The sequence below is a fragment of the Medicago sativa genome, chromosome 1 (assembly GCF_051527215.1).
Source record: "Medicago sativa cultivar Bolivia chromosome 1, Bolivia_mono, whole genome shotgun sequence".
In the NCBI taxonomy this organism is placed as follows: Eukaryota; Viridiplantae; Streptophyta; class Magnoliopsida; order Fabales; family Fabaceae; genus Medicago; species Medicago sativa.
This window is the reverse complement of record NC_140749.1, coordinates 86,571,791-86,643,879: the sequence shown is the minus strand read 5'-3', so window position 1 is coordinate 86,643,879 and position 72,089 is coordinate 86,571,791. Positions and strand designations below refer to the sequence as shown.

Genomic DNA, 72,089 nt, shown 5'->3' with positions numbered 1-72,089 from the left:
AGGAATCTTGGAGCATAGTTGTGCATAAAACTTGAAATTTTAGTTTTTTGTTTCAAATTGGGTTTCTCCTTTGGGACTTTGATCGAAAGATATGCTTTTATATTTTTTAGCACTCTAACTTCTAAAGTGTTGTTTGTAGTTTTCTTTTGTTCTTTTTTTACCCCTTATAGCCTTAATGTAATATTACCAGCAAATCCACATTTTTTTTCTTGTGAGTTCAAGTATAAAGATTATGAAAGAATGTTTTTGTTTTCCCTTTTGTGTTTTGTTTCCGTTGTTATACTATGTCTACATATCCTACCTTGATCATATCTCAAGAGGTCGTAAATTTAGACAAGGAGTTTGATGATTCAAGATATTATGAAGAAATTTTTTATGTTTAATGATGAAGCATGTGTATATTCTAATGTCCAAGAACTGTGTTGTTATTAAAGATAATCTAAATAGAGAATGAAAAAAAATTTATACAACTCTTTTTTTCTTGCATCTAAATAAGAACCAATTTTCGCTTGAATTTTCTCAGTTTTCACAATGGTCTTATGGCAATCTAAAATTCAATCATGAAATACACTGACATGCTTGACATTGTTCTGATATTGCATTTGATGGTTTCAATAAAAATATATATATACATCCTTTAACAAAAAATTCTAATGGATCACACATAGAAAGGAATGTCTCTTTTTACCCGAACTTTTAAATTAGGCCAAAAAAATTTGTTTGATGGATATTTTTTAAGGATGTTCTTATGAGTATTTTATACAATGAACTAATAAAAAGATATATTCTTTCACCACAAAACAAAGAGATATTTTTTTATTTTATAAAATGAGATATTGCATTTAGCAAATCAAATTTTAAAGCGACATTAATTCCATTTACTCCCTTCGGTCCTATTTACAAGAGAAAGTTGAGTCAACAAAAGTTAATGTATTTGGACTGAATTTTTAACCAAATACATCAACTTTTGTTGACTCAAATTTTTCTTATAAATAGGACCGGAGGGAGTATTCGTGAACATGATAATGCAATTAGTGAACATGATAATGCACTATATTAAAGAGAAAATCATGGGTTTGAAATTTCGTGGTTTTTTTTTTTTTGACAAAGAAATTTCGTGGTTTTGTTTCTAATTCATATGTATGAATTGATGAACATTAAAGTACAATATTATTTTTCACTTTATCATGATGAATCAAGGGAATGATTATTTTGTTTTTGATGTCTTTGACTATAAATATTGGTTTTAGTTCTCACACTTTTCACAAAACACTTTCGATCTACAATTCATATTATTGAAAGTTTTTCTCTTTGTTACATTGTCGTTTTTTGGGACACAAGATTCACGCCACTGTGAGAAGAACTTTGATTTACAAATTTGAGAAGGACCTACAGAAGGGAAAGGTCTACTCAATGAGTAACTTTGGTGTTGCTACAAATCTTGGATCTTATCGGACCACAAATCACGAGTACAAACTCAATTTATTTGTACTATAAGGACATCTTTATTATATACAAATGTGTTCCTAAAAATCAAAAGTACAGCCTGCATCTTCACATTCTAAAGACCATTAAAGTTTAATTCACCTCATAAAAAGTTTACACATGTGATTTTTTTGACAAGAAAATGTGTCTATGTAAACATGCATTAGTATTTTTTATTAATTACCTTATTTATAAGCGGAAAGTAATGACAAAATTAATTGAATTTTTTATCACTTATTAATCATGTTTCAAAGGCAACCATCAAATTATCATCATTGTTTGATTTCTCAACCAATCAAATGGAGTCATGTACTATTTGCCTTAATTTTCTACCAATTAGAATAACTAAAACATCATAGGCTTCAATCATACACTTATTTATTGACAAGTAAGCCAAATATATTTTTTTTTGTACAACAAATATAACTTCTTAACAAGCAAAATCTTAAATGTTTTTCCGCTCAACTTTCAACTAGCATGTTGAGTTGTTGACGTGACATTTTTCCTTGAGCTTTAATTTTCATTTTTTTTCGTTTCTCAAATCGGAAACCCATTGATGTCATTGCAAGGACCATTGGATTACTTCTAAAATGCAAGGACCATAATGAGTATGAATATATGTCATTGCAAGGACCTTTGAATTGCTTCTAAAATAGAATTAATTCAAATTATTTTTGGTCAATTTGTTTTGATAAAATAAACTGAATCCTAAAACTATGTCAGATTATATAATTGATTTAATTATAATGCTATGAACAGTCTCATTTTATTTTTCTACAAAAGATGCAAAATCACGTTAGCAATTAATGTAATATCAATTGTCTAATTCAATGTATTTATTGGTTTCCTTTGATTGTGTTTTTCCATAATGTTAGAGGTTTTTGGTACACACTCGGATGAAGAAGAAAAAAATTAATTTTGTTCTGGGAAAGAAAGAAAAATTAATCTAACAACTAATTACTAAATTTTGCCATTAAAAAAAACTTTTGTTTAATAGAATATCTTTTTTCTTAATTAAATACATTAAATATATAAATTTTAACATATGATGACCAATAAAATCTTATGTCTTTCATTTTAAATAGTACTCTAGACATTTTTTAAATTAAAAACAGAAAATAATTGATATTTTAAGCATCTTTTCTAACAAGTTTTCTTAAGATAAAAATTTATGGAGAAAAAACAACAACAAAACTAGGAGACGTAAACCTAATCTGATAAAAAATTAGGGACATAAATCGAATCCAAGATAAAAGCTAGCATGAACTAAGTTGTATGATCATATTAGGTTAAGAACAAACGCATTATTCTGATTGACACTACATCTTCGTCCAAATCCCTGAGACATTAGATATATGGATCGTCTCCCTTATATTCTTCTCTTCATCTCTAGAAACATTCAATATGGAACTTTAACTCATATGACAGATTAACATCACTCTCTTTGTTGTGATTTAATGGAAGAAGGTTTATATTCATTTCTTTCATGAGAAAAGAGAAAGTAAATTAGGAACTGAAAGAAGATAAAAAAAAAAAGAATTTGAACATGAGAGAAATGATAATGAATATCTCCATAATCAAAATATTTAATAAGATTTAATTATTTTTATTGAAAATAGCTAAAATTTTATTAAGTTGACCTGATAACAAGGAATATTGGCTTCAGTATAGGTATTATACGATTTGAATAGTTTTTCAATATAATTTTAAATTAAATTGGATTTTTTCAAAGAAAGTTTTGATATTGCTGAAATTGACAGTGTTGAAAATTAAATCGTGATAATTTATAATTAAATATGAGGTTAATTAACAATATTGAAATTGATCTTTCACATATGATTTATTTTTTTATTGCCTATAAGTTAGATAAAATTGATGATTTAGATAATAAAAAAAATAAAAAATAAATCATCTACCAGAAACCATTTTTTTTATGTATACCTATGTAACTCATTCATCAATCATCACCCATCATATTTTTTTTTTGGTGAAGTATCACCCATCATATCATTAGCTTAATTTAGCAATCATTAAAATTTCTAAAAAAAACATGCATTTTTTCAATTTATGGGTTTGTTGATGCAGTTAAAAATTATTGGGTAATTTTGTTATCTAAATATTAGAGTCATTAAAAAAATGTAACATAAATTAAAAATGTCTAATAAATATGTGTTTTATCAACTAAGCATAACACATCTAAATTTTTTCTTTTTCAAATCCTCCAAAGATCAAAAGTGAAGGAATTTAAAATATTGCTTTGACCAAAAAATAATTCCATTAAAGTAAATGACATAAACAATTTAAAATGTAAGATAATTTTTTTAACATAAATGACACCTAAAAATTAACAAATACAAACCATCGTAATGTTGAGACTTCTTATGAAGCTTACATTGGATTGTATTCAACATTAGACTAAGAAAAATCACACAAATGAGATTGACACCACATTTTTATCCAAAATCTTTAGATACATGTATATGAGTCATTTCACTTATATGTTATTCATCTACTCTTCCAAGATTAGCGACATAAATCGAATCCAAGATAAAAGCTAGCATGAACTAGATTGTACGATCATATTAGGTTAAGAACAACCACATTATTCTGATTGACACTACATCTTCATCCAAATCCTTAAAACATTAGATATATCGATCATCTCACTTATATGTTTCTCTTTATCTATTGATGCATTCAATATGGAACTTTAACTCATATGACAATTTTTTTTGTGGTGTCTGGGGTTCGAACCCTGAACCTTGCATATATTATGCATTATCCTTATCAACTGAGCTAAGCTCACGACGACTCATATGATAGATTAACATCACTCTCTTTAGTGTGATTTAATGGATGAAGGTTTATGTTCATTTCTTTCATGAGAAAAGAGAAAGTAAATTAGGAAATGAAAGAAGATAAAAAAAGAATTTTTTTTTGAAATAAGATAAAAAAAAAGAATTTGAACATGAGAGAAATGATAATGAATATCTCCACAATCAAAATATTTAATAAGATTGAATTATTTTTATTGAAAATAGCTAAAATTTTATTAAGTTGACCTGATAACAAGGAATATTGGCTTCAATATAATTTTAAATTAAATTGACAGTGTTGAAAATTAAATCTTGATATTAGAATCATTAAAAGAATGTCACATAAATTAAAAATGTCTAATAAACATGTATTTTATCAACTCAACATAACACATCTACAGTTTTCCTTTTTCAAATCCTCCAAAAAACCAAAAGTGAAGGAATTTAAAATATTGCTTTGATAAAAAAATAATTCCATTAAAATGAATGACATAAACAATTTAAAATGTAAGATAAAAAAAATTAACATAAATGACACCTAAAAATTAACAAAAACAAATCATCGTAATGTTGGGACTTTCTATGAAGCTTACATTGGATTGTATTCAACATTAGACTAAGAGAAACCACACAAATGAGATTGACACCACATTTTTATCCAAAATCTTTAGATACGTGTATATGAGTCTTCCTTCAAAAAAAAAATATATATGAGTCATTTCACTTATATGTTATTCATCATCTACTCTTCTATCTATTGTAAAATTTTAACTCAGTAAACACATTGATCTCTCTCTCTCTCTCTCTCTCTCTCTCTCTCTCTCTCTCTCTCTCTCTCTCTCTCTCTCTCTCTGTGTGTGTGTGTGTGTGTGTGTGTGTGTGTGTGTGTGTCCGTAGTTATGTGACATACTACATAGTTAAATAAGGTCAAACGGAGGCACAACATGGTCAAAAAGTTGGATTGATGTAATTTAATGGATTGAGGTTTCTATTCTTATCTTTCATGAGAATAGAGATAGAAAAATTATAAAAAGAAAGCATATCGTGAAGAATAAATTTGAGATTAAGAGATATGATAGTGGTAAAAAAAAAACTAAAAATTGTGTGTTTTGTCTGTGAGGTTATAAGGAATAGAGTGAATTTCTGGTAATGTTATCGGTTTGTTGAAATAGTTTGAGATATTTGGGTAATTAATTTACGAAAAAATTAAATTCAATTAAAAAAATGGCACAACATTTAAAAATATCCAATAAACATGTATTTTGTCAACTCAACATAACACATCAACGTTTTTTATGGTGAAATCCCAACGAAGACCAAAACTGAAGGAAGTTGAAATAATAGAGATTGATGATAAAATATTACATAAAGCGAAACACATAAAAAACTTTAATTTAATATAAAAATTATACAAACAACGTTGAAAAAACTAACAAAATAATTCATCAAAATATTTAGAGTTTCAAGGGAGCCTATAATGAGTTAGATCATCACAAATCACACAAGAATGACACCACATCATCACCCAAAACCTTAAAGCATTATGTATATCGGTCATCTCACATATTTGTTTTTCAAAATTTACTTGCATCTAATGTGAGACTCTTGCGTATGAGGTCTGATGACATAGCCAAATAAGGTCAACCGGAGGCACAACATGGTAAAATAGTGGTTTGATTGATGGAGGTTTATGATCCTATCTTTCTTAAAAAGAGAAAGAAAATTAGAAAATGAAAAAATATAAAAAAGAAATTTAAAGTTTTAGAAATGATAAGGGAAAATAGTAGTGCGTGTTTTGTCCATTGAAGTGTTAGGAATATATCGAGTTACTGATAATTTTATGGGATAGTTAAAGGAGTTGAAGATTTATTAGTAATTATTTCACCCAAAAAAAGAGTAGATTAAAAAAATATCACATCGTTTTAAAATGTCTGATAAGCATGTAATTTGTTATCTCAACATAACACGTCTGCATTTTTCTATTACTAGATCCCACCAAAGACCAAATGTGAAGATATCTAAAATAGTAGAGGTTGGATAATTTTTTTCTTTCATGAAAGTGAACATCTAAAAACTAATATTTGATATAATAAAATTAAACTAATGACATCTAAAAACTAAAAAAATAGTTCATCATAATGTTTGGAGTTTTCAGCAAGCCTATAATGGTTGATCATCACATTTGACCAAGAGAAATCTCACAGGTGAGATTGACACCATATTTTCACCAGTGTTGGGATTGGGACTTCTGTGAGTGTCTAAATTGAGTTGTATGATTACATTAGACTAAGAGCAATCACACGAGTGAGATTAACATACTTCATCCAAAGTCTCAAGGCATTACGACATGGATCATATTATTTATATGTTGCTCACATTTACTCTTGCATACAATGTGAAATTTCAACTTACACTTAACACATTAACATCTTTCCGTCAAGTGTCAGACACCCCGTATTCATCATCCACCACCTAGAACACTCTCGCTCCCCCACAATATTGAACCATAATATCATACGACCGTTGGGCTTTCTAGAGGAGCAAACACTAATGTGGATCGACACATTGGAGAAAAGGCAACCACACATTGAAAATGAGACCACATTTTCGTTCAAAATTTTAAAGCTTAGGTATATGAGTTTTTCACTCCTTTGATGTTCAACCTGCACTCTTTCATCTAATGTTGTACTTCAACTGACTTTTGCTACATCGCAATATTATCTCCCTTATGTTTGACGGAATTCTAGCCCGTGCTTGGCACGGGTGTCCATACTAGTATACATATATTTAAAGGTTAAATATAAATATAGGGATATGATCAAATGACACTATGGTATCAAATTAAATGTGACACTAAGGGTGTGTTTGGTTAGGAAGAGAAATTGTGAAGAGAGAAGTAGGTAAGAGAGAGTTTGAGAAGAGAGAAACAAGTGAGAAAAAGGTGAGAGATTGAGTAGTTTTGATGTATGTTTGGTAGAAGAGAAAGATAAGAGAGATAGAAGAGAGAGAATAATGTAATTACTTTCAAAGGACAATAATACCCTTAAACAAAATAAAAAGAAACTAAAAAATTGTTTGGAGTAGAAAAACATAATTTATGTTCTCTTTTGTCAAAAAAATAATTTATGTTACCTGCAATACATTTTTTACAACGTTAATTAAAATCTTTATTTTAATTAATTAAAAATGAATAATTTTTATTAATTAATTATTTTAATTAATAAACAGTTCAATTATAGTACGTAAGAAAATAGGTTAATTTTTTATACAGAAGTGTGGTTCATATTATTTGTATTGCTAAGTTAATTTTTTTGAGGAAACTTTATCATGAAATTAATTAAAAGTGCAATAACCTTCACATACATAGCACAACCATTCATTATATTTACGTTTGTCTTTTTCCTGATGCAATGAGGGGTATAATTGGAAAATAGCAAAAATTGCAACTCTCTCCTCTGTTTCTTCGCACCTATGAGAAGATTAAAAAACAGTGGGCCCCACAGGTTTTAACTCTCTCTTCTCTCTTTCTCACCACAACCAAGCAAGAGAAGTGTAGAACTTCTCTCCTATTTCTCTCACTTCAACTTCTCTCTCTCCTTTTTCTCCTCTACCAAACAGAGTGTAAGGGTGTGTTTGGTTGAGAGAAGAAAGTGAAAAGAGAGAAATAGGTGAGAGAGAGTGTGAAAAGAGAGAAATAGATGAGAAATAGTGTAGATTTGAGGGGTTGTTTGTTATAAGAGAAAGAAGAGAGAGATAGAAGAGAAAGAAGTGTGTTTGAGTTTTGAAAAGACAAAAATATCCTTATAATATATGTGTGTGTGATTTCTTTTTTAATTAAATTAACTTATCAGGTAAGAAAAAAGTTCAATGTTCATATTTTTATGGATATAAAATAAATTACATTCCTTGATAAAAAAAACATTACGTTGATTAACAATTGTAATAATAATAATAATAATGATAATAAAAACCAAAGTGAAACACTATAATATAATATATAGTCCTCTTTCAAAATATATAATATATATTCTTTTTTATCTAAATAATATAGCCTGGACGATCTTCATAAAATAGAAAATATATGTTGGACGCTGAAGTTAAATAAATCTTTAAAGAATGATAATATAGGTTCATAACAAAAGTAAGAATGAAATAAAGGGTATTCCTAGAAAAAAACAAAAAGAAGGCCACTTCTCTGCTTTTTCTCGTCGGTCCAGCGGAGAAACAAAAAGTGGGTGGGACCCATGCTTTTTAGTTCTCTATTCTCTCTTTCTCTGCAAACCAAACACGATGACTTTACTATTTCTCTTCTAACTCTCTCTTCTCTAACTCTCTCTTCTTAATCTCTCTCCAACCAAACACGGTATATGGGTGTGTTTGTTTCTATGGATAGATAGTGAGGGGGAGAGAAAGACAAGGGAAAGAAGCATTTTCCATGGTTTGGAACAAGTGAAACTAACTAAGGAAAGAATGAGACACATGGGTCCCACACTAAAAACCTTTCCATGGCAATATGGGGAGAAAGGTTGGGGAAACAACCATTTTTGTTTAAAAAGTCCAAAACACCCCTACTTTTATTGTTTTTTTTATTTCTAAAGGTGTGTGTGTATATATAAGGGTATCTTTGTCAATTAGAAAAAATAGATCTTTCTTTCCTCCAATTTTCTAATCTACTTTCTATTAAACCAAACAAGCAAAACAATCCCTTCACTTTCCATTCCCTTTCTTTCCTCATACAATCTTTCCTTTCACGATCTTTCCTCTTACTTTCTCTTCTCATCTAAACATAGCCTAAATCCTAACCAGTAATCCACTTTAATCCAACGTCTCTCATCAAGTCTTTAAATGCTCACATGCTTGAACAAATGATCCTAATTTTAATTTTAAAAATAATTTATTCTTTCGTTTCTTGGTTAATTACTCACCGTTTTCATTATATTTTGCATCAATAGGTAGATGATTGTCATTTGATTTCTCCCTACTAATTTTTTTTTAGAGATTCTATTTTTTACCAATCTTTGTTTGATCATCTTTGTATCCTATCTGTATTGGCTACTCTTTCATTTGTTGGATGATATTATTTTTGAGTTCAAGCTGCTAATATTCTTGCAACGGGTGTTCTAGCATTTGTGTTTTGCTTTCGCTTAATAGCATATGTTCTTCTTAATTTTTGGTGCAATCGTTCAATAATTATTTGCGGTTCTCTTTATAAATCAATTTTCTTTGGGTTCATAAAAAAAAATGTTTCTAAAAAAAAAAAAAACAAGGATGACAGGGAATAGTGTCAAGAAACCATAATAATACCATCAGAGAACTTTTGGTAAATAATTAATCGTGAGAAGAAAGAAAAATTGTTTCTAAAATTAAAATTTGGATATTTTTTCAAGCATGTGAGCATTTAAGAATTGATGATAGACGTCGTATTAAAGTTGGATTAATGGTTATGATTTGGTGTCAAATTAATTTGACAACATGGTGTCATTTGATCCTATCCCATAAATATAATATCCAAAATAATAAAATGAAAAATTAGATTATATTGGTGTATCACATAGTCCATTAATAATTTACTTGAAGGTCACATAAATAAACCCTTCACAGAAACAACCCAGAAATAAACTCTTCATTTTTTTTTCTATGTTTGGTTTTATGTTTGCAACACATAATAGCACGTTTGTATGTTTCTCAATGTTTGCCGTGATTTCCAAAAGCTCTAAATACTAACTTTTACGCTTACATGGTTTTTTTGCTGTGATTTCTATTAAACTTCGTTTTGCAAACGCAGTATCAAACATGTAATAATTTTTAATATGACTTGTCATTTGAAAACGGCATACAATCAGGAGGAAGACAAAGATGTGATGTAATCTACCATACCTCAAAATAAAAATTATCAAGAAAAGAATTAGGGTGTAGCTACTTCAACTTTACCAATTACTTATGATAGTTTCTTTTTGACAAAATTACTTCTGATAGTTATTATCAATTTTTTTTCCCTTGAAATCCTAATCCCAAATTGGTCCTCTTGATCTAATTCTCCTATTATTAGAGCAAAACTTACATCAAGTGTCGTGCTCAATGCCATGTACAATGAGCTGCTTGCTATAGCCGGGTACTGGAGTAAACATGCTAAAAGGACAAACAATCAAACAATGTACAAAGCAAAAGAATCTACTTCAAATAATGTCATGGGTCCTACTCCTATAGGCGTGAAGCGTGATTATGGCATTATTAATGTGGAGTACTAGTACTTTTTATCAAAAATAATGCAAGTTCAAGTCATACATTTTTATCACCATCAAAATGACAACAACAAAAAATAATTGTGGACAACAACCCAACATCAATCCCCGAATTCATTTCAAAAAATAAAAATCACCTCTACAATATCTCAGCATTTTAATTCCTCTCAAAATTTTGTGCAGCTACCTTAGAGAGGTTGAGTTGAGAAGCAGAGAGAGCAAAATCAAGCACAGTGATATAAGATTTCTGAGGATTATTTCATGTACTAGAAACCTAGAAATGAAAAGGGTGTTATTCCAAGTCCATTGAAGCAGAGGTCAAATGGTTTTTGTTTAGGTGGAATTATGTCCCATAATCATCCTTAGCTTCCAATTTAGGCATCTTGTGTTATATAGGCATCACGTCCTCCAACAACATCCTCTGGCTACGGCATTCCTGGCTGCAAAATGCCATCTCACCCCTGCAATGCAATAATGCAACTAGGTTCAAGATCTCATGTCTCATGGTATTCACCATTGTTCTTTCAAGGAATCGTTCTAATTCTAATCAGACACAAATTAGCAAATCATATACTTTCCTTTGATGTCACAGACACGGCACATCAAGATCGTTACTAGTTTAAAAAATTTGAATGATTAAATGTCATCACATATGTCCATGTTGTGTTAGTGTCTGACATCAACGTTTTTCGACCCACGCGTGGACCACAAGAGACGCCTTGTAACATTACTTTCTCTTTGACTCAACCATTTTTTTAATTAATATATCCAAAATTTTATCATCAAATCTCCTCTACAAAAGTACTAAAGCTACCCCATTGATGATCAAGGGCAAAATAAAAACTTCACCAACACCATAAGCCAAGTTTTTCTAATAATCTACATATCTCAAATTATGCATGTTAATCAAATTTATATTTCAAAATATTGAAAATTTGACACTTAAATTAATATGCATGAAGCTCTTATACTTCGAATTAAAGATGTATCTAGTGTCTCACACGTGTTGGTGACCGACACTACACTCATATTTAATCACATATATTCTCTTGCATTATTATCAATATCTACGTGTGTTAGTGTTAGTGTTAGTGCCGTGTCCAGTTTTGCCTCGGTGAATGTTATCATGCCTGGGGGTAAAAGAATAAGCAGTTACCTGTACATGTAGATGTCTTTACCCTGCTCAAGATTCTTCTTGCAGTGAAAACATACACTCAGAAAGCTCTCAGAGGGATAGCTGGTAGGGTGAGGAAAACAATACCCATTCTCTTTAACAGTAGAGAATCCAACATCAAAACAACTACTCTCAATTATGCAATTATCAAATATATGAGTTGTTCTTGGATTTGGACCATGAGAAATCACACGAGTATAATCCTCAGAAAGCTCCATTTCACTAGCAGAGAGACACCCTTTGAAGACTCCATGAGTAGAATTTGAAGTTTCAATTTCATTAGCACATCCAAATGAAGATTTTCCCACAGGAGAGAGTGAAAAGCTACCAGAAGAAGAACCCAAATGAGAATTTCCTGTGTTGATGCTGAAATCACCTCTAGATAAGGGTGATGATTCAGATGAAGAAGAAAAAGTTGAAATTGTTGGTAAAAAAGGAGGAATCTGAATCTTCAACTGAGATCCAAACAGAACAGTTTTGTTCTCTGGTTTTGAATTCACTTCACTGTTTTTTTCATCTACAAGAACATCAACAAGACCAAGACCAACAATTTTTGACTCCAATTTATCCCAACAACGTTTGTGTTCACCACAAACATGTTGTGTTCTAGGGCTGTTTGTTTCAGACCAAAAAGGATTCTTGAAACAAGAAAAAGGCTTGGTATCAAGTATTGAAGTAGGACTCATCATGGTTTCAGTTTCATGAAAACCTTTTGATGTGAAATTTGTGAACAACTTTGGAGAATTGAAGAAAGATGAAGTGATTTTCTTTGAACCAGAATCTTCCATTATAGTAGTAGCTTAGTCACAAACTGTGAAACCAACACAACACATAAAACAAGAATATAGCAGAAATTTAGAAACATGCATTCTACTGAAAGCTAGAAAACATGAACTGAAAATAAGTTTCCATGAATAGAAACAGAAACCTATCTATTTCTCTGATCTAAAACCTCTGTAATATTCTTTACTAAACCACTAAGAAAATTGAAAAATAAAATAGTAGTGTTACTTTTCCCCCGGCTTTTTTGCACTGTTTCTGAGAATAGAATCAAGATGGTGATGAAAAACGACATGGAAAGAGAGTCTCAGTAGTCATCATCAAAGGACCAAGACGTGCATGTAACAGAGAAAACAGAACAAAAGCAGAGTTTGTAGTTTTGTTCCTTTTTTTGGCTACCTTTATTTCTTACTTTCAATTTCTATTTACATTTGTGTCTTGGATTCCTCTTTCACCACAAATTATTACTGTGTCTAACAAATAAAAGTTAAAAAAAATGGTCCCTATAAATCAAATTTCAAAAGTAAAATTAAAAAAATGAAAGAGAGTCTCTTTTATGAGTAGAGTGGGGTTATTTATTTATGTTTCATTTTCAATGTACCTTTAATTGGGCACTAGTTTCAGTCTTCCATCATTAGGCCTGAAGTTGCAGAGAAAGAAAGAAGAAAGTGGTTTGTGATTGGAGTAACTGGTTGGTGGGTTTTTTTTTTTTCTTATAAAAACTTTGTACTACGTGTTAATGATTGAGAATTGGTGGTTTTTATATTTTTTTTATTTAATTTTAAATATAAAAAAATGATGGGTTGTTTCAGGTGAATCATTGAGTGGTTTTAATAAGGCCACACCACCATGATCTCAGCAACAATGGCAGTTTTTACCATGTTTAATTGTTTATGTTATATTACTCTCTCTTTCTTTGCTGGCTAGGATGTGTGAGTGGAATTTAACATCGGCTATCTCTATCTATCTTTCACTCTCAACACACTTAGCATCAATGAATGAATCAGAGGCACTGTGTTATTATGGGAGTAGTATTGTATCGTAGCATGCTCACATCATACATTACTATCGAAACCACTCACGAGACTTCAAATTAGTTGCAAGAGATTAAGTATATCGTTATCTTTCTTTAATGAAATGCTAGGCATTATGAGTCTAAAGACCTCAACAAAATTCTCTCTTTTTTCTTACTTTCTATCTTATCTTATGAACTTTAAGTGTATGTACTATGAACTGCAATTCAAGACTAGAATCATTAATGAAATCTTGTTCAAGACTCTTGGTCAAGGAATTTTGTAGTTACTTTTTTTCTTCGATGGACCGGAAGTAGAGAGGTGGTGGAAGCCGAATGAATGTTGGAATAGGAATTTCTGGTTGTGGCTCAACCATGGTGAGGTGAAGAGGATGTTTGATTTACAGGGGTATTTTTTTTGGAGTGAGTAGCGATGATGGGTGCTCATGTATTTTGTTTTCAGTGGTTGTTCGCACGGAGTTTGTTTTAGGCGGTGAAATTGGTTTTGGTGGTTGTGGGGTTCATGAGTGTTGAAGTTAGGTCTCATGTAGGTGATGTGTGTATTTGTGTCTTCATAGGTATTTATTTTTGGTGTTCCGCCTATATACGGCGCCTTTGTAGTCTCTGATTTACCGTACCTCTGTTCGTCTTGAGCAGGGATCGAGTTTTTAATAAAATTTGCTGTTTAAAAAAAAACTAAAAAAAGAATTGACTATTAAAAAACTAATGAAAAAAAGAAATTGATTAAACCCGTTAAAAATTCTCTACAAGTTCACCCGAATTTACCGAATTCGCTACGAGTTCACCTTATTAACTGCCTTATTCTGAGTTTACTAAAATTCGAGTTTACAGTTGATACATTGATCCGTGCAATCATGAGTTAACTCGTAACTTTAACAACTTTGACGAGTGTTTCATCCTTATTTTCTGTTAATTCAAATAATCGTATATACCTCACACAATGTTTCATATACCTCATAGTGTTTCATCCCCAATCTACACATTGGACCAAACGTTTTGGTCCCATCACCAACGACCCGCACAAGATTATCATCATACAATTTGCCCACCGCTAACCCATCCCTACGCGTAATCCTTCCAATTGGTTCCACAAAATTGAGCCTAATTTGCCCCCCTTCTTTCACCCCACCTCCTTCGATTTCGTTCTAGCAGACAAAATTTGAAACCACAAACCATCCTGATCGGCAACTAACCTCCAACACCCCTTTTACCTTATAGCGCCAAATGAAGTTCTCTAATATTACGCACCCCCAAACCTTCATTCTCCTTTTCCAGACAAACAATATCTCAATTGATTCAGGGTATTTTCGTAATTTCCTCACACAAAAAAAACATTTATATAAAGATTCGATGAAAGAAATGATACACGTGGGAGCCTTGAAGAAAGAGAGAATAGACCTATAAAGAAGGCATGTCAGATTTTGACAGCGCCAAATGACCCCTCATAGATAAATGTCTACTTTTCCACGATGATTGACTCTTTTTAATCCGATCAAGCAAGGGATACCAAAACTATAAACGCCGCGAATCACTACTAATTGGTAGGCCTAATTACACAAAGGGCAAGCCAGTTCTACAACTCAAGATTTATACTGTCTGAACCAACCAAGAATTCGATACATTCAACCCCACCATCATACTCTTATGAAAATTCACTTTTAGTCCCAAAATAAGTTAAAACAAAATAAGCACATTTTTCATTGTTATTCATTTGCCCAACTTTTTCCCAAACAAAAGTGTATCATCTGAAAGAATGTAAATGAAATATGCTCATTGCTGCTACACTGTGACCAGAAAATAACCCTGCCACCACAATCCTGGTGTGTGTGTTTTTTTTACCTTGAATAACTCTTTGATGGTTTTTACATATTTTAATTAAACACTTTATTTTTAAATGGGGAATTAGTCATTTTAGTCCCTGAATGGGAGAGGATTCGTCACTTTAGTCCCTGAATGAAGAGAAATTGCAAAACAGTCCTTGCATGGTCAATTTCAGGGACTAAAGTGACTAACGGAGTTTACATTCAAGGACTAAATTGACTAACGAAGTTTGCATTCAGGGACTAAATTGACTAACAAAGTCTACATTCAGGGACTATTTTGCAATTTATCTGCATTTAGGGACTAAAGTGACAAATCCCTTCCGATTCAGGGACTAAAGTGACTAATTCCCCTTTTTTAAATTTTGACGGATATCATGTCAACCCGCTGTAAAAGGAGAAGTTTGAGATTTACAACACTTCAACTATAACTAAAAGTGATTGTTTTTTTCTAAGTGATAAACATGATTAGTCAGTTTTTTCATGATCTTCAACTTCTTATCTCTTCATTCAAAATAGTTATCTCTATCTCTATCTCTATCTCTATCTCTATCTCTATCTTTATATAATACAAAAGCATACATCTATAAACAATAGTACACGTGGCGTCTTCATATTCTCCATCTCATTTAATGTTTTTTCATCAACCAATCAAAATGGATTTTGCTCATTCATTTTCTATTAGCCAATCAAAATAAATCATATGACTCTTTTATTTTTCATCAACCAATCAAAGTTGATTATGACATATTCTTTCCTATATATAGACAATTTGATTTTCACTATTTTCATCTACCTCTTTCTTCCATAAAAAATCATTGCTTTCAACCCCATTCTCTTTTATTTTATTTATTTATTTCTTATTTTTTATTGTTTATTGTTTAATTTATTTAACATTTCTTATTCTTATGTTACTTTATATTGTGATTTCTTATGTTGTTGTTTTCTTATTCGTATTCTCTCTTTTCAATTATTTTTTTGTGTTTATAAGTTTTTTGTTTTTGACCGGATCTTTAGTTTAGACATGGAAGTCAATCAATAGAAAAGAAGAAATGTATCACATATCAATCAAAAAATATATCGAGGATTTCTATAACCCTTTTGTTTAATTTTAATCTCTCGATACTCACAACCTTTTCTATCTATTTATTTTTCTTTGTTTAACTTTTCTTATATTTCTTATGTTTTTATTTTACTTTTGATAATTTGCTCTTTTATATTTTACTTTGGTGATTATATTTGATTTTTCTCTATTTTTTCTACTTTATAGTTGAGATGGAAACCAGATAGACAAGAAGAAATGCATCTCATTTTCACAAAACAGGTTGAATTGATAACTTTGGAGTGACATCTTCCAAATGATCTTTTTTTGAGAGGAAAATGATACTTTTCTCTATATGTCAAAAAAGAAAGTCGTTTTTATGGCATCTTTAATTTATTTTTTCGGTAAAAAGTTCATTTTTCTTTAACTAAAAGGGAGCAAGGTGCTATCCTAAAATTTTAAGTGCATTTTAAAAAATAATAAACCCAGTAATCATTTATGTTTTATTTCTTTATCCAAATTAAATTTATAAATTAATTCATACAATTATTATAATTAATATCCTAATTAAAGATTATTAAATTATTATGTTTTTTTAGAGAAAAAATATTAATTGTTTTATTCAAATCCATATTTTTGTATTCAACGCATTCATTCTATTATTAAACTAATTATCACAAATGCATTAAAACCGACTCCATATTTAACTCTTTCCATAATATTCGCTTCATCCATCATTTCTACAAAAAAAACAATTCTTTCACAACACTTCTACAAACTTGAAAAATTAAATTGATTGATTTTGAAATTGTAATTACTATAATTTAATAAAAAGAAAATCAGGTATTTTGGCTCAAGTAGTTTATTAACTCCATCAAATAAATAATTTTTTGAGAGAATCTGAATTTTAGTTACTTCGCGGTTGAAATTTGAATTAGTAAAGTTCATTTCTCCAAGGAATTGTAGGGTTAACACACACAATAAAAATATCAAGACACATAAATACCAATTTTTTTTAGGGAATAAATACTCATTATCCTTTTTCCAATAAATAATCAAACAATATAATTTCCACTAAACGTGCATTATTACTATTCTAAGAATAATCAGATTAAATATTTCATCATATTTTACACCAATTCCTTTTTTCAAAAATGATATTGCAAAGGTATGTACTGCAAATTTGATTCTATTTAATGATGGTTTTTTGGTTCATGCTACTAACAGTTTGATTTTGTATTTTGTTTGTGTTGGATTGCAGCCTAATATCTCACTTCCTCAGTTAATTTTTTTTTTTATCATGTAATATTTTAGTATTTTATTTGAGAAGTTTTTTGACAGACCACAAGAAGACATCTCTATTATTTGCAAATGTCTTCCTAAAAATTAAAAGTACATCTGACATCTTCACATTCTAAAGAGCATTAAACACTAATACACCTCATAAAAAAGTTTACACATGTGATATATTTGACAAGACAATGTGTCTGTGTAAACATGCATTAATATTTTTATTAATTACCTTATTTATAAGCGGAAAGTTGCAAAAGTCTTATAATTGACAAAACTAAATGAATTTTCGATTACTTATTAATCATGTTTCAATGGCAGCCATCAACTTATCATAATTTTTTGATTTCTCAACCAATCAAATGAAGTAAGCCAAATGTAAATTTTGTTGGTAGAACAAATATAACTTCCTAACAAGCAAAATGTTAAATGCTTTTCCTCTCAACTTTCAACAATAACATAGTATTTTGACGTGACATTTTTTCCTTGATCTTTAATTTCCATTTTTTTCTTTTCTCAAATAAGAAATGTACAATTGATGTCATTGCAACGACCATTGAATATGAGTATATGTCATTGCAAGGACCATTGAATTGCTTATAAAATTGAATTAATTCAAAATATTTATGGTCAATTTGTTTTCAAAAAAAAATGGATTCTAAAATTAAGATGAACTCTCACCTAACACGTCATTCTTACACCCATTCAATTAAAATCCAACACCTCAGTAAAATAATTAAAAAAATAAATTAAAATGAGGTTTTTTTTCCTTTTTATTTCTGACGTTTTCTCTCTATCCTCTCCCCACTTTCTTTAACTGATCCGCACCACCACCCCCTAATTGATTTTAATTTATTTTTTAATTATTTTAATGAGGTGTTGGGTTTTAATTGGTTGGATGAGAGTTCACATAAGAATTTCTCTACATACATATTAGGTTACCCAATCAAATTTTATTAAATCATCACCTTTTATTATTTAAACGAATTCCAATGTAAGATGTGTCATTTTTATATAATAAGTCAATCAAATGACATGTTTTTGTATATTTGCATCATATTCTAAGTTATTACAAACATCATCACATAATTTCATATTTTGTACATTATTGAAAACGTAATTTTTTTTTTTTGAAGAATGAACACATAATTTTTTTTTCTTTACTCTTTATATAATAAACATTTTTCTTACTTCAAATCAAAAATATATGTGACATCTTCACATTCTCCATCTTATTTGATGTTTTTTTATTTGTTTAGTTTATGTAATTTATAAAACATGAAATGACTAAAAGAGAATACCAAAAAAAAAAATTATAAACTCATTCAAATCTCATTTCACAATAAATGAAAATGTTACACTCCTATAATACGTGATTTCTTTTATGGGAAAATTGATAACATTAAACACCAAATAATATAAAAAATCTCACTTTAATTTGACATGATATACATGGAACTTTTGTTCAAAAAAATTGCATATATAATCAATTATCATTGATTAAGTACTGTTAGGTGGAGAAAAATGTCTTGATCATTTTTTATTCAACCAATCAAATCAAACCATATATCCTTTGTTTTAATTTTTAACTGGTCAGAGTTAAGCAAATCATCATAAGTTTTTATATGTTGAATTGTACATTACACAAGTGAACCAATAAAATAATAGCATAGTACCAATTTTTAATATGTAAATCAATTAGAGTATAACATGCGTCACTCTTTATGTTGTGAGCCAATTAAACATTTTAGAATTAACCAATTTCGCATCATATTTTTTATTTGTTTAAAATGTAACTTGCTTCCATTATTTTCCTATATATAGTATATGTTTCTTTCATCATTTTCACATGCATATTTCTTCCAAAGAATATTGTTAAACTCCAAAAAAATGTCATTACACCAAGATCCGATAACTTCTCTGAGATCAATTCGGTCATAGAATCATGAAGCAAAGTTGTTCAAATCATTCATGCTTGGTTCGTTCATGATGTCATCTGTGACACACATCCGTTCTATCTAGATATGGTTCTCATGGATGCATCAATATGTATTTTATGAATGTAATTTTATTTTCACTTTTTAAATTATTCTAATTTTAGAATTTTTATTTAAAATAATTTTTATATTTATTAAAAAAAATTAAGCAAATGGAATCAAAAAACTAACAAACCAGTTCATCATAAAGTTCAGAGTTATAAGGGAGTCTGCAATGGGTTGGATCATTATATTTGGTTAAAAGAAACCCTAAAAAATGATATTGACCGCACATCTTCATCAAAAAACTTAAGACATTAGGTATATTGGTCATCTTACTTACATGTTGCTCAATATCTACTCTTGCATCTAATATAAAAGTTTAACTCACACATGACAAATTAATATCTCTCCCTTAAATGTGAGACTCTCTGTGTTTATGATATGGTGAAATAGTCGAATAAGGTGTCAGTACAACATGATAAAAAAGTAAGAAGACGAAAGAAATGATGAGGGAAGATAGTAAGTTACAAAAGATGTTTTGCTCTTTTCTTTCATGAGGGGAATAAATGACGAGGGAAGAGAAAGTAAATTACAAAAAAGAAAGAAGACGAAAGAAATGATGAGGGAAGATAGTAAGTTACCGGTAATTTTATGAGTTTGTTGAATGAGTTAAAGATTATTGAATAATTATGCTACCATAAAATTAGACTCATTAAGAAAATGTCACATCAATTATAAATGTCTAATAAGCGTGTATTTTATCAACTCAACATAACACATATTTTGTCAAATTTCATATTGACACTACATTTTCATTTAAATTCTTTAGATCCATGTATGTGGATAATCTCACTTATATATTATTCAACATCTACTCTTTCATCCATTGTATAAGTTTTACTCAAATTTGACACATTAACATCCCACCCTCAAGTGTGTGACTCTCCGGTTCTTTAATTATGTGACATAGTCAAATAAGGTGAAACGAAGGCACAACATGGTCAAAAAGGTGATTTGATTGTAATCGAATGGAGGGAGGTTCATGTTCTTTTCTTTCGTGAAAAGATAAAATGAAAACTAGAAAAAGAAAGAAGATGAAAAATATATTTGAGATTGAGAAATATGTCTATGTCTAATGAAAAAGAAACTTTAGATTGACTGAATTGTTGGTGATTTTATGGGCATGTTGAAGGAGTTGAAGATTTATGGGTTATTAATTTACCAAAAAATTAGAAACAATTTAAAAAATGTTTGAACATTTAAAAATGTCTAATAAACGCGTATTTTGTCAACTCAGCATAACACATCAGCGTTTTTATTTGGTTAAATTCTAACAAAGATCAAAATCAAAGGAATTTGAAATAATAGAAATTGGTTAAAAAATGTTGCATTAAAATGGATGGCACCCAAAAAATTAAATTGGATATAAAAATTAAACAAATGAAATCTAAAAACTAACCAATCCGTTCATCGTAATGTTCAGAGTTCTGAGGGAGCCTACAATGGATTGTATCATCACATTAGGTTAATAGCAACCACACAAATGAGATTGACACCACATCGTCACCTAAAACCTTAAGACATTAGTTATATTGATCATATCATTCATACATTTCTCAACATCTACTATTGCATCCAAATAAAGTCAAATAAAGTCAGACCGAAGGAACAACTTGGTAAAAAAAGGTGAGTTGGTAGTGGTTTCATAGATAAATGTTTTTGTTAATTTTTTTTGAGGGATTGTTCATTTATTTCATGAAAAGATAGAAAATAAATTAAAAAAAAAAGAAAGAACAATAAAAAGAAATTAGAACATGAGAGAGAAATGATAAGGAAAAAAAATTAAGGATTGTTAGTTTCATTCGCGAGAGTATAGGAAATAGTGAGTTGTTGGTAATTTTACATATTTGTTGAAGGAGTTGGAGATTATTGGTATTTATGCTACCAAAATAGTATACTTATTAAAGAAAAAATGTCACATCAATTCAAATTGTAAAATAAACATGTACTTTGTCAACTCAGTAGAACACATTTACACTTTTCCATCGTCAGATCCTACTAAAGAACAAAATTGAAGCAATTTGAAATAACAGAGATTAAATAATATTTTTTTGCATGAAAGCGAATGACATCCAGAAACTAAAATTTAAACAAATCTCAAAAACTAACTAAATAATTTATCATATGTTGAGAGTTCCGTTAGAGACTATTGGGTTGCATAATCATATTAGGCTAATAACAACTACACAATTGAATCATATTAGGCTAAAAACAACTACACAATTGAGATTGACATCATATCTTCACCCAAAATTTTAAGATATTAGGTGTATGGGTCATATCATTTATATGTAGTTCAACATCTACTCCTACATACACTGGAATTTTAACTCACTTGATACATTCACATCTCTTTGTTGAATGTCAGACTATATGTGTTCGTGATCCACCACAAAGAACCACGCCCGTGCACTATCTCACAATGTTAAATTGAGATATCGTACAATTGTTAGGCCTTCTGAAGGACCAACCACTGGTGTGAATCGACACATTTGAGAAAGTTCAACCACACATGTGAGGATGATACCACATTTTCATCCAAAATATTAAAACGTAAGTATGAGTTTTTTCATTTATTTGTTGTATATATTGAGCTTGAACTGCATTTGATATATCACAATATCCTCTCTCTTAAGTATGACAAAATTCTAGCCCGTGCTTGGCACGGGTTTTTATACTAGTATAATACAAAAGGATACATCTATGAGCCATAGTACACTTGGCATCATATTTTTCATCTAGCATTTAATGTTATTCATCTAGCATTTTTCATCTCTCTCATCAAAGAATATTCCTTATTCCTTCTTATTTTTATGTGATTAAAACGTAAATGTTGACTAAAAAATGGATGATTTAATGGCGTGTAAATGCTATTAACTTTCATTACATTTTTTTAATTTGTTTCATAGTCAAACCTGAAAAAATGAACATATTTTTTTATCCTTCTTCTTTTCCATACGTTTCTTCCAAGCTTTAACACCATTTTTTTTCCTCTTCCGGTTGTTAGGTAGCATATTTTAAATCACGATCATATTTTCAATCACGAAGATATGATATAGTAAAAATTAATTAGATGAAAATCATAGTCTCAAGTGTAACAAGGTAAGTGGATTCAAATATTTTATTTTCTTAGATTATTGACGATGTCGACATGTTAGTGCTGATTTGATGCCTGTATTTGTCTAATGTTCATAGATGTGTGCTAATCGTTCTTCCATTAGTATTTGTGTACAAAAAGTTCAAACATACTTTTAACCACTATTTAATAGATATTTGTTTATAATTTCAACATTACTTCTCGGATCTCACCATGCTTTGAATTTTTCCTTATAAATATTACTTCAACCATCACCATTCCTCACATCATTTTAACATTCAGTTATAGAATTTAAAATTATTTCAAAATCATGTTTGTTCATTTATAGTTTGTATCCATTTTTTATTAAAAAAAATTGTATTATTTTTCTTCATAGTGCCCATAAATAGTGTTTCATCCTTATTCTCTAAATATTACATATTTGTTTTTGGTTCTTGACTACTTTGGGTTTGCAATTTATTTAAATCTATTATTTTATATTTTAATCCTCTTTCTATCTCTCTATATTTTTATAGTTTTTTTACCTAATTTTTTGTTCAACTTTTCTTCTTTAGCTCTTCGACCAATTGTTCTTTGGTTTTAACGGGATTTTATTGATTTGTTCTATTTTTCCAGTTATGTGGATACAATTAAAGATGAAGCGCAAGGATGCAATAATTGAAGTTTGACTACATGGATTTGTAGAGTTCCTCTCAACAAAAGAAAGAATTTGGAGAGAGTAGAATATTTTAATCAAGCTTTATATTTTAAGAGTTGTATATATTACAAATTTGATTAAAGTGTCTGATGTTAAATGAATTTTAAGTAGTTTTATTTGCATTGAGATTGTAAAAATGCTAGCAGTAATATTGATATTGTTGCAAGTGTCTAACTAATCACACTAATGACGAGTTATGAGTGTTCGAATATAAACCGATTCAAAAGAAAATCATAAATTGGTATAAAAACTGAAAATCACAAAATCTAATATCGTTGCATATGTTTGAATGTCCTTTGTGAAAACCTTTCGCATTAGATCATACTTTGATTTGATTATTCGATTTTTTTTACCTCAAATTGATCGAAACCGCACGGCAAACCCTAGAATGACGAGCCACTATTTTTTTTCTTTTTCTTTTCTTATATGATATGATCCTTTGGTTTTCGTCTTCCTCTTATAATAGTAAATGAAGAGAGTATATTTTATGATGTTGAATAACCCAATGATTTGTGTTCTGTTAGTTCTCTCATTATTTGTAACATTGTTCCATGTTTCTTAATGACTTTCTGCATCTGTGTCAAAATAAAGTTATGGATATTTAGTGCAACAAAGGTTTAAAAAAATATATTTGTGGATGTTTTTCAAATTAAGTATCGTCAAGCACACAACTGAGAGATGATATCTCTAGAAAAAAAATTGTTAGCTTAACGTAAAACTTCGCACAAGCGTACACACCTGTGAAGCCCGGATACGAGATACGATACGGATACGATACTGCACCGATACGCCGATACGGAAAAATTTCAAAAATCAAGATACGATACGGCTGGGATACGTTAATAAAAAAAATTATATAATTAAATGTACAATATAATTATAACCATTTTTTTAATATGCAAATATATTAACAAACACAAGAAACCAGGCTCGTAGCACATTAACATAAATATAAATAATATTGACGATTAAGAGAGTAGTCATTAGTCAATTACATACGCAATATATACCAAAGTCGTCCGATACCAAGACTTTGACGGTGGCCAAAGTGGACGGCGACCACTTTGGAAGAAAAAGTTGAAACCCTAATTTCTTAGAAAGGGAAAGATGCAATTGTTTGTGTGGTGTGGTGTGGGTCGTACTGGCACCAAAGAAAGATAAAGGAAATGTATATATAATATAGTAATATAATGTTTTTATTCTTATTTTTTTTATAAAAAAAACAGAAATCAAAATAATATAAAAAACACAAGTATCCGTGTGTATCGGGACGTATCGGAAAGTATCCGATAATTAATTTTTAAAAAAATAAAATTTAATATTTGGATACTCTCCGGATACGTATCGGGAAGTATCGGGCAGGTATCGGTGCAGGATACGCAGGGGATACGGTACGTCATCCATTTTGAAGTATCGGGGCTTCACAGGTACACACCCTTTTGGTCAAAAAGAAATGCATTAAACTTTTGGAAATACCGACACTAAATTAACGGTTTTTAACTTCATAGGGAATTAATCCTATAAAAATCATGGGATTGGCTTTCTATTATGTTTGATATATCAATCTTTGCTCTTCTACTCATGTTTCTTTCATGATTTTTTTAAAGTTGCAATTTTGGGTTGACTTTATCCAATAAGATGTCGAAACATGACCTAATTTCATTGTTGTTCTTTTTAGCAAAACTTGCAACAAAGTATCCCAACCAAAAATTTTAGAATAGAATAAATCAAAGTATGGACTTCATCTTTATAGAAAATTTGGGAATTAAAGGTAATTTTCACTTTTTTATGTTATGTGGTTACTAATTTAAAATTGAACAAAAAATAAATAAAATTTATGGTGAACCTCCAATTATAAGTGGAAATTAATGACAAGCTGATCGTCGTAAAAATTTCTTTTTTCTAAAGAATCGTTGTGGGAATTTCTATTATAATTATAAATGATTATTACATACTTTTATTTACTAGAATTTCCATTTTTGGTGTATTATCTTTTTAAGAAATGATTATTATATATTTTTATTTGTATGAGATTCTATTTTTGGTATTTTTATCATGGATTATTTTATTTAGGAAATCATCTAAAAAAATTAATCGATTTTTATAATCATCATGTGCATTAAATCAAAATTAAAGAAGATGTTTTATCAAAATAAAAATGAATGACAATTAGATATTTAAATGTTTGAATTTTAATAAGAAAAATGATATATAATTAGAGACTACAATAAGTACTCCAACCCTTATTATACCAATTCATCCATTTTTTAAATAAAAAATTATATAACCGTTTTTTTTATCCTTCATCACATCATTTTAAATTCATAGATGTGTGCTAATCGTTCTTCCATTAGTATTTGTGTACAAAAAGTTCAAACATACTTTTAACCACTATTTAATAGATATTTGTTTATAATTTCAACATTACTTCTCGGATCTCACCATGCTTTGAATTTTTCCTTATAAATATTACTTCAACCATCACCATTCCTCACATCATTTTAACATTCAGTTATAGAATTTAAAATTATTTCAAAATCATGTTTGTTCATTTATAGTTTGTATCCATTTTTTATTAAAAAAAATTGTATTATTTTTCTTCATAGTGCCCATAAATAGTGTTTCATCCTTATTCTCTAAATATTACATATTTGTTTTTGGTTCTTGACTACTTTGGGTTTGCAATTTATTTAAATCTATTATTTTATATTTTAATCCTCTTTCTATCTCTCTATATTTTTATAGTTTTTTTACCTAATTTTTTGTTCAACTTTTCTTCTTTAGCTCTTCGACCAATTGTTCTTTGGTTTTAACGGGATTTTATTGATTTGTTCTATTTTTCCAGTTATGTGGATACAATTAAAGATGAAGCGCAAGGATGCAATAATTGAAGTTTGACTACATGGATTTGTAGAGTTCCTCTCAACAAAAGAAAGAATTTGGAGAGAGTAGAATATTTTAATCAAGCTTTATATTTTAAGAGTTGTATATATTACAAATTTGATTAAAGTGTCTGATGTTAAATGAATTTTAAGTAGTTTTATTTGCATTGAGATTGTAAAAATGCTAGCAGTAATATTGATATTGTTGCAAGTGTCTAACTAATCACACTAATGACGAGTTATGAGTGTTCGAATATAAACCGATTCAAAAGAAAATCATAAATTGGTATAAAAACTGAAAATCACAAAATCTAATATCGTTGCATATGTTTGAATGTCCTTTGTGAAAACCTTTCGCATTAGATCATACTTTGATTTGATTATTCGATTTTTTTTACCTCAAATTGATCGAAACCGCACGGCAAACCCTAGAATGACGAGCCACTATTTTTTTTCTTTTTCTTTTCTTATATGATATGATCCTTTGGTTTTCGTCTTCCTCTTATAATAGTAAATGAAGAGAGTATATTTTATGATGTTGAATAACCCAATGATTTGTGTTCTGTTAGTTCTCTCATTATTTGTAACATTGTTCCATGTTTCTTAATGACTTTCTGCATCTGTGTCAAAATAAAGTTATGGATATTTAGTGCAACAAAGGTTTAAAAAAATATATTTGTGGATGTTTTTCAAATTAAGTATCGTCAAGCACACAACTGAGAGATGATATCTCTAGAAAAAAAATTGTTAGCTTAACGTAAAACTTCGCACAAGCGTACACACCTGTGAAGCCCGGATACGAGATACGATACGGATACGATACTGCACCGATACGCCGATACGGAAAAATTTCAAAAATCAAGATACGATACGGCTGGGATACGTTAATAAAAAAAATTATATAATTAAATGTACAATATAATTATAACCATTTTTTTAATATGCAAATATATTAACAAACACAAGAAACCAGGCTCGTAGCACATTAACATAAATATAAATAATATTGACGATTAAGAGAGTAGTCATTAGTCAATTACATACGCAATATATACCAAAGTCGTCCGATACCAAGACTTTGACGGTGGCCAAAGTGGACGGCGACCACTTTGGAAGAAAAAGTTGAAACCCTAATTTCTTAGAAAGGGAAAGATGCAATTGTTTGTGTGGTGTGGTGTGGGTCGTACTGGCACCAAAGAAAGATAAAGGAAATGTATATATAATATAGTAATATAATGTTTTTATTCTTATTTTTTTTATAAAAAAAACAGAAATCAAAATAATATAAAAAACACAAGTATCCGTGTGTATCGGGACGTATCGGAAAGTATCCGATAATTAATTTTTAAAAAAATAAAATTTAATATTTGGATACTCTCCGGATACGTATCGGGAAGTATCGGGCAGGTATCGGTGCAGGATACGCAGGGGATACGGTACGTCATCCATTTTGAAGTATCGGGGCTTCACAGGTACACACCCTTTTGGTCAAAAAGAAATGCATTAAACTTTTGGAAATACCGACACTAAATTAACGGTTTTTAACTTCATAGGGAATTAATCCTATAAAAATCATGGGATTGGCTTTCTATTATGTTTGATATATCAATCTTTGCTCTTCTACTCATGTTTCTTTCATGATTTTTTTAAAGTTGCAATTTTGGGTTGACTTTATCCAATAAGATGTCGAAACATGACCTAATTTCATTGTTGTTCTTTTTAGCAAAACTTGCAACAAAGTATCCCAACCAAAAATTTTAGAATAGAATAAATCAAAGTATGGACTTCATCTTTATAGAAAATTTGGGAATTAAAGGTAATTTTCACTTTTTTATGTTATGTGGTTACTAATTTAAAATTGAACAAAAAATAAATAAAATTTATGGTGAACCTCCAATTATAAGTGGAAATTAATGACAAGCTGATCGTCGTAAAAATTTCTTTTTTCTAAAGAATCGTTGTGGGAATTTCTATTATAATTATAAATGATTATTACATACTTTTATTTACTAGAATTTCCATTTTTGGTGTATTATCTTTTTAAGAAATGATTATTATATATTTTTATTTGTATGAGATTCTATTTTTGGTATTTTTATCATGGATTATTTTATTTAGGAAATCATCTAAAAAAATTAATCGATTTTTATAATCATCATGTGCATTAAATCAAAATTAAAGAAGATGTTTTATCAAAATAAAAATGAATGACAATTAGATATTTAAATGTTTGAATTTTAATAAGAAAAATGATATATAATTAGAGACTACAATAAGTACTCCAACCCTTATTATACCAATTCATCCATTTTTTAAATAAAAAATTATATAACCGTTTTTTTTATCCTTCATCACATCATTTTAAATTCATAGATGTGTGCTAATCGTTCTTCCATTAGTATTTGTGTACAAAAAGTTCAAACATACTTTTAACCACTATTTAATAGATATTTGTTTATAATTTCAACATTACTTCTCGGATCTCACCATGCTTTGAATTTTTCCTTATAAATATTACTTCAACCATCACCATTCCTCACATCATTTTAACATTCAGTTATAGAATTTAAAATTATTTCAAAATCATGTTTGTTCATTTATAGTTTGTATCCATTTTTTATTAAAAAAAATTGTATTATTTTTCTTCATAGTGCCCATAAATAGTGTTTCATCCTTATTCTCTAAATATTACATATTTGTTTTTGGTTCTTGACTACTTTGGGTTTGCAATTTATTTAAATCTATTATTTTATATTTTAATCCTCTTTCTATCTCTCTATATTTTTATAGTTTTTTTACCTAATTTTTTGTTCAACTTTTCTTCTTTAGCTCTTCGACCAATTGTTCTTTGGTTTTAACGGGATTTTATTGATTTGTTCTATTTTTCCAGTTATGTGGATACAATTAAAGATGAAGCGCAAGGATGCAATAATTGAAGTTTGACTACATGGATTTGTAGAGTTCCTCTCAACAAAAGAAAGAATTTGGAGAGAGTAGAATATTTTAATCAAGCTTTATATTTTAAGAGTTGTATATATTACAAATTTGATTAAAGTGTCTGATGTTAAATGAATTTTAAGTAGTTTTATTTGCATTGAGATTGTAAAAATGCTAGCAGTAATATTGATATTGTTGCAAGTGTCTAACTAATCACACTAATGACGAGTTATGAGTGTTCGAATATAAACCGATTCAAAAGAAAATCATAAATTGGTATAAAAACTGAAAATCACAAAATCTAATATCGTTGCATATGTTTGAATGTCCTTTGTGAAAACCTTTCGCATTAGATCATACTTTGATTTGATTATTCGATTTTTTTTACCTCAAATTGATCGAAACCGCACGGCAAACCCTAGAATGACGAGCCACTATTTTTTTTCTTTTTCTTTTCTTATATGATATGATCCTTTGGTTTTCGTCTTCCTCTTATAATAGTAAATGAAGAGAGTATATTTTATGATGTTGAATAACCCAATGATTTGTGTTCTGTTAGTTCTCTCATTATTTGTAACATTGTTCCATGTTTCTTAATGACTTTCTGCATCTGTGTCAAAATAAAGTTATGGATATTTAGTGCAACAAAGGTTTAAAAAAATATATTTGTGGATGTTTTTCAAATTAAGTATCGTCAAGCACACAACTGAGAGATGATATCTCTAGAAAAAAAATTGTTAGCTTAACGTAAAACTTCGCACAAGCGTACACACCTGTGAAGCCCGGATACGAGATACGATACGGATACGATACTGCACCGATACGCCGATACGGAAAAATTTCAAAAATCAAGATACGATACGGCTGGGATACGTTAATAAAAAAAATTATATAATTAAATGTACAATATAATTATAACCATTTTTTTAATATGCAAATATATTAACAAACACAAGAAACCAGGCTCGTAGCACATTAACATAAATATAAATAATATTGACGATTAAGAGAGTAGTCATTAGTCAATTACATACGCAATATATACCAAAGTCGTCCGATACCAAGACTTTGACGGTGGCCAAAGTGGACGGCGACCACTTTGGAAGAAAAAGTTGAAACCCTAATTTCTTAGAAAGGGAAAGATGCAATTGTTTGTGTGGTGTGGTGTGGGTCGTACTGGCACCAAAGAAAGATAAAGGAAATGTATATATAATATAGTAATATAATGTTTTTATTCTTATTTTTTTTATAAAAAAAACAGAAATCAAAATAATATAAAAAACACAAGTATCCGTGTGTATCGGGACGTATCGGAAAGTATCCGATAATTAATTTTTAAAAAAATAAAATTTAATATTTGGATACTCTCCGGATACGTATCGGGAAGTATCGGGCAGGTATCGGTGCAGGATACGCAGGGGATACGGTACGTCATCCATTTTGAAGTATCGGGGCTTCACAGGTACACACCCTTTTGGTCAAAAAGAAATGCATTAAACTTTTGGAAATACCGACACTAAATTAACGGTTTTTAACTTCATAGGGAATTAATCCTATAAAAATCATGGGATTGGCTTTCTATTATGTTTGATATATCAATCTTTGCTCTTCTACTCATGTTTCTTTCATGATTTTTTTAAAGTTGCAATTTTGGGTTGACTTTATCCAATAAGATGTCGAAACATGACCTAATTTCATTGTTGTTCTTTTTAGCAAAACTTGCAACAAAGTATCCCAACCAAAAATTTTAGAATAGAATAAATCAAAGTATGGACTTCATCTTTATAGAAAATTTGGGAATTAAAGGTAATTTTCACTTTTTTATGTTATGTGGTTACTAATTTAAAATTGAACAAAAAATAAATAAAATTTATGGTGAACCTCCAATTATAAGTGGAAATTAATGACAAGCTGATCGTCGTAAAAATTTCTTTTTTCTAAAGAATCGTTGTGGGAATTTCTATTATAATTATAAATGATTATTACATACTTTTATTTACTAGAATTTCCATTTTTGGTGTATTATCTTTTTAAGAAATGATTATTATATATTTTTATTTGTATGAGATTCTATTTTTGGTATTTTTATCATGGATTATTTTATTTAGGAAATCATCTAAAAAAATTAATCGATTTTTATAATCATCATGTGCATTAAATCAAAATTAAAGAAGATGTTTTATCAAAATAAAAATGAATGACAATTAGATATTTAAATGTTTGAATTTTAATAAGAAAAATGATATATAATTAGAGACTACAATAAGTACTCCAACCCTTATTATACCAATTCATCCATTTTTTAAATAAAAAATTATATAACCGTTTTTTTTATCCTTCATCAAATCAAACCATGCCCATAAGATTATTTTAACATTATTAACCACCTCCCTTTATTTTGGTGAAGCCAAATTGATCATAGAATGGATAATTAATCTGATCAAATGATGAGTCTTTTTATTCTTAGAGACAATCAAATTGAATCACAATTCCATAAATTACCGCTTTACTTTTAACATTATTAAATTCATTTTCAGTAAATTTTAAGTATTTTTTTAAGGAAAATTTTAAGTATTTTAAAACAGGTTTTTTAAAAAAAATCCAATTACAATAAAAACAACATATATATTTCATGAAAGCCTAAAATATACCCCAATAAAATCAAAAAATTAATATAATAAATATTTTGAAAAATAAAAAACTTAAAGGCTAATAATTTTAAGTCTATAACGAAAATTATATTAAATTTATTTTTATTGTGTCTGATAATTGATTGTGTGACTGGATGTTAGTGTAAAACAAACATTGATAGTGTATATCATTTAATCTCATAATTTCCAAAAAAAAAAACATTTCATTCACTAATAAAAAATAAACAAATAAATAATAATTAAAAAGAAGAAAATTCTCACGTGCTTGACATAAAAACGTCTTTTAATAGTATAATAATAATGATCATAAATATCTTTTAACACAAAAAACTTCATAATGATCAATGGACCATAATGATTCTTGGGTATGACATTTAATGCCATTATTAAAAAAAATAAAAGTCATAGTGAATTTTTTGTTGGTAAATTTTTTTTATGGTGAATGAATGTTAATTTTGTATAAGGTAGAAAAAATCTTAGAGATAAAAGAGCACTCACTAAGTTATTTAGTATTTACATTTGCATACCTCCAAAGATACTAGAAGGGCTCAAAACCTGTCACCTTTAAATTTAAAGTATGTCTTTACACTGCTAGACTAAACCCTCTTTGATGGTCGGTATATGATAGAGATATGATAGAATATGAAATTCAATAGAGACATGATATGATATAGACATGATAACAAAAATCTTATCATGTGTTTGATGTGTACATGATAACAAAATATCATTATAATTATATAAAAAAAATTAATCTCACAATTAATTAAATATTGTAAAACTGACATGTATATAATTATAGTAACGAATATATATATATATTCAAACATTACTATCATTATAAGAATGTATTTTGTCAAGTTAGAATAACACATCTGCATTTCAACCAAAGACCAAATATGTAGGATTTTGAAATGACAAAGGTTGAATAAAAAATCAGCTTAATTGCAGTTTTAACTCCCTAACTTTCACAAAGTTACGATTTTGGACCCCTAAAGAAAAAAACTACAAAACGGCCCCCTAAGTTTTGCATCTGTGGCAGTTTTAGCCCCCAATGCCAACTTTGACTCGGTCTACACTGACGTGGCACCCTAAGTGAGGTGCCCCGTGTTATTTTTTTATTTTTTTTTTGTCTTGGGGGGCAAAAACTGCTACAGATGCAGAACTTAGGGGACTGTTTTGTAGTTTTTTTTATTAGGGGGCCAAAATTGCAATTTTATAAAAGTTAGGGGGTTAAACTGCAATTAAGCCTAAAAAATATTATGAAAGCGAATAAAATCAAAAAACTAAATTTTAAGATTTTTTTTTTTTTTAAAAATGACATCCAAATACTTTCAAAATAGTTAATCATAATGTTGATACTCCAAGGAGGAGTTTATACTGGATTTAATCATTAAATTAGTATAAGAGCAACCACACAATTAAGGTTGAGAACACATCTTTACTTAGAATGTATAATAAGCATGTATTTTGTTAACTTCACATAACACATCTATGTTTTGCTATTGTCAGATCTCATCAAAGACCATAAGTGAAGGAAATGGAAATAATGAAGGTTGGATTAAAAAAATAGAATTAAAGCAAATGGTATAAAAAAAACTAAATTTTAAAATAAAAGAATCAAGAAAATGACAAAAAAAAAAAGATCATTATAATGTTGGGACTTATGTATGGGCCTAAACAGGATAGGATAATCACATTATGCTAAGAGCAACCATAAAAGTAAGATTGACACCACATCCAAATTCTCAAGGTATTAAGTATATGGGGTCATCTTACTTATATGTTCATCACCTTATGCTCTTCAATCTAATGTGCAACTTTAACTTAGATATGACATATTAATATCTATCATTTAACCAACTTGGGTAAGTCTGGTGGTATTGATTTGGGACCCAATGCTAAATTGGCTGGGCTAATTTAGCTTATTTAAAAAATAATAATTATCTCTTAAGTTTAAGACTCTCTGCATATGATCTGGTAGCACAGCTAAATAAGACTAGAGAAGGTGTAACATAGTAAAAAAAAAGTGGGTTGGTGGTGATTTAATGAAGGAAGATTTTTCTTCCTTTCCTGAAAATGGAGAAAAGAAGAGAAAAAATAAACTAGAAAAATTGAGAAGACATAAAAGGAATTTGAAATGAAAGAAATAATAAGAAAAAAGGGGTTTATGCGTTGTCAGTGAATATAGAGAATAAAGTAGTTGTTGGACGTGTTTGTTGAAGGAGTTGTATATTTTTGGACAAATTTTTTAACAAAAAATTAAAATAAAAAAATTACATTATTTTAAAAACTCTAATAAGCGTGTATTTTGTCAACTCAGCAGAACAGTATCTAGTTTTTCTTTGTAATCTCACCAAAGACCAAAAGTGAAGGATTTTAAAATAATAGAAGTGGAATAAAAAATATAACCTGAAAGCGAATGACTTCCAGTGGCGGAGACAGCGCCCGGCGACCCCGGGCGGTCGCCCGGGCTCGATCCGTAAGTTCCTCACATTAGACCCTCCATTTACACACTTCAAAAACAAAAAAATTGGGCAAATTGGGCAAATCTATACTCTTTACAACAAGCTAAGGTTGTTGAACGTGAGGGATACTGGTGGTGGGTTGTTGAGGCAATGAAGAATCGGAGAAGAATTTGGGGTTGTTGAAAAAGAGAGGGTGAAATCGATTACGGAGAATGTGGTGGTTGATTGTGATACCTTTGTTTAGGTTTGAGCTATAGGGTTAGGTAAGAAGACGGCTACGAAACGACAGTGGCGGCAAAACGGCGATTAACACGTGCGAAGCTTTACAAATTGATTGCAGTTCATGTGTGAAGCTTCCAGATTGCAGTTTTTCCTTCATCTTCCCATTATGTTGCTGTGATAGTAAACCATTCCAAGATGGACTTATGGAGAATTAAGGTTAGGATGAGTTAACTTTTATTCAATTACTGCTGTTTTTTAATTTTGTGTTTGTTCTTCCATTTGCTATTCCTTATTCTTTGGAAGCCTCAACCATATCAGTTCTCATAAATTTCTATCTTCTCCACAATGGGAATAAAATACATTGTAGTTGTTTGATAAAATGCATTGTAGTTGTTTGATAAAATGTCTATGAGTAAAATTTGGTCATTATGTTACTGTGGTAGAAGACAATGTTTTTTCAACATGAGTTGCTCATATCGTGCCATAAAGCATCTGAAATGATAAGTGGAAAGAGTGTTGTTAATGTGATGAATCATATAAGAAATTGGAAGTTGATGTTTTTGCTTTTATTGTTTTTCTAAAGTCACCAAAATCTGCTATGACTTGGCTATATTGAGAAACCTTCAATTCGTTAATTACTTTTGATTTATCATGATGAATTTAGCCTTGCTCTTTGGCTATGCACTAACCTTATTCAATCAACATCACCTGCAGTTTCTGAATTTCCAGTGTCTACAACTCCTGCTACAATGATGACTTCATGTTCTTCTCTTGTGTCTACAACAGCAAACTTCCAAAGGTACAACATTATTGCTGCTTGTTATTTGTTAATGGGTGGGTGAATCAATCAAGGAATTGATTATTCAAATTCAAAACTACAATTAAGAACAGTTAAAGTGAGTAACATATCACTGATTACTTCCAAGCAAGACATTGAACCATGCTACTTGGGCAAGGGGTTGGTATATGACTTAACTGAGAAGGTATTTCAAGCTGAGTATATGGGAAGTAGCAGTCACCTTAACTGGCTGTTAAGTATTAAGTTATGGTCAAGAAATTTATACTTTTCTTTTCATAGTTGGTTATTGAAATTTTAGTGGACAAGTTGCAGTTTAACTTGTAAACTTTCACATTAGAAATGACCAGAATGTTTTGTCCTTGTGCTGACCTTCAGTGCCATTGCCATTACATTAGTGTATGCTATTCACTAAAATACAAACGCTTCTCCTGCCATTCAGCTTGCTCTAAGCAGTTTACGTGAGCTAATTGCTGTTACTTTTTTCATTTGATAATTTGTGTGTACATTAACTTTTAATCAGATTTTATCAATTTAAACACAAATATATCTGTTACGGTCTGTTTGGCGATATGAACATAGATATATATGATAAGGTAGCATGGACTCCTTTGAGCGTAGTCCAATGGTGCACCAAAAGATTAAAAAGGTAAAATAAATGTTGCGCTTAAATGTCACCCTTTGGTTGTAATTCTGTAGGGAATCTGATCGCACTCAAGTTGCTTATGTTACCTTTAAGGATTCACAGGGAGCAGAGACAACAGTTCTCTTGACGGTACGTACATATTCAAATAATTTCCGCATTTGAAATTTTACTGTACATTTCATAGTAATGGGATGTACCGCACCAATTTCCGCATTTGCATATATTTTTCGCCCAGGCTCTATGAAATTCCTGGCTCCGCCACTGATGACTTCCAATAAATAAAATTTGAGATAAAAAAAATCAAGCAAATGACATCCAAAAACTAACAAAAATGTTTATCATAATGTTGGGATAATATTGAGATTCCTGGTAAGCCTACCTACACTGATATGAATATTTATATTAGGCCAATATCAACCATACAAGTGAGATTGATACCGCATTTTAACACAAAACCATAAGGCATTAGGTACATGGAGCATCTCACTTATATGTTGTTGAAAAATTTACTCTTTCATCCAATGTAGAATGTACAATCACACTTGACATATTAACATATCTTAATCAAGTGTGCGACCATCCGTGCATGTAATTATGTGACATAGTCAATTAATGTCAAACAGAGACACAACATGTTCAAAAACGTGGGCTGGAAGTGGTTTCTTGAAGGAGTTGAAGGTTTTTGGGTAAAAAATTAGCATTTTAAAATGAGTTTAGTAAACATGTATTTTGTCAAATCACAATCGTTATAAAGATTCTTCTATTTTCAAATCATTCAAAAAACCAGGCGTGAATGAGTTTGAAATGATAGAGGTTGAATAAAAATAGCATGAAAGCGAATGACATCTAAATACTAATTTTTTAGATAAAATAATTAATAAATGACATTCAAACACCAGCAAAGTAATTCATCTTAATGTTAGAATGATAGATGGAGCCAAAATTAGGTTGGATCACTGTATTAGACTAAGAGCAACCACACAGGTGATATTGACACCGCATGTTCATTCAAATTGTCTAATAAGTATGTATTTTGTCGACTCAACATAATGCTTCTACAATTGTTTATACTGTGACCCACCGAAGACCAAAATGAAAGAATTTAAAATAATTAAAGTTAGACAAAGACATTGCATTAAGGTGAATGACATCAAAAAACTTAAATTTAATATAATAAAATTAAGCAAATGACATCCCAAAACAAAAAAATATCATTATAGTGTTTGGATTTCAGATAAATCCTACAATGGATTGGATTGTCACATTTGAATATGAGAAACCTCATATGTAAGATGAAAACCACATCTCCATCCGAAACCTAAAGACATTAGGTATATTGGCCATCTCACATATATGTTGTTCAATATCAAAAGTAGAAGTTTCACTCACACATGACACATTAACATCTCTCTCGACATCTACTCTTACATAAAATGTGAAACTTTAACTCGAATTTGACACATTAACATCTCTCCATTAAGTGTCAGACTCTATGTGCCCGTGATCGATCACCGAAATAAGTGAGAATGATACCACTCCCCCAAAATAAGTGAGAATGATACCACTCCTTCTCCACCAAAATGTTGAAATAGGATATAATGCAACTGTTGTGCATTTTGAGCGAGCCAACACTGATGTGGATCCACACGTTTTAAAAAATAGAAATCAGATAAGTGAGAATGATACATCTTCATCCGAAAGGCTTAAGTATGATTTTTTTTTTTTTACTTATTTGTTGTTCAACCTGAACTCTTTTATCCAATGTTAGACTTTAACTGACATTTTCTTCATCTTAATGTTATCTCCATTAAGTATGACGATATTCTAGCCCGTGCTTGGCACGGGTGTCCATACTAGTGTTACCTAAACCCATAATTGAAAGTGGCATTGATTTCAAAGTCTTACTTTTTTTAGCATGTCATAATCAAATCTTTGTTGTTATTGTAAGGATTGGTTATGATGAATTATGAATATATAATCCGTTTAGGAAAATACTAACTTATGTCCTTAAGACGTAAATTAAGAAGCTAAAGATAGAATTATTTTTTTGGAAATTGTATATTTAACATTACAAAACTTTAAACATTTATACTTTTAGGGAAATGTTAACTTGCGTCCTTACGACACAGGTTAATGAAACAAATATAGAAATAACTCATTGAAATGCGTGCATTACATTTAATCTTTAACTTTTTAATGAGTTAAATCCACAAAATTTTATAAAATATTTCTTCTTTTAGGTTTCATAAAATGTGTCCTAAGGACACAAGTTAACACTACACATGCTTTTAATATAAAATTTATGGGTCTTGTTAACGAGTACCCCCGTGACACTCTTTAAGCATCCCAAATTTAGTAATTATACTTTTAAAAAGTCAACTATAACAATTTCCAATGCATTTTAATACACAACTTTTCATTAAAAACTTATTATTTAAAGTGTTTAACGAGTGCTTCGAAGACACTCGTTAACATTACCCAAAATTTATTGCTTATATCCTTTTATAGCTCCTCCTTATGGCACAAATTAACATAACCTAAAGTATATCCTATACTAGTAGTAAAATGTAATAAACAGACCAAAATAAAATGTAATCAACCTCTTTTACTCTCTTAAATTTAAATAATCAATATTTCTTTCGATTTATTTTTCTCTTTACAGAACTCAATCATGTTTCACACCACACAACATTGCATAAATATCTAGTATCACAAATTCAACAAGTGAAAATAACAATCTAAATGAAAGTTCTAGGTATTAAATAATCAATATGCGGGTATGTCCTGAAAGTTGAAGCATAAATATGTAGCTGCAAAAATAACGAACAACATAGGAATTGATAACTTGATGGAATTTCCACCGGAAGACCCATCATCTGTTGATGGCACGGTTCTGGCTCCAGCTGGTGAATTGGCTGCTGATATACACACAAGATGCAAATTAGCATAAAGATATGATTAATTAGAATTTAGAATAGCATGCATGATCTTAGGTTAATGATGTTAGAGTTATTTTCAGTTCAAAGTCAACATTAAACTTTTTATTTTTTTATCAAAATGCCCACATTAGGTTTAGAGTTAGATATAAAGGCAAGTGATAAAACAACAACACCCATCCTTTTTATTAAGTAAAACATTGAATATTAAAAATAATAATAATAATTGCATTGAATATATAAAAATTAAAGACACCTTAACATTCTAAGATTTATAGTTGTTTTATATGTCTCTTCATATTTTTTTAGAGAGTTGTAAGATTTTTATTTTTAATATTGTTAAATATACCACTCTCTATTAACTAGAAGGGAAAAAAATAGAAGGGGGTTAGAGTTAATTTCATATCGTGGGTGTGGTGTATGTGTGATGTTCGTTTTTAAATTTCATTTGTTGCACCAAGTGGAACCTCTTCTATTAGGTGGCTTTTAGGGTACACAAATTGATAAATTTGTGTACCCATACACAAATGCATTGCCAACCATAGATCTACCTATAGTGTTAAAATTCAATGAACCAGATTTTGCAAGAGCAATTCAATGTACTTCCAGGTTTGTAAATATAAATTACTCCTTTCCTTTCTTTTTTTATTTCTACGCATAACATTAAACCATTATTTCAATAATTAACATAGATAAAAAAATTATTCAAAATTAAATGTCATTGTTTTAAATCAGAATCGTTAAAAATAGCAGTATTCTTTCCTTTTTTTCCCCCTTCTAGCGGTACACATTAAACCAGCATTTCAATAATTGAATTTCTGGATAGAAAAAATATAATATTTTTCCTTCTTAATTAGTGATATTTTTTTTTATGTATTATTATTTTGTAAATCTGCATGTTCATAATAAACGTCACAGGCGAACTTTGTTATGTATTCATTAATTTTGGGTGAACTTTATTACATATAAATTTACTTTTTTATTTCTCAGAAAATTTTATAAGGAAGATGTATCACTTATTAAGAAGAAAGACATTTCTGTCAAAAGAAAATTAATAATAGTTTTGTAAAAGAAATGAATTCGTATAAAAATACATTAGTTTTTTATATCTATTAATTGATTCAAAGTAATGTTTTTAAGCATCGAAACTTTTTTTTTGAGAAGAAAATTATTTAATCATTAATACGTAAAAAAAATAGAGTTTGACACTAACACCAATCAAATATAAGTGCACCTTTTATTTCTTTGAAGACTCACTATAGTCACTACTAAGTTGACATTCCTATAAGCCGTTGGATTTTTAAAATATTGAATCAATTGTAAAATATGCATTTGTGTATGTGTACACAAATTTAAGAACTTGTGTACCTTAAAAGTCACCCTTCTATTAACCTATTTCTCTCTCTTTCAAAAAGAAACAACAACAGTTTTTGTTGAAATTTGAAAACATTTTAATCCCTTGAGGCAAGGTTGTTGATTTTTTAAAGTATACACATTACCAATACTTTAACAACATGATATTAGTTTGTTTAGGCTAATATTGTGGGAACATAACACTATTTGATCAGGTGGAGGCTATAACATCAAATATCATATCATTGTTATTGGTTAACAAGAGATTGAAGTTTAATAAAAAAAGAAGAAAGATTGACGTTGTGGGTTCAGCTGCCCCTAATATTAGAGGAGATTCGTCTCTGAGTCACACGAGTGATCTATAGCCTTGCAAATCTATGGAGATAAGAGCAAAGGTTTAATACATCATTTGGTCCCTTAACTTATTTTTGGTTTTCATTTTGGTCCCCTAACTATAAAGTGTCTCAAATTAGTCCCTTATATCTTATGCCGTTATCTATTTTGGTCCTCTCTGTTAGTTTTTGGATGTCTAATATTTTTGATATGATTATAACCATTTGATAGCAGATCCATAGTATATTTTTTCCCTCTCTTCTTATCCTTCCCTATTCATCTTCATCATGTTCTCTTCCTTTCGCCGTGGGTGAACTAAAACGGAACAAAAACATCAGCATCACATGGTGAAATATCTGAAAAAAATAGCGATGAAAATGTAAAATTTGTGTGTTAATTTTGTATTTTGATTTTGTTTCGGTGAAAAGAACAATTCCCAGGAAGTATTGTATTTGTCACTGGAATTGTCTTGCAAATGAGTAAAACGAACCACCGCCGAGTCAACTCGTCTAGTTATGGTGGTTGAAACACGTGAAAAGGGATTTGTCTTGGGCACACTTTGACAGCTTGCGTTGAAACATGAGAAGATGAAGTAGAAAAATGGATTCCCCCTTATGCTGCATAGCAACAAAGATTGGTTTTGATTAATTTAAAATTCAAATTCAAATCATGGGATGTGTTCAAGTGGTGAAGGGGTGGAGCTGATGAGGCTAAGAATGGTGAGAAGGATAATGTGTGCTGGTTGTGGTGGTGGTAAGAGAGAAGCAGCGCCACTGTAGCCGCTGTTATTGTCGCCGTTGCTGAAGCTGTGGTGGCGGCGGCGGCAGTGGTGGTGGTGTTACGATGACGTGCATTTTCGAGTTCTTACTCTTCTTCTCTGTCTTCACATCTTATTCTTATCTTGGATCAATTTTTGAATGAAGTGTTGAATTTATGGGATTGAGTGATCGAATTGATTGTTGAAGATGAAGATTGTTGTTGGAAGGGATGAAGATCATACAAACCCAGATTCAATTTTGCCCCTTTCTCTTTTTTTGTTTGTTTTTAATTTAATTAAAATAAAGTTTTTTATTTTTAATTACTGAAAATCATTTTAGAAATTTAAAAATATTAGGTGTTGGTTGTTTACAATAAAATACAATAGACTCTACATGATCCTACAATCCTCTTTTAAAGAAAAAATCAAAAGGTTAAAATTTAAAAATTTAATACTACCTCCGTTCCGGTATAATTGACCTACTTTGGTTTTTCACACAGATTAAGAAAAGTGTATAAATAAAGGGGAAAGTGGAATATATTGTATTGGGATTGATAAAAGTAGTATTATTTAGTGTTATATTGTATTGAAAATGATGAAAGTTGTATTGAAAATTGAAATGGGTCAGTTATTTTGAGACATTTTTTTTTAGAAAATGGGTCAGTTATTCCGGGACGGAGGGAGTAAGGTCTATGGTGGACCAACTTTAAACATGGTTCACCTTAGACATTTGATGTTAAAAACTAACGGAGATGACCAAAACAGTAAACGGAAGAAGATTTATGAGACCAAATTGAGACACTTTATAGTTAGGGGACCAAAGTAAAAACCAAAAATAAGTTAAGGGATCAAATGATGTATTAAGCCTAAAAGGAAAACATCGATCTATCTAACTCACATAGACCAGAATGTAAATGAACAACAAAAGTTGGACTTTAACCTTCGTGTGGTTTGGGTTAAGTGAGCCGGTCCGCGGGCGTTGTACATATATCCAACTTATAGTGGGGGTAAAATAATAATTTATTACATCCATAAAAGAATTTTTTTAAGCTTTTATAACGTACACAATTTTTTTAACAAAATAATATACAATATTTTGTATCACTGTGGTGCTAAGTGTTAATTAAGTGATAAAAATTAGAAGAACAAATTACTAAAATTATTATTAATTTATTCTTTTTTTTATTTTTTTGGTAATAATTATTCTTTTTTTTATCTCTTACATCTTTCTACATTCATTTTTTTGAAAACAGATGATTTTTTTTATCAAATAGCTTAATAGCTAGAATTCATCTTTTTGAAGATGAATAAATAAGGTGTCTGGAGTTTGAATCTCAACCTTGCATATAACAATGCATGTCCCTGAGCAAAGCTCACGAGATGATTTATTTAGGCAATGGCAATAATTAATTTTTTTTTTGGTCTAGTAGCCTAGTGACTAAAGCTCACATATTTAAATATGGAGAAGTGGGGGTGTCCGGGGTTCGAACCCCTACCCTTGCATAAATTATGCAATGTCCCTGCCGATTGAGCTAAGCTCGCGGGGACGGCAACAACTATTTTTTAGGGACCCTTAAAAAAAACTATTTTTTATGGGAATAAAATAAAAATTATTAGATTTTTTCGGGTATTATTTTTTCCTTTGTGGGGACAAGAGGCAAGTGGCCCCATACATAGATCCGTCCCTACAACTTAGTTAGACTTAAAAAGCTAATATTTACCTAATATGTTTTTTGACGAAAACAAATGGTTTTCTTTTTCTTCCCTCAAAAAAAAAAACAAATGGTTTTCTTTTGAGAGGTGTGAAAAAATTTTAATAAATTGTCTTTTTTTAAAAATAAGATATGTTAAAAGTAAGTTTTTTTTTATTGGTGTCCGGGGTTGAAACATCGGACCTTGCATATATTATGCATTGTCCTTACCGACTGAGCTAAACTCACGGGGACAAAAGTAAGTTTAATATAAAATGATTTGTATTTGAATTTATTAATTAATGTAAAATTGTGTTAAACAAAAGAGTGACATTTACATTCAAAAGAAAAATTGAAACTTAAAATCAATGATTAAGGCAAAAACTTCAAAATTAATTTTTCGTCTATCGAATTCTAAGAAAATTCAGCGTAGAAGAAATATTGGTGACTTACTTTTGCACTGAGATGTTGGTGGAGTTTGCACATTGCAAGCAGAAGGCAAGGCAAGAGCTTGAGTTTGATTGACCTTGATCCCCAATGATGATCCTCCACCATCAAGAACCTGGCATAGGCATTGTGGTTGTGATTTCACAACACTTGCAAGTTGTGTGCAACACCCTGAAGTTGGTGTTGAAGACTTTCCCGTGATGTAGTTGAGACATGGTGATAGGTTCACTAACACATTCGTGCAACTTGATTGTGCCATAGCTCCTGCACATAGCATGGCCAATATAACCAAAACAAGACCCTTACTTATTTTTACTTGAGCCATTGGAATTTTTTGTGTGAAATCTTTTGGAATCGAACCTATGAATTGGAAGGAAGACTTTGATATTGATTTTATTAGCTAGGGTGGTTTGGAAGGATGGGATTTAATGGCTTTTTATAGGAAAATAAAACAAATAGTTAACGTAGAAAGGGAAAGGAAGGTTATTATGTGGTTGAACTACTAAAATTAAACGTGGAAGCTGGGACTGGGATCTTAGGTCTATAAAATTAAATTGCACAATAAAATATTCCAAACGAGTCGGTTATGTGGATGACCAACCTTAACATGAGGTTGAGGCCGGAAAATACTTGGGTGACATAATGTCACCGTGACATTAAATCTGGGCCACACAAATGTACTCATGGATGTGTTGTGTGTCCCAGATGCAAATGGCAATGTGTGTTGTGTGGTCCAGATTTAATGTCACGGTGACATTATGTCACCCAAGTGCTGTCCGTTGAGGCCACTGTGTCCTCCAAATGAGAGTTTGAAAAGTTGACCACTAATGAATAATGATAATAATTTTTAAAGAATGGAAAATTCACATGCAAAGAACTCTATCTTCATATGCTTAGGCGGATCTACATGTAAACATCATTTATTTATAATTTTTTAATAATGATACTTAATAAACAATCTACATATTCAATCCATTATCTCTAAAAAAAAATTATTAAATGAATCTCGTTAGAGACTCATATATCAATAACTATGAGATTAATTAGAATAGACTGACAGTGTAAAACAATTTACACTCTCGACCAATTAAAATCACTCAATTAGACACATCACCTTAAAGTTAAAAATAGAAAAAAATAAAAAAAATTCTTTCTTAATAACTTTCTTCTAATCATGTTTCTTAGTTTAAGGTTGTTGTTTTCTTCAATCCCCTTCTCCTTTTATCTTGACGCTTATCCTCATTCTTCTTCATCTCTTCTTCTTTTAACTCCCTCTAAATCATGTAGCTTACCTTTTCAGATTGTTTCTTTCTTCATGATTAAATGTTTAACTTTTGAAACATTTAAAGTTTTTTTTTTTTTTTTGTAAATGGCTCGATTTAAAAAATTAAAAATGTAATTTGATTAGTCTTTTGGTACTAAATTAATAATAGAAACAAAAGGGGTTAATTATTTGGGTTTGTTGATGAATGTTTTCGATGATTTTGTTTGGTTTTCTCATTAGAGATATTTTTGTTATGTAATGAAGCAGGTGGTGTGGGAGGAGTAACAATTCAATATTTAATATTTTTTTTTAAAGAAGTTAAACTAGCCCACCTAAATTAACACAGAAGGAGTCGAACTTAAGACTTCGAGGAGGAGCACACTCCCAGGTCCCAAGTCAATACCATCAGACCAACACAATTGGGTTTCAATATTTAATATTAAAAGGTATGAGCCCCGCCGAGAAAGAGAGTACTTAAGAATGATGATCTTTGTTATAAGTGTTATTGTTGTATTCTCCACAATGAGATACTTATTAAATACACAAGTTTATGAAGGTAAATTTCCTTCGGTGTGATGATCTAACTAAATGCTCCTAAGTTTAATCCAACTGAATTTCACTTGTCTAGTTGTCTTTCAAAATCAATGTGAATGGAAGAAACAATTGGGATGGAAACAATGTGATGTCACATCGAATTCGATAGATCCTTATAAGGTGCATTTTTTCGTTCAATTTAATGATGATTTTAAAGTTATTTTGAATTAATGGTTGTTATGGAATTCTTGTATTCAATAAGTTGTCTATGATTTTATTTCGTTGATTTACCGAATATATTTATTGTAGTTTTCTTTTGTTTCTTGGATCTTGCTAACTATTGTTCTAGGGGTAATAGTTAAGATATTTACAAATAAAAACTTTGTCTTGAAAATATAGGTTTTGACTTATGATTAAGTAATAATTATATCATTGTTTATAAAAAATTACTTATTTTGATTGCTTAATCAATGCACCAAAGCACTTATAGCGCAAGGTTGAAATTTGGTGAAAAAATAACATGATCCATTGTAGTGTTTTACTCCTATCAAAAGTTGTAAATATCCAAATAGAATCATACCCGGTGTAAATGATATCCATAACTACAACTTTTATGAAGACATCAAACTCGATTCAGACTATATTAGAATGGAAAAGGCTTAATTACAATTTTGGCCTTAAGTATTAGAAAGTTGCGATTTTGGCTCCCTAACAAAAACAATAACAATCGAGCCCCCTATGTTAAGCCCCTTTTGCAGTTTTGTCCCCCAGACCAATTTTGACCCATTCAACGCACACGTAGACGCAACATGTGTAATTTTTAATTTATAAATAAATTAAAATGTCACGTGTAATGCGTTAATTAAAAAAGTAAAAAATAATAATTTTTAATTTAAAAAAAATAAAAATAATAAAAATATTTATTTTTAAATTAAAAAAATAATTAAAAAACAAAAACAATTAAAAAATGATTAAAAATAATAATTAAGAAAACAATTAAAAAAATATTTTTTTAATTATTCATTTATTTTTTAATTAAAGCATTACACATAACATTTTTATTTATTTTTATATTAAAAATTACACACATGGCGTCCACGTGTGCGTTGAATCGGTCAAAATTGACCTGGGGTCCAAAACTGCAAAAAAGGTTTAACATCGGGGGCTCAGTTGTTATTGTTTTTGTTAGGGAGCCAAAATCACAACTTTCTGATACTTAGGGGTAAAAAACTGTCATTGTTAGGTGTTGTGTCAACTCGTCTTTATCACATTTATTTTTTTAAGGAAAATGTTAATAAAGCTTTTAGGGTATTGTTTAAAGGGGGCTAATTTACACCCACCTAAAAACACTAAGGTGTAAATTAGCAAGTTACATCCACATAAAAACATTAAGATGTAAGTTAGCAAATTACACCCACTTGATTATATACACTCATTTTTATAAATTTTATCAAATTGTTTACACCCAACTCACTAATTTACACCCACTTTCATCATTCCAAATATTGTTTCTTTAAAAGTTTGTCTCTATTACATGTTTTGTACGTACATCTGAATATGATAATCTTATGTTTCGTCACTTGGAAAGAAGTCATGATAACTTAGTTATTAATTAAAAGTTAGTTTTAATTTGTTTAAGTTGTTATTGGTTGGTTTATATATGAATTTAATTAAGGTAATTTTAGTAATTAATTTAATTTCATATTTTTGTACGTAAGAATTAAGACGAACTCTAATTTTGTAGGATGAATATGAAAGACGAATTTTTGAAAGAAATTCACAACAAATAGAGGGGGATGATGTGTCTAATGACCATCAGTCAGACAACTTCATCTTCTTAGACGTAGTTGGAGGAGTCGACAAGAAATGAAGCATATATGATTTGGGAGCAGAGGCAGGAAAATACAGGCCTTCTTCATCCAGATCATCTAACGGCATCTCACCATCTGAATATGAGCATATGAGGACTGCAATATCTAAAATGTCAGCTGAAAACATAGAACTCGAGGAGCGTTGAAGACTAACGAGGAGTTGATTCGTGCATCACAGGAGGAGTCGCGTTTAGTTCGAGAGCAGTCACAGGAGGATTCACGTTTGCTCCGAGAGCAGTTCCAGAAATTCATGGAGTATTTTTCACAAGGCCATTCACATCTATCTTCATATTGACCTCATCCTTCGAGTTATGATCAACATCTGTGTCCACCTACTTGGTTATTTATCATATTATTGTGTCCACCTACTTGATCATTTATCATATTATTTTCAAAATTTGATTATAAATTTTAGTTTCAAGTAAATGTTATAATACAATTTAGTAATTATTTCAATATATTTTGATGCAAAAGATAAGTAGTGTGATTCTTGTGAACGTAACCAAAAAGATTTTTCATCAAATATTAATGCGATTTTTATCGTATTTTGTTTTATTTTTGATATTTGTGGTTCATCTTGTCTTATATTCCAAAAATATTTTGAGACGGAAAATCTATTTTGAGACTTATTTTTAGGGAAAAAAAATTGCTATTTGCGACGGAAATTCTACATGTCACAAAAATTTTGTCCTGCAAATTAGCGTCGGCGATCAAAGCAATGCTAATCAAATTCCCAGAATTTTGCGACGGGTGTGTTGTCTCAGAAATTTGTAACGGAATTTTCCCTCAGAAATTTGTGACGGATATTTATTCCGTCGATTATCTGTGACGGAAATCTCGGTTTCAAATTTCAATACTACGATATTCTGCTGCGTCCCTATTCCGTCAGAAAAGTTTGTGACGGAATTTAGCCTATTTAGCGACAGAATTCAGCCGTCTCTAAAACCGAATTTTCTAGTAGTCTACCTTAAACATGTCATTGTCCTTTTTTTTTTTTTAAGGATCTTCCTTAAGATAGTTACAAAACTGTCCTTCAATTTAAATTTAATTAGAATAGAAACAAAATGATGTTTTAGTAAAATATAAGTGGGTGTACCTTGCTAATTTACACCTTAGTGTTTTTAGGTTGGTGTAAATTAACAGTCCCCTTGTTTAAACATTCAAAAGTAACTTGTAACATAAGACATATTTTCTTTTGTGGATTTCTTAAACAATACTTGTGGGGTACTAGTTAGCATTTTACTTTTTTTTTTTTTTTTTTAATATAGAGCTGAATTTTTGCAGCACAAAATTTAAGTTGTGTCATTAATCAATTTCACTGCTACATTACAAAAAAAAGTACGTGATTAACCACTTTTTTTAGCAAAAGTCTCATTAATCAATTTTACTACTTCATTAACCACAAAATGCAAGATATTGTCCGCTTATTTTACCTAAATTTATGTACCGTCAATTTTTTGAAATATTAAAAATAAGTTTTTCTTTTTAAGGAAAAAAAAAAGTTGTTAATGCCTTGCATTTTTGTATTTATTGAATAAATAAAATTAGTTAATGAGATTTATGTTAAAATATTAGTTAACAATTCACACTTATTTAGTCAATGATGGGGTGAAATCGGCTAATAACACAACTCAATTTTGTGCTATAATTTTTACGTTCCAATAACATTGATGTTTTTTAAACATCCACAAAATTGAATAGAAGTACATCATTTCTCAAGATAATATTATTTTATATTAATATTTTTAACAAGTGTTTCTAAGTGGACTCTATAGTAGTATATTTATTAGTGTCTCTATTTTTCACGTACTTGTGTCTAGCTTTTTGACATCATTGTTAACATAATAATCGTTGAGGCTGATTATTCAGTGGCTTATTTATGTCTAGCTTCTTGATATATCACTGCACTCCTTTGTCTTTGCAATGACTAATCACTTCTCATTTTTAGTGTTTCTTGAATGCATTGACGGAGCTTCCTTGAGACAAATGGAGACATGCATGCATGGCATCACAACGTTTGTATGCACTCCCCATCATCACCGTATCTGAGATAGGCAAAAAAGACGACCTTTCTAGACCCAAAAAAGTAAATCTAAAATTTGGCTCTAAAATAAAATTAAAAAATTATTAATAAAAAAAAAACTTAAATTATAAAAGGAGGTGTTAGATGTTGATGCAAATGATTTTTTTTTTTTAATCGAAAGTGTTGAAAATATATTAGCCAAATAAGTTGATTTCAACATTTGAAATTCATGAGTCTGTCAAAGCCGTATATTGTTATCAAAATGTTTCAATTGCTTATCGAGTCCTCTTAACTATGTTGGTGAGTTTTGCATCTAAAGAAAGAAAAAGTTTCTAAGTTAAAATTATTGAAAAACTACCTTAAATCGTCAATGTCACAAAACGAGGTTGAATGGTCTAGATTCTAGCCATTTTATGTATTTAGAAAGATACGATCTATGAAGCTCGGATACTCCAAAATGGTGTCGTACCCGTGTCGGATACGTATCGGATACCGATATTCCGCGGATACTCCGGATACCGTATCCCAGAAGTATCGGAATTAATTATTTTAATTTAAAATATATATTTTATCGAATACTTAAAAGATACTCGACGGATACACACATATACTTATAAGATACTTCACACAGACGTATCCAAAAAAAATGAAGTGTATAAAAATGAGATTGTGTTGTGAAAATTTAAGATACGAATCACTATAATTACTTTTCAATTAACAAATTAAATATTATGATTTTGGTGGATGAAAGTAACGAGAGAGGAGAGATTTCATCAATCAACATTAAACAAACTTTGTTTTGAGTTCTTTTATTGATACATTTGTTGATATCCTAACATATGAATGAAAATAGAATATGATTTATACAAAAACTTTACATTTTTTATTTTGATCATATGTATTTTTTTTTTTTTGTAAATTGTAACTTTTATGATTATATAGTATGAGTAATCAATGTTTTTTTTAAGTATTTTACAAGCATATAAATTTTAATATAAATATTTTGTTACCGTATCTTAGCTGTATCGTATCCTAAATTTTAAAAATTTCGCGTATTCGCGTACCCGTATCGTATCGTACCCGTATCGCACTACGTATCCGGGCTTCATAGGATACGATAGAACACATTAAATGGTCCAGACACAATTTATTCGTGACTCTGTATCCATAAATGGTTTTGCTTGAACATTTGAATATTAAATAAATAAAAAAATTCAATGTTTTTGTATGCAAATTATTTTCACACATTGGAAATTCAAATTTTTCATATACTTATTGGTTAGCATTCAAATTGTAAGTTCGTCTTAGGCCACAAAAATTTCAAAAACATCCCTGACATTCCCTCTGTTTCACTGTTACTTATATTTTTTTTAGAGAGATCCATTACTTATCTCTTTGTTTCACTATTTTGTCAATTTACTGCATTTTCATAAAAGTACTATTTGGTTTCTAGCGCACACGTTTTATCAACGTAAATGTATTTTCATCAAGGTTACGCTTTCAACAAAGTACTATTTGAAAATATACTTGGGAATAAATATCAAGTTCGGTAGAAAGGTAAATAAAGTCTGGATACAAAATATTTCAACTGATCGCTAATTTTCCACTTAAATTAAATAAAAGATATTTTGTTATTTGTAGTAAAGATAATTTACTTCACTTGACAAATAGAAAAAGACAATTTACTTCCATTTTTTAGTATACATGATATAGAATCTGAATTAATTTTCATTTTAATTAATAATATTTATGTATTGTCGTTAAATTTAAATATAGCTTTAGTCGAAGGCTTGTATGGTTAGTTCAAAGAAATAACACATCCAACTTTTCTTGATGGCAGATAAGAGATGTCTATGTGGACTATGTATTTGTTTGATTCTCAAATGCATGTATAGTGGATTCTCATATAAATTTAGTTGCAAGAGAATTCAAGAGCATAATCATATTATGTACCAGCTTTAAAAAATTGCAGCAATTATTAAATCTACCATGGGTAATTAATCAATCAATTAGATATCGTGTAATATCCTATTAAGGAATTAGCTGGTTGTGTGTGAGTGTAAGAGAAGGTGATGTTCAATTTGTCGTGATTTTATGATCCACGATGAGTGCGCAACACAAGAACCTAGCTTGCCACACTTTGGTAATGACATCGTCTTTGGTGAACAAGACTCATATTGGTGGGAGGACAAAAAAGAATCCTCTTTGTATTGGAATTGTGGTAACAACTTGAGATGAGAAACAAGTTCATACTTTGGTTAGGGTATTCAAATCATTTAGGATTTTCTATAATTAAATTAATTTTAAAATAATCGTGTTAAGTAAAATGGAAAGGAAGCATTGGCGCAACATGTAAAGTTGTTGTCATGTGACTGAAGGGTCACAAGTTCAGGTCCTAAAAACAATCTTTTATAAAGAATATGATAAAGTTCAGGTCCTAAAAACAATCTTGTATAAAGAATATGATAAAGTTGCTTACATTACACCAGATGAGGTTTTTTCCCGAATTTTGTGCATGTGGAAGCTTTAGTGCACCAGACTGTCCTTTTATTTTAAGCAAAATGGTCTAAAATGTACATTTACAAGTAGATCCGCTTAAGTACATGATAAAAGAGTTTTTTGTATATTTTAACCTAAGATGAGAGAGAAGTGTAATCCACTCTTAATAAAAACAAAGACTGAGTATTTTTCTCGCTGGATTCAACAGTATTGTTGAGAACTGAGAGGAAACTGCACAATTCTACATTAATGTTTCTCGCCACACCACACAATACAACACCACATAAACGAAAAAGTTGAGAAGGAGTTACAATCTAAATGGGAGATCTATATGAATTAAAAAATTACAAACTCAACAAGTGAAAATAACAATCTAAATGGAAGTTCTAGGAATTACATAATCAATATGCCAGTATGTCCCGAAAGTTGAAGCATAAATATGTTGCTGCAAAAACAACGAATAACATAGAAATTGATAACTTGATGGAATTTCCACCGGACGAGCCACCAGGTGTGGGTGGCACGGCTCTTGATCCAGCTGGTGAATTGGCTACTACTATACACACAAGGTGCAAGTTAATTAGCAGAAAATTCATACCTTAATAAATAGAATGGTTGATAGGAGAGATAAAAAAAAATCATTTTTCAAGAAAATACACTTAATAAGATATGTTGACTAAAGTGGTACATTTATTGCATCTTAACTTATGGAATGTTGTATAGGTTAGAAAAACCCTATTAAAAAAAGAAAGTACAGTTTGTGGATTTATTCACTCCAATTTGTGCATTTAAGCATGCACTAATGACTTATTCACTCCAGTTTCATATATATAAAAAAAGATTATTTTTTAGTTTAATAAACCTAAATAATAATCGTTTCTTATACATGAGACCTGAGAGAGTATGTTAGTGATGTTAGTTAATTTCATATTCTTTTATGTCCATTTTGGTTAGAATGAGAAGAGTTATACTATTTGCGTGATATGTTTTGATGCTTGTTTGATTTTCCGATGACAAAAATAAATAATAATAATAATAATCATTGATTTTGTTAAAATTGAATTGAATGCCAAATCATTTATATTCGATGTATTGATAAAAAAAATTGATTGAACAATAAAATCGAAGCTAAAAATAAATTATATTTTTCGACGCCAGGAATCAATGTTAGAGTAAACATCAAATTCTAACTTCCAATTTGAATCAATTTCAAAGGCAAACTAATTTGTACGAAATCACGATGACATAGCGATTTTGTTGAAGCTTTAAAGTGTACATGCTCCGGTCACTAATATAAGCAAAAATTCAATTTCTAGGTTCATTCAATTAATGATGTATGTAGTCTTTATCATAGGTTACACACATAATTTATTGAATGAACCTAGAAAGTGGATTTTTGCTTATATTAGTGATCGGAGGGTGTAGTTTTTACTAAAATTTTGATGACTTGCGTAGACTTGATATCCCAAATTCAAATATACATGTCAAAATCAATCAATTGTATATTGCAGAAAAGACCAATCTATAGAGTTGAGATTAGAAGAAATATTGATGACATACTTTTGCATAGACTGACTGGTGGGGTCTGTACGTTGCAAGCAGCAGGCAAAGCAAGAGCTTGGGTTTGGTTAATCCCCCATGATCCACCATCAAGAACCAGACAGAGACATTGTGGTTGTGTTTTCACAACATTAGCAAGTTTTGTGCAGCACCCTATAGTTGGTGTTGATGATTTCCCCCTGACATAATCTAGGCATGGTGACAGACTCAGTAACGCATTCATGCAACTTGATTGTGCCGTAACACCTGCGCAGATCAATGCTAATGTAACCAAAACAAGACATATATTCAATTTTACCTGTGCCATTGGAAAATTTTAGTGAAATTTTGCCTTGTGATTGATTTACAATAGCTATAGCTAGGATGACTTTTATATAGAAATATTTTGTTTGGTAGTTTGGAGGGGTGGGGGAGAGAGAGTTTAGAGGGATGGAAAATATAGAGTAAAATGAAGAAATATTTCATATTTTTTGAAAGAGTATTTTTTTATATAATGTTAAAATAATGTTTTTGATTAGTATATTTTTAATTTAAAGAATACTATAACAACATGGATTAGTTTGAAGAATTCATATAAACCCTCCCAAAATTTTCAAAACCCTTTTCCAATTCAATTTTTAAGTTTCTTCAAATTAGAAATTTTTTGTATTATTGTTGGAACATTGGTGTGCAGTTGGAAAGAAAATTGGAAGGTTGGAAAATTAAAAACCAAGTAATAAACCTTTGAGCTAGTGTGGTGTGAATTAACAAAATAGAACGTGAGGTCTCACATAAAGTAGAACACAATATTTAATTTTTTAAATACGTGATAATGATAAAAATAATAGTAATTATTATTTTTTATTCATAGATATCACTTCCCACAATTTTAGCCTATGTTTGTTGTCATAAGATTGAGAATACATCTGAGTTTCTTATTTTCCTTCCTTCATATCCTATTAGTTTGTTTATTTTTTATCTTATCCATAAAAGTTGTTGAAGTGATTAGTAGGTAAGTTTCTTTTGACTTTATATATCCACGAGTAACTGTTGTCACAATTTTAGTTAAACCAATTACACAATCTCTACATAAATAGAGGACTTGACTCAGTTCAAAAACACACCAAAGAGTTTCGTTGAGTTGTCGATAACTCTTTCTCTCTTCTACCTCTTTCTGCTCGATGCACTTCCGAGCCATTTCTTCCCTTTCTTTTTCGCCCCTTCGGAATTAAGAGTGTTCGTATAATGTCCATTCGAAAAAAAGAACGGTCTTAAGAGCATAGTCTCTTCGATAATTAATTTTTTCTCTTCGGAATAAAGAGTATTTTTAAGATCATTGCCCCTTTTCAGGAATAATGTCCTTTCAAAATTAAGAATATAATGATCTTAAAAGCATAGTCTCTTCGATAATATATGTCCCTTTGGAATAAAGATTATTTTTAAGATCAAAGTCTATTTTCAAGAATAATATATCTTCGGAATTAAGAATGAAGAAGTATAGTTTCATTCAATATTTTCTTCACTTGGAGAAGTTAGAGGTTAGAATGGTAGTAGCATCATATTTGCGTGTTCATAGTATCATAGCTGGAGAAGTTAAAAGTTAGAATGGTGGAAACACCTTGTTTGAGTGGTCTCTGTACCATAATAAAATGGCCTACCATATTATAGTGGTTTCAGTATTAAATTTGAGTGACTTTAATAATCGTATTTGTGGGTGTAATTCTTGAACATTTTTATAGTTGAATTTGTTTTATCCTGGAGGCGGCATGGTTGATACTCTGTATTGCACAACTTTAATTTGGACAACGCCAAGAAACGTCTTAAATAGAGCTACCTAATCGTGACTCAACCTATTAACAACTTTGATAGATGAAAATTCTTTTTCAAAATAGATTTTGGAAATCCAAATATAATAGTTTGGAAATCCAAAAACCAACATTTTAAAGACGGATCAATTGCAATCATAACAATTATGAAGTAAAATGAACATCCAAAAACTTTTATTTTCCAATGTCCTCCAGTGCTTCCACAATTCTACTTGCTTCTTCCTTTTTCTCAAAACCATCCAATGTCCTCCAGTTCCTCGAGTACTCTAGTGGATGAACTGCTAAAATTTAATCGTGGAAGCTGTCTAGGACCATAAATCTATAAAATTTCCTTAACAAATGTCCTCACTAGTACACTCTCGTGTTCTTTAGAATTTTCTTTGTTTTACTTTTTAAAATATCTACCATTTAGTTATTTCAAAAAAATATATTATTTAATTCATTTCCCTTTCATATTTTTTCCTTTTTTATGTGTGTGCGCCTAAATTACTTATATTTATGCTTGTGACCAAACAAGTGTATCTCGTTGATTTTCGATTCAAATATTGATTGTTGATGCTGATTATTCTGTGGATTATTTATGTCAAGCCAAGTGACATCATTGTACGACTTTGTCCTACAATTAATCACTTCTCATTTTCAATGTTTGTTGCATGCAATGGTTGGGCTTCCTTGTGACAAATGGAGATCATGCATGACATCCACAAAGTTTGTATTTACTCCACTGTTTTATAGTGACACACTCCCTCCGGTCCTATTTATAAGAGAAATTTTGGTCAACAAAAGTTAATGTATTTGGTTAAAAATTTGGACCAGATACATCCACTTTTGTTGACTCAAATTTTTCTTATAAATAGAATCGGATGGAGTATTTAATTTGTATTAATTAGTTGTTAGAATGAATGATCTCATTTTTAATTTTTAAGATAAGATAATATTAATTACTTAATTTTAAATTATATTATCTAATTAATATTACCTTGGTCATTCTCAAGTTAGTACATATTTTGCTATATATTTAGGGTCTTGCTAACAAGTGCCCTAAGGGCATTGTTTAAGGAACCCACAAAAGGAAATTATGTCTTGAAAATACAAGTCAAACACTTGTTAAAGTTATAATCGTACAATTTCCAATGCAAAAGTTGCTACTTTTAGATGCTTAAACAATGCCCTTAGGGCACTTGTTAGCATTTTCCATATATTTACAGTAATAGTGATTACACCTATACATGATGATTCCTTAAAAAAAAAAAAAAAATATTTTAAGTTTTAAATATAATTAATAATTTCTCGCTCGATTCAATAGTATTATTGAGAAGAAACTGCACAGTTCTACATCAATGTTTCTCACAAGACCACACAATGCAACACTGCACAACCAAATATCTTGCGGTCACAAAACTAAATATATTAGAAGAAACTAAATGGGAGATCTATATGAACGAAAAAAAACAATATGCCAGTATGTCCTGAAAGTTGAAGCATAGATATGTTGCTGCAAAGATAACGAACAACATAGGAGTTGATTTCTTGACGGAATTTCCCCTGGACGAGCCACCATCTGTTGGTGGCACGGTTCTGGATCCAGCTGGTGGATTGGCTACTGCTATACACACAAGAAGGGGTAAAATTACTTCAATTCATGGAAGATTTTGTTGAAGCAATCAATTTAAAATCAACCAATTTTGGCAAAATCAAACAACATAGTAATTTTGTTGAAGCTTTAAAGAGTAATTTTTACCAAAGTTTCAATGACTTGCCGTGAACTGACATCGCAAATTTAAATATAAAGTAAACATGTCAAAATCAATTATACATTATAAACAAATTTAATTTTAAAGACATACTTTTGCATAGACTGACGGGTGGGGTCTGCACATTGCAAGCAGCAGGTAAGGCAAGAGCTAGGGTTTGGTTAATCCCCAGTGATGATCCTTCGCCGCCAATAATCTGGCAGAGACATTCTGGTTGTGATTTCACAACATTAGCAAGTTGTGTGCAACACCCTGTAGTTGGTGTTGATGAGTTCCCGGTGACATAATCTAGGCACGGTAAAAGACTCACTATCTCATTCTTGCAACTTGATTGTGCTGTAGCACTTGCATAGAGCAAGGTTAATGTAACCAAAACAAGACCTATATTGAATTTTACTTGTTCCATTGGAAATCTTTTAGTGAAATTTTCCTTTGTGATTGATTTACTGTAGCTATAACTAGGATTGCATTTTATAGGGAAATAAAATAAAGTGTCTTGCTAACCAGTGCCCTCAGGACAATGGTTAAGGAACCTACAAATAAAAATTTTGTCTTGGAAACATAAGATGTTGCTTTTGATAAAGTAATGATTACATATCTTTTTCATTAAAACTTGCTTGATTTAGGTACTTAACCATTGCCCTTAGGGCATTGGTTAGCATTCTCCTAAAATAAAATAAGGGAAATGTTAACGAGTGCTTTGTGCACTCTTTAAGATCTTTAAATGGTAATTTTATGTGAAAATTTGTATAATTAACGTATTGGAAATTGAAATAATTGATTTTTTTATGAAATAATTTCTTCTTTTAGAATCCTTAAAAAGTGTTCCGGGGACACTCGTTAACAACTCATATGAAATAAATAGATAAATACGTAGAAAGTGAAGGAAGGTTATTACGTGGGTGAAGTACAAAAAATTTAAACGTGGAAGCTGGCTAGAACCACATGTCTATGAAATTAAATTGCACATGAAAAATTCCACTCGAGTTGATTATGTGGATGACTCAGCCTTTAGCATGAAATTGAGTGAACTATGTCTTTCAGCTAGAATGAGATTTTGAAAAATTTACTTAAGACAAGAAGAACTACGTGTTCCTAAACTTGATACGCTGTCTTTGGAAATTGGAAATCAATGCATGAGAAATTTTTGGGATGGGAAAAATATTGTGATGTCACACTTTTTCAGCTCATTGATTTTAGCTAGATATAATATTGACATATAGGTGAGGGATGTTCAACGGTTTAAACTTGCTGATAATGTTTCAATTCAAAGAGGAGAGGTGGTGGAAGAAGGTATGAAAAAGCTAAGTTACAGTGCTACATGAATTGAGAAAACGATGATGGTGGAAGGAGGCATGGAAAAAAATTTTGCGGTGTGGATGTATGATAAAAGTGTGCTCTTTATTTAATCTAATGGTTAAAATTAGTTTTTCTATGGTGGAAAGTTTTCACCTTTCCCATGGTAAATCCCACCCTCTGTGAAAACAAAGAAAGGCCGAACACGGAAGAAAACAACTTCTCCAACATGGTCTCACCGGAAACAACAAAAATGACGACGGCAAAAAAACAACCCCATGAAATACTATTCACTACCGTCAACCATGAGCTTTTCCAGGGATAACCGACGACAAGAAGCTGTTTTGGCGTTGGCAGGAAGAGCGGGAGAAAGGAAACAATGTCGTCGAGAAAAGTTTGGCCAAATAGTGGGTACGTCTTCATCATCGCAGGTCCTGTCTTCACCATCGTCGTTGGATAATCTCCATAGAGGAACATGTGGATCACACAAAGTCGATTTCCCGCTTCTAACCTTATATATTTTTATACCCAAAAAGACAAGAATTGATCTCCTAACCATTCCTTTAAGAGGTTCAAGTACCACTTGTATCAATTCATTGTCGGTAGAATCACCTAAACCTTTCGTGCATAACGCTTAGTGTTGCCCTTTTTCTTTAAACTCATAAAATATAGTTTCGTCATCAGTTGAATGCATTTAAAGAATATAATTTTATCTAAATAATGAAAGAAAGAAACTAAAATTAAAATACTATCAACTACCGTACTTCTTTCGGATTGGAATGAGTAAAAATGATAGTTGAAAAGTTGGTGTATATGTAGACTAAATTTTTAATCGCATACATTAATTTTTCAACTACGACTTTTACTAAATTTTTAAATTATTTTTTATTTTTAAATTAATATAATTTCATTTATATTATTTTTATTTTAAAAAATAGGCAAAATGCCGCGTGTGCCCTTAAAAAAAATAAAAAACAAAATTAATTATACAGTCAGCGTGCCACATAATCAGATATGCACAGTCAGACTCAGCATGCCACATCAGGATTTTGTCCAGTCAGATGGCCTCAGGGTCTAAAACGAAAGAATCTTAAATTACAAGGTTGAAATCTAAACTTTTTTTTACAGGGGGGTAAACCGGAACTCGTCCAAATTACAGGGGGTAAAGACATATTAACCCTATATTTTATTTCAAAAGAAGTATATATGTGAGGACATTTTCGTCTGACTTGTATTTTTATCACTTTTAGGCGTTGTTTGTTTCAAAGGAATGTGCCACGATGAAAAGTAGCAGAAGGGAAAGCTTATCAAAATATGTGTCATCAGGTTCTCCTATATGATGAAATGAAAGATTGGTTGAGGTGGCCCTCCAAGCAAAATGATTTCCATCAACAATGCGAAGAAACAAGAGAGTGGACTAGTTATCTTATAAAAGGACCAAGGTGCCCTTGCTTTTAAATTTTTCACGCACACGTCTTTTTCTTTACTCCAATTATTACTTGCTTCTCACACCTCATTAAATATTTTGTCAAATAACCTAGTGGTGGTTGTAATTCACACGTTTGAAGTCTGGAATTTGATCTACAACCCATGTATAATATTGTCTTTTTAGCTATCAACTAAGTTGTACTTACATGACTACTACTCCCACCACATTTATCATCGTAGGGTATTTATGACATTTACTAAATATACATCTTTATTTTCTTTCAATTTCTTTTCACTTTTGCTCATCACAAACAATCAAAAAATCATTGCACTTTATTTTTATGTTTTACTCGCTTTCATTCCTTTCCCATTCATTCCTTTCACATTCTTTTATCAGCCAAACATAATATTAGTCTCATTTAACCATATTATATTATGTGTCCTATTTGAGATGCTAATTTTCAATGTAAATAAGAGCAGTTTTAATAAAAAGTAATTAATGATTAATAATAAGCAATTTGAGTCATAGTGTAAGGGCTCTGAATAGCAATTTCATTGCGTATTTCGGGAAGCAGGCCAGATATGAAACAATTTAATAAAGCATTAACATAAAGGCCCAAAACACGGTTACCTAACTTTTCAAATTGGGTTTGGTATTATGCGACTGTGCCGATTTGACGGAGTTTGAACAGCTGGGCCTAGTGATTCTCGTTTGTAGAAGGACCAAAACGAAGCTCTAATGCGCGCGAACACGTCAGCTAACCAGTCAACTGGTTGTTTTGGAATATCCATTTCTACCAAGCCAAGGCTTCACCTTTCATGTAGAAGGAGGCGAAGGAAAGGCGGTTTTCAGTGGGGATGTTGTCCCATCAAAACCGCTTTGAAGAGCCATTCGAGCGGGCCAGTCCCATCAAAACCACTGAGTTCGAATTTGGGGGTCTGTTAGGGTTGTTGTGGTGTGGTGAAACGTTGGTGTTGAAAGGAATGGTTTTGAACAAAAGGTGAGAAGATGTGAGATTGTTGAGTATATTAGGTTTATTGTTGGTACGGTTGAGCTGGGGAATAACCATGGGGTGGGGTTTGGTAACAGTTACCAGTGATGGAAAACAGTGGTGTTGGTGGGTATCTGGTTGGGTTGATTGTTGGTTGTCTAGGGCGGAGTGTATGAGGGTATTGGGAAGAGAAACTGGAAGGGAGGTGAGGTTTGGGTTTGTTGCGGTAATGGAGTCTTGAGTTGGGATGGGTGATGGTGTTACGGTTGTTGTTGATGATGTGGGGTTGTTTTTAGCGGTGAGAGTTGCGAATCATTCATTGAGCATGTTTGTGAGGTTGGCAAACCGTGAATCCATGATGACATCTTGGTTATCAAGCCGAGTGTTGAAGGTGCGTGTGGCTTCACTGATCGCAACTTGTATATTCTGTTGGTTTGTTTGGATAATTTCATCAAGGCGTTGGTTTATAGACTGGATTGCATCGTCTAAGTCTCTAGGGGTGGGGTTGGTTAGTCTTGGAGGCATTGGAAAAGGGAATGAAAGTACCAATGATGATAAGTTCGGTAACTACCTATCAATTAAGCTATACTAGGAAGAAAAGAAAGAAAACGGCAGAAAGAGAAGGTATAAAATAAAAATGCACTAGGTTTTTCATTACAACACATGTGAGAAGTTACATCCTTTAAATACCTAGGTTTACCCTTCATATGGGCCAGAGTCTTATTACATACGGGCCTTGGCCACTTGATTGCTAATGAGTCCACTAAAAAGACATCATAAAGATACTTGGTTTATTTTAAATGGAAATCCTTTAGCCAAAATGGCTTATAGATCTTCCTCCTTGGTTCGGGTTGCCCCTTCTTACTATCCGAATTTCCCCCGGACGAGCCACCACCTGTTGGTGGCACGGTTCTGGATCCAGCTGGTGGATTGGCTACTTCTATACACACAAGAAGGGGTAAATTAATTAGCAGAAAAATATGAATGAAGTGCATGCACTTATGTTAGTGATGTTAGAGCTATTTTTCATTTTTTTCAATGTCCATTTATTGGCCATAGTTAGATCGATAAGAGTTAATGTTATTTGCCTAATATGTTTTGGTGCTTGTTTTACTTTCCGGTGACAAAAGCTTATTTTTGATAATGATAATAATAATAATAATAATAATAATAATAATAATAATAATAATAATAATAATAATAATAATAATAATAATAATAATAATAATAATAATAATAATAATAATAATAATAGATTTTGTTAAACATCAAATTCTAACTTCAATTTAGAATCAATTTAGAAGGCAAAGTTATTTCAATTCATCGAAGATTTTATTGAAGCAATCAATTTTAAAATCAACCAATTTTGGCAAAATCAAACAACATAGTAATTTTGTTGAAGCTTTAAATAGTATTTTTTACCAAAGTTTCAATGACTTGCTGTAAACTGAAATTGCAAATTTAAATATACATTAAACATGTCAAAATCAATTATATATTATAGTCAAATTCAATTTTAATGACATACTTTCGCATTCACTGACAGGTGGGGTCTCCACATTGCAAGCAGCAGGTAAGGCAAGAGCTAGGGTTTGGTTAATCCCCAGTGATGATCCTAATTTTCCACCAATAATCAGGCAGAGGCATTCTGGTTGTGATTTCACAACATTATCAAGGTGTGTGCAGCACCATGTATTTGGTGTTGGCGAGTTCCCTCTAGAGTAGTCTAGGCATGGTATCAGACTCACCAACGCATCCGTGCAATTTGATTGTGCCGTAACACGGGTGGCACTTTGGTGACATAATGTCACCGTGACATTAAATCTGGGCCACACAACACACACCTTTGTGTGGCCCAGATTTAATGTCACTCATACAACACATCTGAGCCACACAACACAAACCTTTGTGTGGCCCAGATTTAATGTCACCGTGACATTATGTCACTGAAGTATTATCCGCCGTAACACCTGCATAGAGCAAAGGTTAATGTAATCAAAAAAAAGACCCATAGTCAATTTTACTAGTGCCATTGGAAATTTTTTAGTGAAATTTTGCCTTTTAATTGATTTCCTATAGCTATAGCTAGGATTGCTATTTATAGGGAAATAAAATAAAATAAATAGAAAAGGGTCTTGCTAACAAGTGCCCTAAGGGCATTGTTTAAGGAACCCATAAAAAGAAATTATGTCTTGAAAATACAAGTCAAATACATGTTAAAGTCATAATCGTACAATTTTCAATGCAAAAGTTGCTATTTTTAGATGCTTAAACAATGCCCTTAGGGCACTTGTTAGCATTTTCCAATAGAAAAATATGTAGAAAGAGAAGGAAGGTTATTACGTGGGTGAAGTACAAAAAATTTAAACGTGGAAGCTGGCTAGAACCATAGTTCTATGGAATTAAATTGCACATAAAAAGTTCCACTCGAGTTGATCATGTGGATGACTCAACCTTTAGCATGAAATTGAAGGAACTGTGTCTTCTAGCTAGAATAAGATTTTGAAAATTTTACATAAGACAACAAGAACTACGTGTTTCTAAACTTGATACGTTGTCTTTGGAAATTGGAAATCAATGCATGAGAAATTTTTGGGATGGGAACAATATTGTGATGTCACACTTATTCATGGTTTTGAGTATATATCCACAAATTTAAATTTATCAACTGCAGCTAGATTTACTAACTCTAGTGAGAGTAATTCTTGGTTGGTCACGTGACCAACAATCATCATTTGGCCACATCCAACAAAATCATGCCACCTCAGAAGGAAATCAAATTTGTCATAAAAAAAAAAACAGTGTCATCTCTGTAAAGGTGGTAAAGGTGAAAACTTTCCCACCATAGGAAAACTAATTTTAACCATTAAATTAAATAAAGAACACACTTTTATCATACACCCACACCACTAGATTTTTTTCCATACCTTCTTCCACCACCATTCTCTTTAATCTCTTAATCTTTTCTTAGAAACCATGGACTGTAACTTATCTTTTTTACCTCATGCTGATCTTGTTACATCTCACAAAAAAAATTTCTTCAACATAGTGAAAACATGAATCCTAAAATCATCAATTTCCTTACAAAATCAACAACTTAAAAACCAATTCCGATTTAGTATAAAATAAGCATCTATTGATAATTTGATAGTGTAACATATACGAAATTCACACTAAAACCCACCAATTTGAACTCAAATCTTAAAATTCATGGCAAATTTAACAATTAAAATAGAAATCAAATATTGTTTTTTTTTTCTTCCAGAAATCAACTTTCCTTTTCCATCAAGCAGATTTCATCAAGATATAATATTGATATATAGGGGAGGGATGTTCAACGGTTTAAACTTGCTGATAATGTTTCAATTCAAAGAGGAGAGGTGGTGGAAGAAGGTATGAAAAAGCTAAGTTACAGTGTTACATAAATTGAGAAAACGATGATGGTGGAAGAAGGCATATGGAAAAAAAATCTTGTGGTGTGGATGTATAATAAAAGTGTGTTCTTTATTTAATCTAATGGTTAAAATTAGTTTTTCCGTGGTGGAAAAGTTTTCACCTTTCCCATGGTAAATCCCACCCTCTGTGAAAACAAAGAAAGGCCGAACATAAGAGAAAACAACTACTCCAACGTGGCCTTACCGGAAACAACAAAAATGACGACGGTGAAAACAACGCCGTCAAATACTATTCACTATCGTCAACCATGAGCTTCTCCAGGGATAAACAACGACAAGAAGTTGATTCGGGAGAAAGGAAACGATGTCGTCGAGAAAAGTTTGGCCAAAGAGTGGGTACGTCTTCATCATCGCAGGTGATGTCTTTACCATCGTCGTTGGATAATCACCATAGAGGAACATGTGGAACACACAAAGTGCGATTCCCCGCTTCTAACCTTGTAGATTTTTATACCCAGAAAGACAATAATTGAACTTCTAACCATTCCTTTAAGGGGTTCAAGTACCACTTGTACCAATTCATTGTCGGTAGAATCACCTAAACCTACCATGCATAACGCTTAGTGTTGCCCTTTTTCTATAAACTCATAAAATATAGTTTCGTCATCAGTTGAATGCATTTAAAGAATATAATTTTATCTAAATAATGAAATAAAGAAACTAAAATTAAAATATTATCAACTACCGTGCTTCTTTCGGAATGAAATGAGTAAAAATGATAGTTGAAAAGTTGGTGTATATGTAGACTAAATTTTTAATAGCATACATTAATTTTTCAACTACGACTTTTACTTATATTTTATTTCGAAATGAGTATATATGTGAGTAGGGGTGTTCGCGGTGCGGTTCGGCTCGGTTATGAGGGAAAAAGTGAACCGATCCAAAAAATAAAATACACGCGGTTCGGCTCGGTTCGGTTGGTATTAAAAAAATCAACCGAACCGATCCGATCCAATTTAACGCGGTTGAATTTGGATCGGTTTTCGGTTATCCAAATTGTAAATAAGTGATAGTAATGCTTGTATTAAAAATCATTTTGAGTCATTTTTTCCTTGCTGCACTCATAAAGTATACAAGACGATTTTGTAGTAATTTCTTTTTTCTTTCATATATTAGGTAGTAGCAAATTCTTTCATAATTCCATAAGTTGTAGAATATTATTTTCATATATTAACCTAGTCCATCTACAGCCAAAATCCAAAATTAAATAATCCATCCAGCCAAAAATTAAATCCAAAATCCAGCATTCCCATTCTTTTCTCTTATCCCCTCCTAAACATACTTCTTAGCTTATGTTTCTCATCAGTTAAAATATCCCAACAATCTCTAGCAGCTGCAATCCTAGAGGGAATTGGGAATCTAGGCTGCACAACACTCATGAAATAGCGAAATTCCTTCCCCTCGACAAACTTAAAAGGTAACTCATCAACAATTATCATCCTAGCTAACGCTTTCCTACATTCGTTAACATCAAAATGGATAGTGGCAAGAGTGCTACTAGTTCCTTTCCCATCTTCTTTTTTCAATGGTTGAGGAGTCCTAGCGTTCACATCATTTTCCCCCTCCATACTTGATGGCAGTGTTGCTAGTAGTCCAGGTTCAGCAGTACAATTCACAGATTCAACATTTCCAGCTATTCTACTCTCATTAGTTTGAATGTTTTCAGCCTGCAAAATATCCACATACAACTCAGTACATAATTCTATGACAAAGTAGATTCCAAACATACATTCTTATATGAAAAAACAAAACAAAACAATCGACAATTGTAATTACCAAACAACATTTTTATTTAAAAAAAAAAAGCAACCCAAGCATATTTCTAAACAAATAGAACATAAATAAAAATAAAATAGCACATTGAGCAAAGAAGTGATTCAAAGAAGTTATACCAGATAGTTATACTAAAGAAGAACTGATAAAAAAATCAATCAACATTTTTTTATACACGAAGAAGTTATAACAAAGAAGCAAGTGATTCAAAGAACCAATTCTTTCTAATTTATTTCATTCAACAATTGATCATTGATTTTCACAAACTGATAAAAAAAAGGCCCTGAAAGTGATTCGAAGGGAAGAAAAAAAAGTGACTCAAATAGTTTTCCTAAAAGTAGAAAAAGTTATACGAGATAATAGCACACTTTAATCATGGATTTTCACAAACTGGACAAAATCCCATTCTTTCTAATCTATTTCATTCAGCGATTGAATATAAGGAAAAAAGCATCAGAGTAGTACGAAAATGTTACCTGATGACCCATAGAGAGAGAATCGGAGCCGATAAGAGGATTGTTGGTGATGCTTGCCGAAGAGGATGAAGGAATAGGCGGTGGTGGTACTGGAGTTCGGCGACGCATTGCAAATGGACAGAAGAGAGGTAAGGTGCTGTTTGGATTTTCACTTTTATGAGTGTTGGAAGTTTAAGTTTAATAGCAAATGAGTGTTGGAAGTTTAAGTTTAATAGCAAAAGTCATTGGTTGAGTAAAACAAGGAATTAAACACGCTTGGTAGTTGTGTTGGTAATTGGTGAGTGATATGAGGAGTTTAAGTTAACAAAGGTAGTGCACTGGTGTAGAGTAGTAGAAGAGTCGAGTGACATTATATCATAATAAGTGCGGTTCGGTCCGGTTTGTAAGTAAAAAACCGAAAACCGAACCGAACCGTTCGGTTTTTACTATATATGGCCCAAACACATCCAAAAAGTATCGGTTTTTTGCGGTTTTCGGTTTTTTTGGATCGGTTGGCGGTTTTTTTTTGGATCGGTTCAGTTCTGAACACCCCTATATATGAGGACAATTTCGTCTAATTCATATTTTTTCATAATACCATCGACTTCGTATTTTTATCACTTTTAGGTGTTGTTTGTTTCAAAGAAATGTGCCACAACGAAAAGTAGCATAAGGGAAAGTTTATCAAAACACGTGTCATCAGGTTCTCTTATATGATGAAAGGAAAGATTGGTTGAGGTGGCCCTCCTGGCAAAATGCTTTCCATCAACAATGCGAGGAAACAAGAGAATGGACTTGTTATCTTATAAAAGGACCAAAGTGCCCTTGCTTTTAATTTTTTTAACTTACACATGTTTTTCTTTACTCCAATTATTACTTGCTTCTCACATCTCATTAAATATTTTGTCAAATAAACTAGTGGTGGTTGTAATTCACACATTGTAATGTGGAGAAGTTTGAAGTCCGGAGTTCGAACTCCAACCCATGTATAATATTGTATTTTCAACTTTCGACTAAGTTGTACTTACATGACTACTACTCCCACCACATTTATCATTGTAGGGTATTTATGACATTTACTAAATATACATCTTTATTTTTTTCACTTTCTTTTCACTTTTGCTCATCCCAAACAATCAAAAAATCATTGCACTTTATTTCCATCTTTTACTCACTTTCATTCCTTTCCCATTCATTCCTTTCACATTCTTTTATCAGCCAAACACAACATTAGTCTTATTTAACCATATTATATTATGTGTCGATTTTGATATGCTAATTTTCAATGTAAATAAGGGCAACTTTATTAAAAAGTCATTAATGATTAATAATAAACAATTTAAGATAAATAAATTTTCGAAACGAGACACATAATATTAGGGGTGGGAAAATTGATCCAGTTGATGGGTGAGTTGATTTTTTAAACTTGACAACTTAAGTTGATCTTCTTAATTTAACCGGTTGAAAAGTGACGCTGGAATAGAACGGGTTAGCTTTGCCTCTTGGATGAGTTTAAAAATAATACTCCGTCCCAAATTATAAGCAAAAAAATCTCATTTTCTTTGTCCCAAAATATAAGCAAAAAAGACCAACTTTTATACTATTATTATATTTTTCCAAAAAAATCATCTTTTCCAATGTAAAATTAAATGCAAATTGCATTAAATTTGTTCTCCTTTTTTATTTTCTCCATAATCATTGTCCAATAAGAATTGTTTTTACATCTTTTTATGAAATTTATTCCAAGAAGAACACAAAAAACTATAACTCAAACTACTATATTTTAGTTTTCTTAATAAGTGTGAAATTATTATTTTTTTGCTTATAATATGGGACAGAGGGAGTATATATTTTCTTTGCCACCTTTTGTAGTTTATTTAATTTGGTAGTGGATTTATTTTGTTTGTTTGAGATAGTTGGACTATTTTAATATTATGTTGAATTTAATTCAACCTATACAGTTTTGAGGTTATTGTTAGAGCACTAATTTATTTTTATGTATTGTTTTAAATATTTGATTAGGGTATAGATAATATATCATGCTTGATTTGGTTATTTGGTAGCTACCGTAAATGTATGTTTATGTTATAGGGGATAATTTTTTGTTACACTTTTCGTGGTTGGTTGTTGATGCTATTTTTATGAAACTCGAATGCTTATTTTTTTTTATGGGTCAATCCTCCGTCCCACCAAGGGGCTGAGCATGATTGGCGTTTCAACCCGACCAATCAAATTGGGTTGTCCGCCCCATTTTAGACTCAATAATATCGAAGTGGACGAAAATGAGGTGGGATGACTTGTTTTGCCACCCCTACGTAATGTGATACAAAGGGGAATGGATTTTCTGCAAGGAAACTCTCTACAATTTTGTGCAGTGTCAGCATCAATACCATTAGATACTTTATCTCCTGATTTTTGCATTAATTCTATACGCTTTCATTTTTTTTCAATGACCATGAAATTCACTGGACCCTGTGGTCACCGCAGAAAATCCAGTCCCAAGACCAAGAGATTGATAGTTATGTTACTTATCTTTAAGTAATACCTTGAAGTCACAATTAACCTTTTACCATTGTGCTAGCACCTCAAATTTCATTATTATGAGTTTAATTTTGATACATTATCAACAAAACACAATTAGTTACTTTGTGATTTTAGAAGTAATTATGATTGAAGTCAAACATTTAACAATTTAACGGTTATGATAAACCGACAATGTAGAAAACCTTCATCCTAACCGTGTATATGAATTGAATACTTATCTTAATGACTGTGATATTCACATGGAAAAACAAACGTAGAAAATCTTAAATTTTGAAAGTTTCAAAAAATTTAAGTTTTCTATAATGCTTTTTTCCAAAAAGAAATTCACATGCTTCAAATAATTTGAATATTTTAGAAAGCTCAAGAAAAAAAAAACTCAAATGTCAGTTACTTGGTATTTTTTGTCTTGAAAAATTCTTACGTTCCCCAACACTCAAAATTGAGTTTTCCCAATACTCAAAAGAAAAACTATAGAAATCAAATAGTTAAAATTCAAAAGGATAAAAATATTACTATATACTACAATGAATATTTTTTAAAAGTGTGGTCAGGGACTAATCCTGGGGAGGCAAGCATGGGAAATACAATGAAAGACCAATGTAGGGCCGACCCTTTAAATTTGAATGCTTTGGACGAATCAAAATAGTGGTGCTCCTATAAAAAAATTATGGAGAGAATCTTTTTGAGATTCAACATCAATTTCAATTTGTTTCTTTCTTTTATTTTAGATGACCAATTTATGAAACAATAGTACCTAGATGTTGATTTTTAACTTCAACTTAAATTATGATCAATTTGTTCCAAAAGTCTTCGAGCACTAAATCAAACGTGTTCCTGAAAAGTGAAAATTATAAAATTAGCATCTTATAAATAAATAAATAAACTTGTTGATTCCTCAAAAATGAAAGTTCGTATGACTATTAAATAATAAATAAATTGTTTGGCAATTGCAATTGACACCTACTCATATCTTATGAAGTTATGATCAATAGTATACAATACTTTTGTTTTTGGCAATTGATTGTTCTCGTGTTAATAGTTGCTGAATTGAGATGGAGAGATGTTTTTTGTTTATAAATTGAGATGGAGAGATTAGACATAGAGAATGAGAATTAGAAAGAAAAGAGAATCATAAATAAAAAACAGTTGACTTTGTAAATCGAATCTTTATTATTCATAACACTCCATATCATTATTTTAATTTTAGTGCCCCAAGTAGATTATTCACTTGCTTTTCACTCATGAATCATGGATTTAGTTGCTAAAATTATGGATGTAATTAATATTTTTTGGTACATGTAGTTGACTGATTTTATTTTATACTCCATCCGTCTCACAATATTAGTCGTTTAAGGTTTGTGCACAATTATTAAGGAAATGATTAATTGTTTTGATTTCAATGGTAGAATTAGTAGCATTTACTAAAACATCCTTATTAATTGTAGTTAGTGGAGTAGTTAAGTTGGATGAAATTCAATAGATAAGGGTATAATAGTGGAAAAAATAAATAAATGTTGTATTGCTATTTTTTTTGAGGGAAACATGCTTATAACATTTCATTAATAATAAGAGTTTCAATACAATTGGGTATATCAAAATAAACTGCGGGACTAGCTAAAGACGTGACTTCTCTTGCAAGAGCATGAGCAACCGCGTTGGCTTGCCGCCTAACAAACTCCACCCTAGAGTTAGAAAAGATAGTGCGAAACAACGAACGACAAGAAGAAATAATGCAACCAAATTCAGACAAGTCGTTCCTGGTAGAACGGAAGGCATCAGATGTCAATTTAGAGTTTGTTTCAAAGTCCACGTTATCAAATTGTATATCACTCAACCATTGCAGAGCGGAGTGCAAATGCTGCATTGATATTGTAAAGTGACAATTATTTTGAGAAAAAAAATGCTAAAGAGACAATAATTGTGAGACAGAGGGAGTATTTCACTAGCGAAAAGACGGACACTCACGTACCCGTCTTTCTGCTCTTTTTATTGCGCTAACGTTTGCAAATTATGAATGATGTTTTTTTACGAAATTTTAATTTCGATTAAAAGAAAAAATATAAATGTTTTTTGCTTTCAAATTATAACAAATCAAACTAATCATGATTATCTACTTCAATGAAACAAACAATATAACAACAAAATATAATCTAAATTCTTGTTTTTTTAATGACACCAACAACGATCTTTATTATAGAAAAAGTTGTTGTTTAAGGGTATGATTGAGTTAATGAAAAAGTATGTATAGATACATTCATTTAGTTTGTTACACTTTTTAAATGATAAAGAAAAAAATTGAACAGTTGTGTTTGTTACACTTTTATTTTAATATTTACATTTATTGTTATCTATTTGTTACATGTGTTATTTGTATTGAAAATTGATGACATTTTTAGAAAAAAAAAGTCATCCCGAAAGAGCTGAAAGGGGTAGTTTTCTTTATATATATAGTATAAATTTATTCACCTTATTCATTAGTTTTGACTTTGTAGTGCCCCTATAATTTTGTCAGCAACTAACATTTTACATTTTTTTTATGGGAGTATACATAGACATATAGGTCGTAAAAAAATATATTTTGGTGCCCCTTAAATTATGGTGCCCTGGGCTGCCGACCCCTCTGCCCGTGCTCAGGGCCACTCCTGGACCAATATATAAACATAGGGGAATTAGTCACTTTAGTCCCTGAATGGGAAATGAGTAGTCACTTTAGTCACTGAATGCAGAAAAATTGCAAAACAGCCCCTGAATGTAGACTCTGTTGGTCAATTTCAGGGACTAAAGTGACTAACAGAGTCTACATTCAGGGACTAAATTGACTAACGAAGTCTGCATTCAGGGACTAAATTGACTAACAAAGTCTACATTCAGGGACTATTTTGCAATTTATCTGCATTCAGGGCCTAAAGTGACGACTCTTTTCCTATTCAAGGACTAAAGTGACTAATATCCCTATAAACATAGCAATAAAAAAGAAAGAAAGGGAGTTAGAACTCTAGATGGTGTAAATTGAAATATTCAGTAACCCTCCTGGGCAGCTGAACTAATAAAATAATCATTTGACTTTGACCAATGTTTAACCAAGCAAATAATTTGAGCAAAATACCAACAATATGTGATGCTAAATCAAAGTAGGTAATTTTTTTTTTGAAAGACCAAAGTAGGTAATTTTGGACGCTACTTTATAAACATTTAAAATAAA

General features: G+C 30.6%; 6 protein-coding genes and 1 long non-coding RNA gene across 10 annotated transcripts; 1 reads left to right on the top strand and 6 right to left on the bottom strand.

The window, feature by feature from the left end:
* Nucleotides 1-10,521: 10,521 nt before the first annotated feature.
* On the bottom strand, nucleotides 10,522-13,183 carry LOC146958613 (FCS-Like Zinc finger 8-like). 2 transcript variants are annotated; one of them, XM_085740133.1, is made up of 3 exons: nucleotides 12,729-13,183; nucleotides 11,700-12,528; nucleotides 10,522-11,004 (listed from the first exon to the last, which is right to left on the bottom strand). In XM_085740133.1, exons 2-3 carry the CDS (start codon nucleotides 12,503-12,505, stop codon nucleotides 10,932-10,934), a joined length of 879 nt encoding a protein of 292 aa, XP_085596259.1. In that variant the 5' UTR covers nucleotides 12,506-12,528; nucleotides 12,729-13,183; the 3' UTR covers nucleotides 10,522-10,931. The 2 variants fall into 2 exon arrangements, with proteins under 2 accessions (XP_085596259.1, XP_085596258.1); XM_085740132.1 differs by having other exon boundaries at nucleotides 13,099-13,183.
* Nucleotides 13,184-22,731: 9,548 nt separating this feature from the next.
* Nucleotides 22,732-23,637, top strand: LOC146958612 (uncharacterized). Its single transcript, XR_015021132.1, has 2 exons — nucleotides 22,732-22,823; nucleotides 23,434-23,637. It is a non-coding gene; the product is annotated as an uncharacterized LOC146958612 (long non-coding RNA).
* Nucleotides 23,638-38,735: 15,098 nt separating this feature from the next.
* LOC146958611 (non-specific lipid transfer protein GPI-anchored 26-like) lies at nucleotides 38,736-44,041 on the bottom strand. The gene is made up of 2 exons (XM_085740131.1): nucleotides 43,641-44,041; nucleotides 38,736-39,035 (listed from the first exon to the last, which is right to left on the bottom strand). Exons 1-2 carry the CDS (start codon nucleotides 43,957-43,959, stop codon nucleotides 38,884-38,886), a joined length of 471 nt encoding a protein of 156 aa, XP_085596257.1. The 5' UTR covers nucleotides 43,960-44,041; the 3' UTR covers nucleotides 38,736-38,883.
* Nucleotides 44,042-52,057: 8,016 nt separating this feature from the next.
* On the bottom strand, nucleotides 52,058-53,793 carry LOC146958610 (non-specific lipid transfer protein GPI-anchored 26-like). 2 transcript variants are annotated; one of them, XM_085740129.1, is made up of 2 exons: nucleotides 53,386-53,793; nucleotides 52,058-52,381 (listed from the first exon to the last, which is right to left on the bottom strand). In XM_085740129.1, the coding sequence occupies exons 1-2, from the start codon at nucleotides 53,690-53,692 to the stop codon at nucleotides 52,227-52,229; spliced, it is 462 nt and encodes a 153-aa protein (XP_085596255.1). In that variant the 5' UTR covers nucleotides 53,693-53,793; the 3' UTR covers nucleotides 52,058-52,226. The 2 variants fall into 2 exon arrangements, with proteins under 2 accessions (XP_085596255.1, XP_085596256.1); XM_085740130.1 differs by having other exon boundaries at nucleotides 52,058-52,378.
* Nucleotides 53,794-56,294: 2,501 nt separating this feature from the next.
* On the bottom strand, nucleotides 56,295-57,454 carry LOC146958609 (non-specific lipid transfer protein GPI-anchored 5-like). 2 transcript variants are annotated; one of them, XM_085731357.1, is made up of 2 exons: nucleotides 57,038-57,454; nucleotides 56,295-56,796 (listed from the first exon to the last, which is right to left on the bottom strand). In XM_085731357.1, exons 1-2 carry the CDS (start codon nucleotides 57,348-57,350, stop codon nucleotides 56,624-56,626), a joined length of 486 nt encoding a protein of 161 aa, XP_085587483.1. In that variant the 5' UTR covers nucleotides 57,351-57,454; the 3' UTR covers nucleotides 56,295-56,623. The 2 variants fall into 2 exon arrangements, with proteins under 2 accessions (XP_085587483.1, XP_085587546.1); XM_085731420.1 differs by having other exon boundaries at nucleotides 56,295-56,793; nucleotides 57,038-57,446.
* Nucleotides 57,455-60,199: 2,745 nt separating this feature from the next.
* LOC146958608 (non-specific lipid transfer protein GPI-anchored 5-like) lies at nucleotides 60,200-62,708 on the bottom strand. The gene is made up of 3 exons (XM_085731255.1): nucleotides 62,635-62,708; nucleotides 62,189-62,451; nucleotides 60,200-61,600 (listed from the first exon to the last, which is right to left on the bottom strand). Exons 1-3 carry the CDS (start codon nucleotides 62,691-62,693, stop codon nucleotides 61,452-61,454), a joined length of 471 nt encoding a protein of 156 aa, XP_085587381.1. The 5' UTR covers nucleotides 62,694-62,708; the 3' UTR covers nucleotides 60,200-61,451.
* Nucleotides 62,709-65,344: 2,636 nt separating this feature from the next.
* Nucleotides 65,345-66,702, bottom strand: LOC146958607 (uncharacterized). The gene is made up of 2 exons (XM_085731220.1): nucleotides 66,365-66,702; nucleotides 65,345-65,782 (listed from the first exon to the last, which is right to left on the bottom strand). Exons 1-2 carry the CDS (start codon nucleotides 66,470-66,472, stop codon nucleotides 65,378-65,380), a joined length of 513 nt encoding a protein of 170 aa, XP_085587346.1. The 5' UTR covers nucleotides 66,473-66,702; the 3' UTR covers nucleotides 65,345-65,377.
* Between the last annotated feature and the right edge of the window lie 5,387 nt (nucleotides 66,703-72,089).

Coding starts and splice junctions, on each gene's coding strand:
- LOC146958609 (XM_085731357.1), bottom strand. CDS start 57,350: ATGGAACAAGTAAAATTCAATATAGGTCTTGTTTTGGTTACATTAACC. Junction 56,797..57,037: donor ACCCGTCAGTCTATGCAAAA/GTATGTCTTTAA, acceptor TTGTGTGTATAG/CAGTAGCCAATCCACCAGCT.
- LOC146958608 (XM_085731255.1), bottom strand. CDS start 62,693: ATGGCACTAGTAAAATTGACTATGGGTCTTTTTTTTGATTACATTAAC. Junction 62,452..62,634: donor TACATTAACCTTTGCTCTAT/GCAGGTGTTACG, acceptor ATGTCACCAAAG/TGCCACCCGTGTTACGGCAC. Junction 61,601..62,188: donor ACCTGTCAGTGAATGCGAAA/GTATGTCATTAA, acceptor TTGTGTGTATAG/AAGTAGCCAATCCACCAGCT.
- LOC146958611 (XM_085740131.1), bottom strand. CDS start 43,959: ATGGCTCAAGTAAAAATAAGTAAGGGTCTTGTTTTGGTTATATTGGCC. Junction 39,036..43,640: donor ACCAACATCTCAGTGCAAAA/GTAAGTCACCAA, acceptor TGTGTATATCAG/CAGCCAATTCACCAGCTGGA.
- LOC146958613 (XM_085740133.1), bottom strand. CDS start 12,505: ATGGAAGATTCTGGTTCAAAGAAAATCACTTCATCTTTCTTCAATTCT. Junction 11,005..11,699: donor AAAGACATCTACATGTACAG/GTAACTGCTTAT, acceptor ATTGCATTGCAG/GGGTGAGATGGCATTTTGCA.
- LOC146958607 (XM_085731220.1), bottom strand. CDS start 66,472: ATGCGTCGCCGAACTCCAGTACCACCACCGCCTATTCCTTCATCCTCT. Junction 65,783..66,364: donor CTCTCTCTATGGGTCATCAG/GTAACATTTTCG, acceptor GATATTTTGCAG/GCTGAAAACATTCAAACTAA.
- LOC146958610 (XM_085740129.1), bottom strand. CDS start 53,692: ATGGCACAGGTAAAATTGAATATATGTCTTGTTTTGGTTACATTAGCA. Junction 52,382..53,385: donor ACCAGTCAGTCTATGCAAAA/GTATGTCATCAA, acceptor TTGTGTGTATAG/TAGTAGCCAATTCACCAGCT.